The sequence below is a fragment of the Chanos chanos genome, chromosome 2 (genome assembly GCF_902362185.1).
Source record: "Chanos chanos chromosome 2, fChaCha1.1, whole genome shotgun sequence".
Lineage (NCBI taxonomy): Eukaryota > Metazoa > Chordata > Actinopteri > Gonorynchiformes > Chanidae > Chanos > Chanos chanos.
Window position 1 is genome coordinate 13,862,590 of NC_044496.1, and position 71,868 is coordinate 13,934,457.

General features: G+C 41.0%; 3 protein-coding genes across 4 annotated transcripts in view; 2 read left to right on the forward strand and 1 right to left on the reverse strand.

Annotated features, from left to right (window-relative positions):
* The first annotated feature begins 4,328 nt into the window (after positions 1-4,328).
* Positions 4,329-43,210, forward strand: ppfia1 (PTPRF interacting protein alpha 1). Its single transcript, XM_030766154.1, has 31 exons — positions 4,329-5,256; positions 6,815-7,075; positions 19,574-19,675; positions 20,695-20,859; positions 21,105-21,179; positions 22,117-22,218; positions 23,359-23,580; positions 23,821-23,967; positions 25,336-25,470; positions 27,969-28,052; positions 28,255-28,386; positions 28,531-28,593; positions 28,765-28,847; positions 28,932-29,082; positions 29,540-29,763; positions 29,966-30,197; positions 31,569-31,622; positions 32,321-32,445; positions 32,673-32,845; positions 33,140-33,230; positions 34,067-34,078; positions 35,710-35,791; positions 36,687-36,887; positions 37,575-37,637; positions 37,953-37,979; positions 38,915-39,090; positions 39,187-39,284; positions 39,416-39,591; positions 39,712-39,780; positions 40,620-40,788; positions 41,886-43,210. Exons 2-31 carry the CDS (start codon positions 6,815-6,817, stop codon positions 41,945-41,947), a joined length of 3,756 nt encoding a protein of 1,251 aa, XP_030622014.1. The 5' UTR covers positions 4,329-5,256; the 3' UTR covers positions 41,948-43,210.
* A 1,474-nt stretch (positions 43,211-44,684) lies between these two features.
* cttn (cortactin) lies at positions 44,685-55,624 on the forward strand. 2 transcript variants are annotated; one of them, XM_030766155.1, is made up of 17 exons: positions 44,685-44,774; positions 46,156-46,239; positions 46,476-46,549; positions 46,786-46,915; positions 48,046-48,156; positions 48,332-48,386; positions 49,139-49,249; positions 49,622-49,732; positions 50,408-50,518; positions 51,099-51,209; positions 52,060-52,115; positions 52,215-52,284; positions 52,374-52,522; positions 52,775-52,843; positions 53,341-53,473; positions 53,632-53,703; positions 53,887-55,624. In XM_030766155.1, exons 2-17 carry the CDS (start codon positions 46,156-46,158, stop codon positions 54,021-54,023), a joined length of 1,584 nt encoding a protein of 527 aa, XP_030622015.1. In that variant the 5' UTR covers positions 44,685-44,774; the 3' UTR covers positions 54,024-55,624. The 2 variants fall into 2 exon arrangements, with proteins under 2 accessions (XP_030622015.1, XP_030622016.1); XM_030766156.1 differs by lacking the exon at positions 51,099-51,209.
* Positions 55,625-60,922: 5,298 nt separating this feature from the next.
* Positions 60,923-71,868, reverse strand: part of LOC115830170 (SH3 and multiple ankyrin repeat domains protein 2-like) — an 82,755-nt gene continuing 71,809 nt past the window's right edge. Inside the window, exons 22-25 of the mRNA XM_030794219.1 lie at positions 69,828-71,868; positions 67,330-67,345; positions 63,490-63,513; positions 60,923-61,426 (exon numbers count right to left, since the gene is read on the reverse strand). The exon at positions 69,828-71,868 is cut by the window's right edge and continues 372 nt beyond it. Of these exons, the coding sequence (XP_030650079.1) occupies positions 60,923-61,426; positions 63,490-63,513; positions 67,330-67,345; positions 69,828-71,868 (2,585 nt within the window). The remainder of the gene's footprint in view (positions 61,427-63,489; positions 63,514-67,329; positions 67,346-69,827) is intronic.

A 71,868-nucleotide genomic window follows, 5' to 3' on the forward strand; every position in this document is an offset into this window, starting at 1 on the left:
AGGTTGAAATTGAGTTCTACTGTGAGTTCCAAAAAAACAACACTGCATCATTTGAATTCACTGCACGCCGAGGGATCACGACCTTCACTGAGAAAGGTTTTGGCACCTTCAGCTACCAGTTTGAGCTTTTTGACACAGATCAGTTCATCAGGGGGAAAGATCCAAATTCCTATCCAGTAGAATATGATGTTGGAGACATGATCTACATGCAGATTGCATCCAGCAGTTCTCTCTCTAACACCGAGCTTTTTGTGGAGTCCTGTATTGCTACTCCGTATAATGACCCCAACTACCCAACTTCCTACTCCATCATTAAAAACGGGTAGGTTTGGCTATTCATTAGCAGATTTCTTTGTGGGAAAAGAGAGAAATTTAAGGGTTTGAAGATATAAAAGGGTAAAAGAGACAAAAAGGTGTATAATAGTAAAGTCAAATAATCTACCACTTTTCAGATGTATTAAGGATGAGACAGTGCAATTCTACACAAACCACCAATCACATGTCCAGTTTGGAATGGAAGCTTTCAAGTTCATTGGACTGGACTATGACCAGGTGAGAGAGACTAAATGTCCATGAAGCCACCCTATTCTTACTGACGTCCCTTCCAGGTCATTGATCTCCAGTCTGGTCATTCTCTCACTATAGGTGTTCATCAGCTGCTCTGTCATCCTGTGTGAAGCTGGGCATCCCAACACCAGGTGCTCCCAGGGTTGTGTCAATGCCACAGCTAGCCCTTCAGGACATCACCATCACAGAAGAGAGGCCCCCATCCAAACTGCCAGCCATTCCGTTTCCCAGGGACCCCTGCGACTCCGCAGGAGTGAAGCATACTCAGGTATTTAAGAATAATTAAAAGCTGACCAAGATTAAATGTCCCATTTTCACAAATGAAACAATGAGTCAACTAACCAAACATGCAAACAAACAAAAAATACCATATGCACAACAAATATTTTAATTTCTGAGTGCTGCCTTCTGAATTCTGATAGTGAAAAATAGTGACTTCCAGCAAGTTCCCATGTAAGATATAGATTGTATGTAATGCTCCTCTGTTTTTCTTCCAGTGACCAGTAATGCCTTGAACCTGAATCTCGTGTTCATCGCTGGCTGTCTTCTGGCAGTTGTTGGCATGGTGTGTGGGGTGGTGATTTACAGGTCAAGGAAGTCAGAGATAAAATATCAACCTCTGCCAGCCTCTGAGATCTGAGCTGGTCATTTGCAGAACTCTGAACAACACTTTGTCGGCTTAAAAAATGTTGATTATGATCTCTCATTGAAGAAACCTGTGTTGATAAACTTAGCTTTAAACTCGTATGCTGAAGGGGTATGGTATGCTTTTTATTGGCTTTTTTGGGGAACACTCCTTTCACTATTGCAAAGATAATTATTTTAGTTTTTTTGTTTAGTTTATTATATATCCAAATGCAAATCCATACAGAAACTGTTCTTTTGGTTTGTTTCAGTGCTACAGTGATTAACAAACACAAACTAAATAAAAGTTTGGAAAACAATCATCGTGTGTTCATACCCAGTGAAACCCATGCAACATTAGATTTACAATAGACCCTGTGGTCCTCAGACAATAGAGATACAATTCAGACAATTCAGATACTAGAATGGAAGTACTTTACAGTCAGCTCTGCCTTTAAACCAGACTTGTGTTGAATTCTGACCTTATGGCAACAGATAACCTGTCAAACTGATTGGAGGGACCTTGTTTGACTCTCTTTGAGTGATGCCAGTTCCTGTTATTCAAATCCTACCTCATGTGCAGTGTGTCCAATTCAATTCAAATTCAAACTCATGAACTGAATTTAGGGGACAATTCCTACAATACAAGCATAATTTCCATAATAATTATGAAACCTTTGACCACCAGAGGGCACACTCAGGCACACTTGTGTACAGGCACGCGCGCGCGCACACACTCACACACACACACACACACATACACACCACTAAAATCCCAATGTAAGTTTACAAGGATGTCTCAGAAATGTCATGACTGCTTTTTCTGATTAATAATTACAACAAAGATTAGGTTCTAATGTTGACTTTTCTGGAAACTAACTTCAGGTTCATTCCAGCATAAAACTAAATTCAGACACAGTTTTGTTGAATGAGTCTTGACATATTCAGAGATTTCAATAGTTTCAAACTTGAAATTTAGACAAAAGTTAATGTATATGCTGTAAATAATTTGTTACATGTAGCCAAATAATTCAAATGCACTGAGATTTAGGGTTTACTTTCAGCAAAAATTGATCCTAGGTATCAGGTCTGGCATAAGTTATGATCATGTATGGCATAGACTCCTAATGGGATAAACTGACCTCTGAATCTAGACGAACACTAGGTATTCCTTTTTTCCCCCAGAAAGCAAGAAAAAAAAATCATTACTAATGACTCAAATATACAGGTAGTGCACTGGTGCAAGATTCTTAGCAGACTTTTTGTAGGGTGTTACAGTATGTTCATTCTCAAAGAATAAAGGTAGATAAAAGGTAGAAATGTGTGTGTTACAAATTTTTTAAGAGATATGAGAATGGGCGTCTTTATATCTTACCAGCATTCTAATATTATTAAAGTTTACCAAGAATTAAAATAAGAGTGTCAGACAAAATGTCCACTAAACAATCTCAGCTGTGATGATTTTGAGGTAAAAGTATTAACAGTGTGATTACATTTTTATTTATATAATGTATAAACAGTAGACATGTAGATATGAATGACAAAAGATGTTAAAACAAGCTGATTAAACTGCTGTTCTAATAGCCTCTAATTCCTCAGTAGTCACACAGTAATTCAAATTGATCCAAGAGGATTAAATAAATGTAAAAGAACTACTGTCTGATCGGGATATATTGCACACAAAACTCTCCCCACAGAGAATCAATCAGAGATGAAGAAGTAAGGAGGAAGGCTCCACATCACAGCAATTTAGGTAGCTATTGATTTTTAATATTGTACTGTGCAATTACTGAAACAATAATTTATGATAATTTCATGACAAGAGGAACAGAGTAAATCTACACTCTCTATGATAGAGGGCATAGGTCCTTTCCATGCTGGTCAGATTTACTTTACAGCTTTGTTTACTACTTACCATATGTCAGACACATGCCTGAGTGCTTGCTAATTCCCAAACCAATCCTGAGCTCTTCTCATACTAGGAGGAAGTGAGGGTGGCCCTCTATTTTTTGTTTAGAGGATGAGATGTGAGTGAGAGTGTCCCAGGGCAAGGGGTGGGTGGTACATGGGGAGGGGGGTGATACACGACCATCCTGGAGTTGTGGAGAGTAGACAGAGTGGCAGACAGGCCAGGGCTTCGTGGGTGGGGGTTGAAACCGGATAGAAGGAGTCAGACAGACAGGCATGTGATTCTGGTTTTATTTGCTCTTGTGACCTTCTGCTGTTATGAACAAGACAGATATGGTTCTGACACTGGACATGGAGAGTTAAAGAGTGTTGGAAAAAAGAAATCACTCCCTCAGTATTAAATAATACATGCAATTCCTGCGGGCTTCAGAAGTGATAATATTCATGGAACAACAAAAAGGGCTACATGCTCCTGCACATAGTACAATTACGAATGTTAGGAATATATCTCTGTGTAGGGTAGGTTACTTGAACTGCCAATGAACACTGAATAATGTGTCAGTTGTAGACTGGGGTTAACTGGTATTACTGTAGTTCCTTTATGGATATTAAATCCACCCCCACACAGACTGTACAGGATGTGGGACTGCTAATTACTCAGATAGTGTACTTGGAGTAACATAACATTCTGATTGAGTGGGGGATTCCTCTTGGTCCCTCAGTCATAAATTATTCAGATCACACAGGATGCTATAGATGATAGACACCAGCTACCACACTATAAAATCACGGGGCTATGCATGTGCGGAGACTTTACTGACTGACTTCAATTTGTTCGTAGAGTAGCGTACCGGGCTAATGTCCAGTGCCCTGGTATTTTGGTCAGAGATGATTTCGATTATTAATATTTTACCATAATAAGACAATTGGTCGCAAGCAACTTAACATTTTCAACATTTAAATACACAAAAAAGCATTAGTACGTGAGGATATCCACATGATAACCTCGACCACACGCGAATATAAATAACATAAAAAACGCGCCCACTTCAGTTTCCCTAATTTACAAAGAGATCATAGTTTGGGAGAAGTCACTGTAGACTTCCCATAAACGTTTCCCATTTGGCCACGTACGTACGTCACTAGCACGCACGAACGCACTGACTTTTCAGGAGAGCAGGAAACGGCAGGATAACAAGAGCAGTGACTCTTGCGCCGACCGGGAAAGGGTCGGTAATCACCGAGCTGTAACTCCTTAACCCAGGAATCCAACGCTTCTGATTTGGCCAAACATTGTTTATCCTCTTAGAGTGAACGGAACATCAAAGGAACTTGAGGAATGTATCGGTTTCTGTGCGATATGTGGTGTCTAAACTAAGAATTTTAACTGTTCGTGATATTTTTTCCCGACGTTTTCCATTTTGGATTATACACTCTGCCTTTCTTTAACTCGAATCCGATGTGGTGACGCGGCTTAGTTGCAAATGCAAAAACTGTTGGAAGTAACAGATCTTTTGCCTTACAAAGTCTAAATTATATTGTCTGGCGGACTATAATCACTTTGAGGCCTTATTCGATGTTGATGTTGCTTAGTTAGCAATTTCTCCCTCGTCATTCGCGAGATATCGAGTTAGCTAACAACTAAGCTGATCGCTAACTGGTTAGCGTACATTTGTAGCCTGCTTACTCGCAGGTTTGTCAAGGTACGTTTTTTCTACTTTAGTGTGGTGTGTAAAGAGACGTCATCAGATTCTCGTTCGAAACCGAATTGGAGAAATGACTTGGAAACGAAGCAATGTCACGAACTGACTTACACTGTCCAAACAAGTGGTTTTTAAACTATGCATATCCGAAGTAGCCAGATAGCAAGCTAATAGCCCGCTAGCACTGAGAATTATGTTGGTCTGAGAGAGGCCTTAGGATTTTTTTCCCAACTTTGACTGGTCGACTTATTTATATCGCCAATGTTCAACGTGATTGTTTCTTCCAAGTTTTAAGTTTCAATGAATTTCCGTTGCTTGAAAGATTCCCCCAACTTCACCGTTACGACTGAGTCTGCATCAACAAAAGACGGAGTCTGATTGTCATTAGATTGGAGATATCTTGTCTTCAAAAAAGGAAAGTGGAATTGACGGAGTACCCATCTGATCTGCAAAGGCAAGTAGTTTATTTTTTTTTTTTTTACAACCCGGAAACTTAATATCAGATGCATATACTATCGCTGCAGAGTTATTTTGCAAATATACTCGTGAAAAGCAACAATTTCGGTATACTGGCTTGAAGAGGCAGTTATTTTGTGTTGGATCACAGTGTCTCGGAACAATTAGATTTAAACAGTAAACTTTGCCGCTCGTCTGTTTAGTATGCTTTAAAGCACATTTTGTTCAACATGGTGCTTTTGTACCTGGCATGTGACTTTCCTTTAGTCGGACCATTCCTCTCTCCCCAGTGATCTCACATGTATATTTGAGGTAGCAATGTTGAAAATGCTTAGGTTCAGTCTACATGAGCCTGATAACGGTACCATATTTCACATTGCTAAATTCAAGAGGGAACATTTGTTTACATGTTTATATACGCGTTACCACATGACCTGCGGTATGACTTAGGTGTTAACCTTTGACCCTTATTTTGCCCCTCCCCCCTAACACGAGCATACATATTAATACACTCACGTACAGTATATGCTCACAATGATTACTCTAGCAATAGGTTAGGTTTATGGAGTTGTGGGCTGAACATGCTTGAGATGAAGAATAAGAGGATGCTGTTAGCTTATGTTGGGTCTTTCATGCCTCGCTTTCATGCAGCCTCGAAGTACCCCGCTAGTGCCATCTGTCAATCCGTCTTGTGTATGCTAGAGCAGGGCCCTTCCCCCAGGCCGTTGTAAGGCTATAGTGTCTGACCTCCTTATGAGAGCACAGCAGCATCACAATCCATTCGCTCGCACAAAAGTGGGTTAAATTTTTTTCTGGCATTAATTCTGTATATGCCAGCGAGATGTGCCGGTTTTTCCAGAGCGGGATAGCTAGTAACAATAAACAGCTTCCTCTCTTAAGGACAGAGTGCATGCATGATCAATATATTGAAGCCCTGATGGGAACTGAAGTGAACACAGTGGATTTTGAAAGCAGGTGTCTTTGGCATGGAATTGGTGAGGTTTGCTAGTGCCACCCAGCTCTGAATGCCTCCACTCAGATTTACCCCGTTTGTTGTGTTTCTCATTTTCTGCATTTTCTGGACTCTTAGGCTTTTGTATTACAGTAAAACCATCCTGTGGTCCCTCTCTGTGTCCTAGATGTAAGAGTTTTCGTTTGAGCAGGTCAATGTCTCCCTGGTCTGTGACCAGTCAGTGTGTGTTATAAGGTTTGTTGTGTCCTGTGGTATGTGTGGATGCACTTTGGAACAGTCATCGCAGAGCTCATCCCACTTATCCGTCTATTTACCCATACCATGAGACAAAGGTTTATCAGTTACAGGTCTCCTCTGTGTTCAAAAGACAGTTTTATTCATTTTATCCTGGTCAGTGCAGCATTTCAATCTCGACTGAAGGGTAGTTTTTAAGAGTTTAACCTTAGCATTTAGCATGTCATACCCATAGTCCTAAGATAAAATACTTTTGTTGTCGTCAGTTCAGTGCTTTTACACATGATTTTTTTTAGCTATGTAAACTTTTCATTGTGTACTCATTTTTGTATTTGTTTCCTCTGTCTAGATGATGTGTGAGGTGATGCCCACCATAAGTGAGGCAGAGGTAGGGGGCAATGGGGGAGGCCGGGGATCTGGCTCCCCACTGCAGTCGGACTCAGAGGGGCACTTTGAGTCTCTAATGGTGTCTATGCTTGAAGAGAGGGACCGGTTGCTGGACACACTCCGGGAGACTCAAGAGAACCTGGCTGTTTCCCAGGGAAAACTGCAGGATGTCAGCCAAGAGAGGGACTCCCTTCAGAGACAACTCAATACTGCTCTGCCCCAGGTAAGCATCCTCACATCAGCGTTAAATTCATCGGCACACAAAAGACAATGCTTGGAAAGACCTAAATCTATGTTGTAACTGTCACCTAATGAAATATGATGGAGTAATTTAATGATATAAAAAATCCTTAACCCTTGAAAGTCCATATTTCACCTATGTGGGCTTATACCATTTAAAAAAAAAACATAGAATAAATTGCATTGTCTGCAGAATTATTTGTTGAACTTTTTTTTTGGTTTGTTTTTTACAGAAGTGTCATGGAGCATGTCCAAAGTGTTTATAGAACTTTTATGAAACTGTTTGAACAGAATTTGACTAATCAAGAATTCATATCACTGATGAAATAAGACCAGTGCATGGCAAAATAGGCTGGAGTATAACCCAAAAAGTGTCTCTTAAATATAATTTCCCCTAACAAATGTTCTATGGTGATAGGGAGCTGTGTTAGAAATTATGTGATTTAACGGCTGTTCATTGTAAAGTATGCAAGGTTCACATGCAAAAATACAGCATATGTAGTGGTTAAGTGTAGCCAGACTCTACCTGACATTTTTGCCAGGTGTTCTTGCTAGTGCGGGTATATAATGAGACATTTTTTCAGATTATATGATGAAATCCAATGTAGTATTTCTCTTGTCATCTCTTTTTTGTAGGCTAACTGTTATAGACTTTGTTGTTGGGAAAGAGCACTATAGTTTAATGTTTTGAGTGTTTCTGGTTTGGTCTCTGTCATCTGACCAGTGTATGTTTAACTCTACAATATCAAGCATACTAAGGAAATAACATCAATCAACTCATTACAGTTTTTTTTTATTCTACTATGTTCTCTTGCGCACCCAAAGCCTTTATTGTCAAAAAAGCGCATTTTTTCCAACACCATCCAAGAATTGTATACCTGAGTTTGCTGAGATGTTGCTAGATAAATTAAAAAAAAAGATCAAGAATGAACAGAGAAATGTGGATGGAGAGGAAAGCAAAAATGTATTTTTTGGGTCAAGGTGACCTCACTGTAGGTCACTACAGGGGTTAAACCTTTCCCAGTCATTGAGCTTCATTCTAGTTAACTGTAGTGTCAAAATTCTGCCTGTTCAGAGATGACTTACTCTCAATAAAAGCCAAATTTGCTTTACTTTGTCCACAAGGTTTGTTGATTCAGCTCTTGTAGGATGTATAAGGGAGTGTTTGTTGTCAAAACATACATAGACCAGGCTGCATCATGTAGGACTTGGGCATAATCCTTGCACAACCCATAGTATTACCACACAGGGGCAGAATTTGAGGACACAGAGGCTATACATGTGAACTTAAGATTCTTGATCAAATGGTGTAGGCCTAGTTCAGTCTTTTCCCCAAGTGGATGGTTATTCCAGCTCAGATGCAGTATGGTTAGTGGTGTGGATGATATACATAATACTCTTGATCCATAATTTGACCCTGAACTGTAGAAAATATTTACTTGCATTTTTGCCTATTCACTTTACCATTATCATCCAATTATATGTTAACAAATTGCTAAAGTATTGGGGTCCAGTAATCCTGCTGCCAATTACAGCCAGACCCCTGCAAATACATAGACCTAGCCTCTCCTGTAAATACATAGACCTAGCCTCTCCTGTTATTAATTTCTGTGTAGAGCCCTATGTAAACGGTCTCATTTTTGTTATCATGTTTACTTCACTCATTCTGAATTTCAGAACAGGAGATCATATTTCCCCCCCTTAATCATTCATGGCACGCTACTTCTTAGTTGAATGGCTCTTCTGTTTCAGTTTCTTTTTAATACAGTGTATTTTCCATCTCGTTTCATTAGAGGAAACCCTTGAATTTTTTTTCCAGCCCACATGGAAAGGATTCAGTAAAATAGCTTATATGAAAGAAAACAGCACTTTCGTGCCCGGAGAGCATTTGTTTAGTTGTTTAATGTTTTTTTTTTTTTTTTGTAAGCCTTCCATTCAAGGCAGAAAAACTTAGCTACTAGTGAAACAAGTGTTGTTTTACCTCACTAGCGTACTGTGATATCTTGGACAGCCAATTGTGTCCTAACAGAAAAAGCTTACTAGGTCGTGACTGAGTCCGAGCCTTTGGAGCTGAGGTTCAGACAAATCTGTTTTTACTTTGACTCATCCAGTTTGATGCTGTGGTCAATTGAAAGGCAAATATGTTTGGGCATAGGATGAACATAGGATGAAATACATTTTTGGTATACAGCCTTGTATACCACAAAAGTGGAAACCTAATTTTTTCTAATTCCTGGTCTCTTTCTTCTCTCATTTACTAATGATTTTGGGTCAGATGTATTAAGGTAGCCTACAAGGGTGCCTAATTTGCTTGTGTGAAGAACTCAGTAACTGTCATGGTTTTAACTACATTCTCGTGTATGGTATTTTGACTCAGAACGTAACATTTTTGGAGGAACGCACTAACAGACTGGATACAAATCTGGTTGAAATGGAAAGTGGAATGTGGGGTCTGAATATCAAGGCTAGTAACTGCCTGATATGATTGTGTTGCATTGGTTATTTCATAATTGTACCGATTTATCATTCCAAAAATAATTGAAGCAAATATTTTGCATCAGTGCTGGAATTTTTGATGGTTCTGACCTCTGGGCATAGGGTGACTACACCAGAATGACAAAAATAACTAGAGATGTCACCATTTGTGTTCTGATCACTTCAGTAGTCCAAATGAGAGTGCCAACCACACCATACATAAGACAAGGGCTTGTGCTTCCAGCTTTGCCCATAGTGAAATACCAGCGCACCTTTTGTAAATCCTGCTCATAGCCTACATGACAGTACATGTTTTCTTGTTTTGCTTGATGTATTTGGAAAGCACAGAGTGCAGGTACATAATTAGAGAGATTATGATTAAAGAACAAGTGTCTGACTAATGCCTCCATGTTGAGGCTTCAGTGTATGCCACTTGATACTTTGAACATAGGTAGAATTGTTGCTTTTTGCATGCATCACACACGATTGTGTGCATGCATCATGCATTTTCTCACCTGAACTGAAAGTTTGAATATCATCAAAAGCTCAGGAAGCTCTGTCATGTGTAAAATACTCCAATGTCTTCAGTCAGTTCGCCTTAAATTATGAGGAAATCTAGTTGTGGAGGTAATTCTGTTGTGTGTCAAACTAGGGTAGTTTGAATACTAGCCTACTATTTTTCAGTTTGCTTGAAAAGGCCCCTGTTGCTTTCTTTTTTTACTCTGTTTGAATGTCTTTGAAGAATGGAGCTGCCAAAGACAAAAAATGAGATGTAGATAGAGGCATATATAAGGAGAGATAAAGATAATGCCTAGTTTGTTTTCTGGGATGTTTAAACTCTCATTGTAATCACCACAAAATACACCAATGTCTGAAGCTGCAATACTGATTTAATGTCTAGATTCAGTTTAGTTTTCTCCCAGCTGTAGGAATGGGCCTTCGGCCCTCGGTATGGCTGTCAATGTTACTTTGACTTTGACTTGCATGACACAGTCTCTTGCCGTGCTGGGAACCTAGTTAGTCAGAAAATGGAGGAACGTTTTGTTCTCTCTCTCTCTCTCTCTCTCCACAAAAAGAGTGACTGCAGACTGCTTAAAAGGAGTCCACAGTATGCATGTGATCTGATTTGATATTTGGTCACATGTAGCAAAGAATCAATAGGTTACTTAGAGGCTGGAGTATTCATTCGTGATGGCTGACCTACCGAAAAAAAACTCCCGTCAGAGTGAAATGAATGAAGACAGGATAGCGGATAGATTTTTTTTTTTTTTTGGTGGCAAATCACTGTATGGCACATGAATGTAGACGTCACATCAGGATAGGCTAATAACTGTTTTGGGGATAGTTACAGAAATCATCAGAATATTGAAATAATCTGAAACAGAACATATACAGAGAGACATCCTACATGATAACAAAAAACTTAAGTTGAATCTTGCAACAAGGAGTAGACTATATATGTTAGATTAGTAAAATATAATTTAACCTGTCAAATGAAATGCTTATCTGTTATAACAAATGCGTGTACCCTTTCAGAAGCTGCTTTAGATGAGATGTTCATCCAGTCTCTAGCTAGAATTAAGTAAAAACCAAGGCAATGCTAGAGTGTGCATATACACATGAAGGGGCAGGGATGACTTCACGAGTAAGAATAAACCCCTTATTTCCTTCCTGTGTCCATTAAAAGAGCCTTTTTAAAAGATAACTCCACAAGCTTTTTTTTCCCCTCGCTCTTCCCTTTTTTTTTCTCTCAGATTTGCCCTAAGGGGTTTGGTCGACTACCTTCAAAGCTCGTCCCACCGCCCCCACCCCCCCACCCCTTTCCATAGTTCTCTTGGAGAGAGCAGGTCTCCTGTGGAATGCACAAACATTCCAGAGCAGAATACTCACATGAAGGCTTTGGCTGAAACCTCACAGGGGTTGTCACTGGGTGCGGTATATCTGTGTGGGCTTTTCCATGTTTTGTTTTGAATGTGGGTTATAGATATAGACCATATAAGCAGTTTGTGTGTGTATGACCGCCCTCACTGATTAGCACAATATTTTAAGCTTGGGGTACACCCTAATGTTTCTCATCAACTGTGTGCCCGTTCCCAGGGCAGGAGAGTGTGTTTATCCCAGTCTTTTTGATTGTGATAACTGTGCTGTGGTGTAAAAGTATGTGGTACGATTGAAGAGAGACTTGTGCTGTTCTCTGTGTTAGTGAGTGCTGAGAATGTGAGAGCTGTGCTCAAGGCTTAGTGGTCATTAGAGTAGCACAGTCGCTGCTTTGTGTTGGTGAGAAAACCTAACCACTTCACGTGATTGTGTGTATTTCTTTGTAATCGGAAGAGAGAGAGAGAGAAGGAGAGAGAGAGAGCAGTCTAAGTAGTCTTGTGATCAGACTTCAGAATTCAAAAGAAGAGTTATTGAAAAACAAGGTGAATGAAAGTGTCAGTTGAGGACAATACTGTTGGTTTCCTTTTTAAACTGCTGTTTATTTTTAGTTATGCTGTAACACTTTCCTGTCCCACCTTTTCACACAGTAGTGGAGCTTATTGATGGCATGCTTTTGGACTGCTGTGAGTGTATTGTTGATGCTGCTAAAGTACATTTTTAAGTGCCATTTAGAGAGAGCAGGAGGCTAACTTATATTGATCTTACAGTGAGGTCCAGGCACTGTGTCCATGGAAAGTCTGACAGTAATATTTCCCCCCATCCTTTGTTTTTTTTCCATGTGTGAAAGGTATGAAGGATCAGTGCCAGGAACCTGCTTAATGTACTACTGTGCTCACATTGGTCCTCTAGTTTCTTTGAATGATTAAGAGAAGTGGACGGTTTAAATGTGGTTGTCCTTCCACGACTTGTGCAGTGAAATACATGCTTTTTAGGCTTCAGTGTCCATCAGCAAGTCTTACTATGTTGAGAACTCTACTGTCTTGGGAAAAATGAAAAAGACAAACATTGCTGGCTGGATTTTCCAGAATCTTGTCAATTTAACCATTGATTAGCAGCTGCCCTTTGCTGTCTTCGTCTTGAAGCAGTATTTACTGCACAGACTACATATAGGCCTAACAAACATCTTCAGGTTGTAAAAAGCAAGACGATAGCACTTACTCTAGTAAAAAAAAATGTGATGTGATGCTTTTAACCCACATTAAACGTTACTTTCAATCTCAACGACTTTTAAAATGGCTTGAGAACTTAATTTTGAAAAGTTAAAAGATTCAAAGACGCAGGGACTTTATTATTGTCAAAGTTACTAGAACCGTCGGCTCATTTTTAAGATGAAACCCATGTTCATGTTAGGGCTCTGTAGTTCCCAGACTGTCGCCTGGGAGCAGGCATATGAGTATTGAATTTTACCCACAGAGTAAAAGCCAACTCGGTGCACTCTGAGCAGCAGGCTGTTAGTGTGAGATCTGAGGAAGTCTCAGGGCGGGTTGCTGTAAGGAATGGGTTGGGAGACAGTATTCGCATGATTGTGGGTCAGACCACTGATTGTTGATTCTACTGAATCTCTGTTGTGTCAGTTAGAGGAGGGCAGTATAACAAAACATGAGGCTATGTAATATTGCTTTATTTGAAGATATTTCATCCAGAAATATCTTGTCCATCCAGATATTTAACGTTTTACGTTCCAAAGGGTAGCTAGTACGTCACCAAAAAGATACAATCTAACTTAAAGCACACCAATGCTCCATTCAGAAAAGGCAGGAAAAAAGATGGGGTTTTATGTTTTGCACAGTGGCATTGGTTGAAATATCATTGTCAAGACTTGACCAGACATGACGTTTGGACCAGCTTGAAAACTCATAAGAACAGATATCAACTTTAGTGGTGAATGACTTGTTTTTAGCATATATATTCTCTTATAAAATCTTACATTTCTGTATATTAAAAGTGCAAATGGTTTTAGGCTAAATTGCCTGAATGGCTGGTTTTAGGCTAAATGGAAATAAGCTCAAAACCTTTGTTAGGATGCAGTTTGTATTGATGATGAAACATTGTTATTATGCTGCCCGTCCCTTGTGTGAATATGTTTACCTGCTTCCACATAGGCTTATATGCTGAAGCATGTGTCCTGCTCCTGATTTGTACTTGGACCTTCCTGAACCATTCATGTTGCTTTTATCAGTTCCTATCAGATCAATGCTGTCCCTCTGAGACAGGGGTCAGAGAGCACATTCAGGACTCCTGATAACTCTTCGTAAGCCAAGACCTCTTTATCTCTGATGACTTCAGCTCACTGCGTAGTTCTTTTCCTCAGAAATCCTCTCTGACTAAAGAACAGAGCTAAGAACAGTGGCCACCCAAAAACCTCCTATCTGAATTCCATAGATTCAAAACTAGCTATGTTGTATTTATTATATATAGCAAAGTAGTTATAATAAAACACTTGGATTGGAGATATATATGTATATAGTGTGTGTGTGTGGTTGTGTGTGGCAGTAGACGGTCATAAAACGCTTTTATGGATTGTTTGGCATCTGCACACACACGCACACATTATTATTATTATTATTATTATTATTATTATTATTATTATTATTATTATATTGTTTTCTTTGCAGCACTCATAAAAGTCTTCAGACACCCATAAGGGTTCTGGGCAGCCTTATTAGACAACTAGTTTGTAAAGCAAACCATTGTGTAGCCAGAGATGCTCATGAGATCAGTGCTATGAGTGCTATTATAACAAGCCACTCAAAAAGCTGGTCAAAGCATAATTAGATTATTTTCCTTTCTGTAGTATCTTTTCTTTAAAATTCATGGCATCTACAATGAAATATAGCATTTATCATGATTAATCAGAGCAAATTTAGCAATCTGTTTTAAATAGTTTAACGTGTCTAATATATATGCACTAATATTTAGGTCTGTAACCTGTAAACACTAGTACACCGATTTACTACACATTTTATTTCAATTGCAGAAGTTATTATGTTTACATTGACTTCCCCAAAATATATCCATTCTGCACTGTACAGATATAGGGTGCACAAACTGTTGCAGTTTATACAAAGTCTACTCACACCAGTGCAATGTACTGTCTGAGCACTAACTAAGATAAAAATGAATTGAAATATAAAAGAAACTCTAGAGAAGAAGTACCATTTAGCTTGTACATTCCTTTTATGTCCAGGAATTTCTTGAACAATATTTTTTGGCACCCAGTGGGATGGCAACACTGTGTAAGTAAACTTGTGCTAAAAACACATCTCTCTGAGAAAGAGAGTGGAGGGAGACAAAGGGTGGTTTGTTCCAAGTGCTACAGCAGTTTGCCAAGCCATCTCGATGCCAGATGTGAATTTAAATAGCTGGCTTAAAGCAGCCCAGGCGCATGTTGGAGCAGCAGCGGCAGCAGTGATGGCTGCAGTCCCAGCTTAACTCAGCCCAGATCTTCACACTAGACCCTCCATGGGCCCCTGAACAGAGAGTACACAGCCCCAGGCCAGCTTTAAGGCTCTGAACCAGTCTGTCAGAGTCAAACATCTGAACCAGATGAGAGAGAGAATTATATAACAGAACGGACGTCTCTGTCAGTCTTTTATAGTGTGACTGTGGGTGATTACTGTGTGACATAGTCGTGGAAATAGTAAAAAATAATAAAGGTTAAAAAAGGGATGCAGTGGAAATGTTTAAATCTTTGAGGAAAAACACTCATGAATGGGATTAGATATCTGAGCATTCAGGGAGGTGAAAGTCTTTAGTAAAACGAATATAGAATCCTTTGCTTCTTCCTGTTTTCATTCTGGAAAAAAAAAAAAAAAAACTGTGTGGTGTCGAGGTTGTACTTGCAGAAGGAAGGTACTTGTGGTTTTACCTTTGGGTCTGTTTATAGTTCTTTCTGATGTTAAGAGGTTTCTGTGTGTGTTGTAGGTGTTAATCCATGGGGCTGTGTGACCATGTAGATTGACCCCATGTAGACGAGGTCAGACTGACAGCTGATCTGTTGTGCAGTAACATCATCCTCTGGCTTTGACCTGCTGAACATCTGCCTTGTGTGAGAGGGTGCCTTAGCCTGAGCCTGCTTCATTAGGCCTGTCTTTGCCACCCTACATAATTCATGCAGGCTGATGGTGTTTATGTGTTTATAATACAGGGAATTACTTATTGGATCACATATAGCTTTTAAGACATTAACAAAATGTTCTGAGAGCATATAGCTGCATCTGTTGCTTGTTTTAGTATTTTTTTTTTTTTACACATATGGAGTATCTTTGGGTTCTTTCCTTAGTTTTGTTTTTTTGTTGTTGTTTTTTTTCATTTTAATTTTTCCAGTTGATTATACTGACGGTATAGGTCTGCAACCCGAATAGCAGTTTAAAAGTTGTACAGACACGTTGTACGTCTTGTTACATCATTGGAGTGATAGAGAGACAGGCTTTCTGCATACACTGAACTCTGCCACCCTTAAAGGACCTCCTTCAATGCGGCTGAAATGAATCCATGGCCTAGGCTCGCCCTTCTCCATTGTCCCACCCAACACGGCACCCATGGAAATGTAATGCTGGCACAGCGGGGGAAACGGGAGATTGGTGTCAACTCTGCTCTCATAACACAGAGACCACAGAGCTGACTCCAGGACTGGCTTTCACTACTGCAGACCTCATCACGTGACTAGCACAGACAGCTTGTAGTCTTGGGTCCTGTCTCACTCTGGTGTCCTGTGTCCTCATACCTTTGAGTCAGGTTTAGCATAGTGCGTCCTCCTACCAAAATCTCTACATACCAGAAGTATCATGAGAGGATCATTTATGCCTGGAAATTGTTGGCAATAAACCCTGAAAATGTCCGGAAATGAATGTTATATTTAGAGGTTGGACTTGACACAAGATGAAAGACTTGTGGAGTGTATTTATATATTTTTTGCCCTTACTCTGTAATGTATGCACTGACAGATATCTGCTTCATTAATTTGATGCATGCCAGTTGCCTGGTGCAGTAGGTTACAGAAGGAATCAAAGGGCTTCAAATGAAACGTGTTGCGGCTGATTCAGATGTATCCAAAGTATATATGATCATCTGAAAATGCTGGCCTCAGTACAGACTTGATATAGCTGACAGACTTCGCTCTGACGTCAGAACTCACCCAGGAAGCATGAGTCATGTTGGATGTTGTAATGCCAAGTGCCTGGAGTTTACTGTATGTGTTTGAACAAAAAGATGCTCAACCACCTGTTTTTTCCATGAGTCTCCATCTCATTTGGAAAGCACCAGTTTTCTGCTCGGTCCACCGTGAGTGTTGCTTGTGAGTGCTTTATCACTGAGGGTTGTCACAGATTTCTCTTACTAAAACTGTAGCCTAAAGGCCAGTTTCTCTTTGTTCTTGAGTTTCACTTCATTAAAAGCTTAGCCCTTGTTCTGTTAGTTACTGAAACTGACATTTATCTCATTAAGTTTCTCGCACAGACGTAGTCTGTATAATTGTAGAGGATTTGTTTACAGTGAAGCAACAGCACTTGTTTCTGTCTTTGTTAAATTCCTCCCCCTGCTTCTCTGTGCTTTTTGTCCCATCGCTCCACTGTGTGAGACTCGTCTTGGTGTGTTTCCAGATGAATTTGATGTGAATGGAAGTCGTTGTCAGATGTAATTAGTTTCTGTGCATATGAGACACTCATGACCTCTGTGCAAAGCAGATGCCTGTAATGGTGTTTGATTACTAAAAAGACAATAGGTGTTTTCTGATACGTAGTCATAAAGTACATTTATATGCCTCTTCTCTTACATAACCTGTCCAAAGAATACTACTGTGGATTTTGTAGATGCGAGTTCATATTGCAGTTGTTATTTTGGTTTTTTTTTTTTGGTTTTTTTTATTTGACCTTGTGAGTATATTTCAAGCTTTGTCTCTTTAAGAGGGTGGCACACATATACATTTCCTTTAATCCCCTCCCCCTTTTGCCTGAGGATTACCGGGCATCAACGTCCTCTTCCAAATCCAGCAGATTGGTGATCCCTCTCCTATAGTCATTGGTAGTAGGCGCAATTACATTTGCCCACAAATGACCGGGATAGATTTACAGCACATCTCTTCTTCTAACCTTCAACTGCTTTTCCCTTTTGTATGTGGGGAGACAGTGACTTTACAATGAGAGTAGTTTGACCTTGCTCTTATTAATCAACATTCCTCTGTCTTGGAATGTGGGATGGTATCGCTAAATCCACACACAAAATCGTGCAAAAATCTGTCTGACTTTATATAAATAACTCTGCCCTACATTAGAGCTCTTCAGCTTAGCTCCTATCTCCCCACTCCAGTTATCTGTTTCTATGAATTTGGAAACTGTAGTAACAGACACTGAAAGAGGTGAAGTCGTTTTGTGGCCTGAGGCAGTACACAAATGAAATGTGGTTATTGATTCACGGTTTGATGACAAGTTAACAACTGGTTTAGTCCTATAATCTAGCAGGGCCTTTGATGAGAATGACTTATTGCTGTGCTCAGGAAATGATAATAATGTAACATCCTATGAAAACTTGAGCTCTCCGGATAACATTTCAAACCCTTAGTCATATCATTAAACTGGTAAAATGCAACTACTCAGTTTTCAAAATCAGCTGGTGCCAGTTGCAAATGAACATTAAATGGTTTTGTCTGTATTGTTGAGTTGTGTGTGGAATGAAATACAGCTTGAATAGCTTTCCCTGCCCCCAGATTTTGGGAATGTGCTATTGAGCTATTGAATGAGCTATTACGTACAGAACCAAATGTAAATATCATTCCGTAAATATCAGAATGAATGAAGCTAGATCCAGCAGCACTCTTAAAAATAACAAACAACCCCCCCCCCCCCCAAAAAAAACAAAAAAACAAAAAAGACTCTTTGAGGAAACAAAGGTGATTTTTAATATTTCTCTCAAGTGTTTGTTCACTCTAGTTCAGTTAAATGTCCTAACTCTTATAACTGGAAGGAAATCAGCCATTGAGAGATTAATGGTAAGTGCAGAAGAGTGGTTTTCTTAGGCCATTGGCTCCGACACAGACTGTATCTCTGGTCCCGCTCTGGAATCTAGGATTCCAGTGGTTTCTGTAATTATGTCAGGCCCTACCCGCCACTATCTCCTGTTTGCTGTGGAAACAGGCCTGACTTTTGGCCTCATCCGTGTAGTTTTGGATTTGGGGCAGGGACTGAGTCCCATTTATGACTGTTTGAATTCTCCTCTCTTCCTCTCCTGTCGTGTGCCGACATCTGTAGAGAAGCATCAGTACAGTAAAGAAGACCATTTAAAGGAAGAAGTTGGAGCTACACTTGTAGCCCAGCAGCTCTGTCTTTGTTACTTTAATCTTGTCACTGCAGAAATTAAGTGGGTTGACGCTGTGTTTTAGTTTTACTGTCTCTTTCTTTCCTTCTTTGTCTCTCTTTTGAGCTCACTCACACACTCTCTCTTTCTCTTTCTTTCTCTCTCTCTCTCTCTCTCTCACTCACACACACACACACACACACTCACTCACTCACTCACTCACACACACACACACACACACACACACAGTTTTACGTTCCTGTTTTTTTATGTGCCTGGGCCTGAAATTCGGCCTTCAAATTTTTGGGGTTTTCTGGAAATCCTGATTTCTCTGTCAGCAAGTGCTGGGATTTAAGCTGTTAAAATGCACATGAAGGGGTGTGTCCGGTGGTTGTCTAAAGTAAGCATCTCTTAGAATGCTAATGACTGGGATACTCAGCAGCAGGAAAAAAAAAAAAGCCCAGAAAACTTCTGTAGATGAAATGTGTCTCCATTTGAGAAGATTGTCATAGCAAACAAGAAACTGATGTTTCACAGGATCGCAAAATATCAATAACCATTGCACTACAATATGTAACAAACCTTTGAATGAATCAGTTGCTAATCTGTTTGTTTCAATGATATGTTTAATCAAAGATAAACCTAACCCGAATGCTGTAATTCTGCCCTGTCATGTCCCCAGTGCTGCATTTTTAAATAATCATGCGGGTTTAACTTTGCTGTAGAACTCTTACCTAGGGAAAACTGTATTTAACCATCTTGTTTGTGTTTTGCGCAGGAGTTTGCGGCGTTGACGAAGGAGGTGAACATGTGCAGAGAGCAGCTGCTCGAGAGAGAGGAGGAGATTGCCGAGTTAAAGGCAGAGAGAAACAACACTCGGGTAATTACATATCCCTTCCTAAAACTGCGCTTTGTAAATGTAGTCCTCCAATGCACAGGCACACGCATCTCACAAAATATTCGCCTTGACACCTTAATTACACATCACTTTACACATTCAGTTACTTCAGCAGATTCAGAAAAGCCCTGCTGGTTATTTTTGCCCCTCGGTGCCGGTAAAAGCCTGCTTATTCCCTCTCTGTCCATCACACTCCTTATGACTTACATCATCAAAAGTGCGATTGTTCTGACATTTATGTATCCGCATGTTTAAGCTGTGTGACTGCGTTTCTGTCTGGTCTTTGTTTGTATGAGGTACTTGCCTGTTTTTGGTATGTGCTGTGTAGCTTTTGTTAATGAAAGGTTAACAGAGTCCCTGTGCTGTCATAATGTCACTTCCACTCCAGCTGCTCCTGTAAAGGGAGGTAGACACACTGATTTAGTATCCTAGTACTCAGACTGCTCAAAGGAGTGTAGAGTCCAGGACTTGGCCTTCATAAGTCAGTTACCACTCGGGCCGTGGTGACGGGTTTCTAGCCGTTGGCCAAGCCCTCATGTGTTCATTTGTCCAACACTTGCCCTGCCTGACACAGTTGGCAGCTTGCCAAAAAAGGCAGTGTGGAGCTGTTAGGAGAGAGGAGAGTTAGGCTGGAGAGAAAGATTAGTGCCAAGCGTAGAGGATGGGTTTGGGCTTTGTCATCCTGACTGTTCTGATGGAACCCTGCTGATCCACTGAACAAGATGGGGATTGCACTCCCTGCTACCAGGCTGACAGCCAAAAACACATTTACACACTCACGGGACACAAAGATACCCTTCTAAAAGTACATTTACATGCTAAAACATAGGCCACACATGAAGTATTCTCAGACGTGTTATTTGTTGTCAAAAAAGAAAAAAATCTATCTCTCTAAGTCATGCCGGAGAATGAAATGACATCGGTGAGACTCCTTATGAAAGTATGTAAATGCATGTCATAGGTCACCTCACCCTCTCCTCTTTCTCTCTCTCTCTGAGTAGTTGTTATTGGAGCATTTGGAGTGTCTGGTGTCCCGTCATGAGCGCTCTCTGCGGATGACTGTAGTAAAGAGGCAGGCACAGTCTCCTGCTGGCGTCTCCAGTGAAGTGGAGGTTCTTAAGGCCCTGAAATCCCTTTTTGAGCATCACAAGGCCTTGGATGAGAAGGTAAAGTATCACCATAGCTTACATGCACAACTGCCTCTCAAGTCTTCCAAAAGGCCTTAATTCACATTACTTTCAGGTCTAAAACACCATATCCCATTCCTCAATGTTAAATATGAAATATTAGTATCCAGCATTTATGTGGCATTAGTGTGGCATTTATGCACAATATTGATAATGAAATGTGTAATGAGGATCTCTTTGAGGTGTGACCTGTGTGTGACCTGACTGATCTGGATGTTTCTCAGGTGAGGGAGAGGCTGAGGGTTGCCTTGGAGAGATGCAGTGCGCTGGAGGAACAGCTGACGGCGTCCCATAAAGAAGTATGACTGATACACACCCTCACACACCACTGCTCTAGCCATATTAAGAACGGTATCAGCACAGTCACATTTCACCCAAGGCATGTTAATTGCAGGGTGTAATTTGTATTGTAATCTGTGTAGTTTTTGAAAAAGCAAACTCCCTCTTTGTCTCCACCCAAAACCAGCAGGATAGACCAGTCTAGGAGGTTTACTTAGAGAGTGGGCAGTCTGTACTCACTGCCTGCTCTCTTCATCAGCACAGCGACAATAGAGGAAAATGTTTGCTCTTTTGTACTGACTTCCCTATTTTTAGATTCAGAGTTGTTGTTTTTTTTTTGTTTTGTTTTGTTTTTGGGGTTTTTTTTGGCAAAGCGGAACTTTAGATTTATTCAGTGTGTTTTTAATAGAGTAGTGTTAGTTTCTTTTTTAATGTATTTCTGTATTTTTTTGTTAGACATTCAGAGGTGAATCATAGGAGCAAAAAGACTTTCTTTGAGCTGCGTGTGTGTGTGTGTGTGTGTGTGTGTGTGTGTGTGTGTCTACACACATGCGACTCAAAGAAAGTCTCTTTATGCTCCTATGATTCACCTCTGAATGTCTAACAGAAAAACTAGAGACTCAGGTTAGGTTAGACACTCAGCCACACAAAAACTCGACTCTCAAAGCCAAATTTGATCCTGTTTTTTAAATTTTTTTTCCTAATTAATGATAATTAATTTAATCAATGAGTGCAGTTGATTGGACATAATGTCCTTACGCTTGACTCCTACGTAAAATGAAATGAAGGAGGAAAATCTGACATGGTTGGTGCTTAAGGATTATGAATGGAGTGGCTCTCACGTAATATTCCCCTCCCCTTAAAAATCAAAAGCCCGGAGGATTTGAGCTCTTTTGTCGGAGACCACTTTTAACATACAGATTTCTGGTTTCCTGTTTGTTTCCACTCCTGTTACAGCTGGCCTTTTACAGAGACCAGAACAGTCAGAAAAAAATGCTGTTCGATGGAAAGACAGAGCTGAATCACAACTCTGAGAGTGCGCCCAGCACAAACGGCAAGGTAAGACCATCACAGCATAGAGCCAGCCACATTAAAGGCAAGTGTTACACCTCTAATGATGGTTCAGCTGATCTTATCAAAATTACCTCTTACGTAATATTCATCTGCTCTTATCCTGTGTTAAAAACAGAATGAGACTTTGGGTAGGAAAAACACAGACTGCAATTAAGATGGTTACTAGGTAAACCAAGATATTGTAATTTTATTATGTTAGTGATTGCTCCCCTATCTGTCTGACATCTACACTCTCTCGTAGGCACTTTCATTCATAGTTTATGCTCCATATTGGCTCCCCCATTTTTAGAGGAATGTGTGTCTCGTATGGTCACTCAAGAAACTTTTCCGGGCTACTGTACCATAATAGAGACAGGCTTTCATTATGTTGTCTGCCTGTGTGATATTAGGACATTTTCCTGAAATGGACATGTAAGTGCTTTGAGGATGTGAAGCCTGCTATATCAGGTCCTGTAATGTGAGTCATATGACCGTGTAAATGGGCACTCAGACCTGATTTGATTAGCCTGAATGTGGGGGGTTAAGTCTGGCTGTGGTGTGATATGTGAAGTGCTCCTCACTGGGGTGGGGGGGGGATTACTCTGCAGTGTAATCAGATTTTATAACCTAGCTCCATGTTACCTCTAGGATAGGCGAAGAGATTCCTTTTGTTGACCATTTTTTAAGCTGTCTGCACTTAATGATGCCCTCCAGTGGTAAGGCATAAGGTTAAGGCATAAGTCTGGTCAGCTTTGTGTTTCTTAGTGCTTCAGTTATGTATCTTGGTAGTGATTTGAGATCTCATACTCTCTATAAAGTTAGCCAAATAGAATTCAGGATTGTGGTGAACTCTCTGCCGTTGATAGCTTTAATTTCATCATTCTGGTTTGAGCCAAATTAAATTGAAGGTGGCACTTTGAATAAAGGAAGCACTGTTCATATTCTGTTAAAGGCTGTTATTTAAAAGCCATTTAATGGTGTGATTTTTCTCCGAGCTTAACCTCACGGCTAAGGTGTGTCCACAAGTGTGCATCCGGATATTTTTTAAGGTGTATAAAGCAACTGATTTCTGCGGATTTATCTGTGTTTTTTTCTTTTTTCTTTTTTTCCAATGAGCTTACCTTCTCTTTTTTTTCTTCGCCCTAGCGGTCCTCTGATGACTCGCTGGGCGTGGAGGAGGACTGTGGGAAGGTGGTGGAGCTGCAGGATGTGATTGACAGACAGAGTAAGGAGCTGGTGCAGATGAAGGAGCGCATTGTCTCTCTTAGCAACAGAGTGGCCGAGCTTGAAGAAGACCTGGACACTGCCCGAAAAGACCTCATCAAATCAGAGGACATGAACACACGCCTTCAAAGAGATATCCGGGAGGTAAGGAACACGCATGCACGTACCGCCAAGGCACGATGGAGTCCCTCAGAACATGAATCTTATCTATCTGTGGTGTGTTTGTGATGCTCAGGTTTCCAGCACCCACTTTCATGACTTTTTGTGTATGTTAGGCTTTGTGAACCGTATTTGGTTCATACAGAGTGAACTGCAGTTAATAATGGTGCTTACACATTATATGATTTTGGCCTCCTTTTAAGAATATGCTATTTTATGCTTCAGTCTATTGCTCAAAAGGAGGATATGGAGGAGAGGATCACCACATTAGAGAAACGTTATCTAGCAGCGCAACGAGAAGCCACCTCTGTCCACGACCTCAACGACAAACTGGAGACTGAGATTGCAAATAAGGAGTCCCTGTACCGCCAGGTGAGAAACTCTGCAGTTCTTCCCTCTACGTAGTATTAGGGGAGAACATTAGTGGAACTTGTTGAAGCAGACTCCAAAGAGGTTTGCTTGGTATCACATCCCTCTGTAGTTTAATTTGTCCCATGTGTGATCCTCCTGTTTTCGTATTCACACACCAGGTTCCTGATACAGTTTAGGATCAGATATGTTGTTACGTTTTGTACAGGGGTGTAAATACAGTCCAGGAAATGATGGTGCGTCTTCTCTCATCTTAATAAAGCCACCAGTGCATTAGGAGTCAAAGCTTGTGTTCGTGACCACGAAATGTTTTGCTCCTCTCCAGTGCACGTTTCCGTCGCCTCCGCTGTGACATCTCGGTGTTCTCTTCCATTTTATATTCCCAGCAGTAGTCAAGGAAGTCGGTCTCTTCCCTTAGTGGATAATGTCGGTCCATTTTGTGAATTGTAGGACATCTGTACGGTGTCATTGGAGGGTGCCCCCTTTTTCTCTTCCCCTCCCTGTGGCTTTGTCCCTGAATTTCTTTCTGCTGGCTCGGGGTTTCTTTTGTGACAAGCACTCCACTGGACAGACGGAAGAGCCCGCAGCGTTCTGGCACCATTCACGGGCCACTCAGCACAGCGGGCACTGAGTACACGCCTCCTAGACATGATGCTTTGTGCAGATGCTCTAAGAGTCAGGGACAGGGACACCAGCTCGGTATTTACCGTATCTGCAACATTTTTTCTCTTCTGTCCCGTTCTTTTCTCTCTCTCTCTCTCTCTCTCTCTCTCTCTCTCTCTCTTTTTTCCCTTTGCTGTATGTAACACATGCACATCCTATTCCTCGTCGTGCCCCGTCGCCAAATCTGATGTGGAGGCTTTGTGGGCTTGTTTTTTCTTTTAATCTCTCTTCATCTCTTTTTCCCCTCAAGCTGAGATGCCTTAAAAGAGGCTGCCTTTGTGTACACTACCACGCATGAGAAATGTAGAAATGTAACATCTTCCCTGGGGCCCATATAAAACAGTGGAAACTATAGTCTTTGGACATTGCTGCTTTGATAACTGTGGGTAGTACTCTCTTTGCTTAGCTATCTGAAGATCTGTGTGAACATTGCATTAGTGACACTTTTAGACTTATTAATCTCTCTGAGTACACTTGACAGCTTTGTGAAGGTACATTCTTGGGATTTAAAGACTTCATTATCTACCTCATGTGTTGACTGATGTACCGTCTGTTTTTGTCATGCAAGGAAAAGCTGTTGTTGAATGAACTGTCTTTGTCACTTGGTTTACATAGGTGTTGTTGGATCAAGTTTTTGATTACAATAGTAAATGAATGTGTTTACTGTGTTTGCTGGTTGACTGATGTGCTTATTGATTTCACTGACAGACGGAGGAGAAGAATAGACAGTTGCAGGAGAGGTTGGAGCTGGCCGAACAGAAGCTCCAGCAGACCATCCGAAAAGCTGAGACGCTCCCGGAGGTGGAGGCAGAGCTAGCTCAAAGAGTGGCAGCACTCACAAAGGTTAGTCCCACCCACATTTTGTCACATTCTTTTTTTTTTTTTTTTTCAACAGGGGTGGTCATCCGTAAGCTTTTGTTATCACACAATGACTACTCCTCACTTTTCCTCCTCTTTTTATGAATGTGCAGATGTGTTGTTCTGTTTATGTGGTATCACAGGAAAAACATGTGAAGAAATCATCAACTTATTAGACTTTTGTCTGACACGTTCTGTGTAGCACTGTTCACCTTTGGTGCCGCTTTGTGTCCTCACAGAAAAGAAGCAGCTTGGCTTTGCTCTGATGATGATGATGAAAGGGTTTCCCGTCTGTTGACATTTTTAAGGCTATTGTCGTGGTAGTCACCCGTAAGCATACCATGAATATACCTCACCTGCATCCTTTCATTCGTATCGTTTCTGAGAAATGAAATCTTATTGCTTACGAGAACGCTTGAGTCTGTGACACTCTTGAATATATCTGGCTCAGATGTGCAACTTTTACCAGAGCACTTCATAAAATACGGCAATAAAAACAGATTCGTGTAAGATATTAATCTTGCTACGTGGTGAGTGGTGAAACTTATTAATGCCATGAGTTTGTTGGCGAGGCTGAGACTGCTGTTTCAGCTTTTGGCACGGGCGTCTTCTGTTCAGTTGCCATTACACAACAGAAACCCCTTTTAGCCTGCCGGCCTTGTGTGTGTATTTATTCTTTTAGCTGTCTTCCCCCTGACAGTGCTCATTTGTGTCTAGTGTAGTATATATTACTTGCTACAAAACCTGTGCATTGACAAAGTATTGTTTTTTTTTTCCCTCCAAACCAAAACCACTCAAGCCATCTGTCTTCTGATAATGATGAGTCATTTCCTCGTTGGCTATTGTCAGCCTTTCAGTGGTTATGAACGTTAAGCAATAACAGGCTTCTAGGACATTTGGTTTTCAGTGAAGCCAGCTACACCACTAATCCAAGTCCAGCCCAATGCAGTGAATGTGTTAACATATCTCCAATCACACCCAGCTCAGTGAAGTCTTTCTCTTCCTTATCCCTTTCTCCTCTCCTCTTTTGCTAGTATTATTACCATCCCTCCTCATTTGTTTAAGGAAAGTTTTGTAGCTCTCGTTTTCTCCAGTGGTCTTTTTTCACTTCTGGATTTAAAGAAATGAAACCAAAAGACTACCCTTTTTTCTTTGATTGCCTTATTGTTTACGCCACCCTCCGGTCTCTGTGTCCTATAGCATTACGAAACAGTTTTAATCTCCATGTCGGACGTTTGTCTTTCCCTGCACTGAATTTTCTCTTACTGTCTGTGTACATGACTTCTAGTACTGTATCTCCTTCCTGACCCCCTCTCTATTCGTAGCTACACCGAAGTCCCTCTTTCTGCACTCACTCACTCTCTATTCTCCCTTTCTTTCCTCTCCTCCTGGTTCTCTAACCTCCCTTTCCCCTCTGTCCCTGCTGGCCTGGTTGTCTCTAGCCTGAGCGCTCTGTGTGCAGCGACTCTAAGGACTCTAAGGATGCTAAAGCGCAGAGGAAGGTACACCATGCTTCCCACAGCCCAGTAATCCCATGCCTGCCTTTTGCCTGCCTCTCCACATCCTTTTATTTGTGTCTCTTACCACTTGCCTGGCCCCATCTGTCTTCTGCTCATGAGAGTATGTGGTCTAACCAAAACAGGAACGTCTCATTTCCACAGAGCTTCAGGGAGACCTGCCCTGGGCTTATACGAAACAGATATGTCCTTAGACGTGACCTCGGGATGGGGCTCCTCTACCGTTAATGGAGGTTTGCTCTCTGACAGGATTTGCGTAGCTTCCCTTTGAACATTTTTACTAAAGAAGTAAATTGACTGGTGTTCGTATCAGGTATTGGATCAGTTCAGTTTTTACTCATCCCTAGACTGTGCCACTTAATCAGAACCGGATGTGAGAGCCTTAAACTTAGACTTAGAAAACTTCGATGTCCTCCAAGAGGCAATTTGAGGTACGACACAGAACATATAGACACATTAGAAGCGCATCAGTAAACAGAAATAACAACAGCTGGAGATGTCCCCTAGAATACCAGCACTGGAAGGCTTTACGCCTTCATCTCTGCCTTTTTTTTGTTTGTTTTTGGATTATGGCATGGGGCCGTCCACAGCCATCTGAGGTTTCTTTGCAGTTATTTAAAATTCATTGAAAGAAAACTCTTACTTTTCACAATTCTGCGAGCGTCGTGTACGTGTGTGTGTGTGTGTCCTCGGGTGACTAACCGAAACCGTCCTCCAGACCCGTCTTTGTTTCAGTCGTTTTGTTTTGAGCGAATCGGCTTGGCTTTGCGCTGCTTCCTGACGCATGATGCTTGTCCTGTCGGGCTTTAGACACGTTTGTGGATGTTTCAGTTGTGAGTGCTGGGTTTGTTGTATCTGTGACTGTGCTCTTTTTTTTTTTTTTGGCTTTTATTTGTTATTCTCAGGAAACGACTTGTGTTTTTAGACAGTTTAACAGAACCAAAAATTGACTTTTCTGCCCTTCAGGCAGAGGAACGCCATGGTAACGTGGAGGAGCGTCTGAGACAGATGGAAGCTCAGCTGGAGGAAAAGAACCAGGAACTTCTCAGGGTGAGAGGGCAAAGTGCAGTAACCCGTCAATCACTTATCTTTTGTCTCTATAGACGCAACATTAGCATTTACAACCCTTGTTGTGCCCTTAAAATTCTTAAATCCGTAACCTGTTTAGTTTCTCAGCGTGTTAACAGAGGTATTTTATCTCAATATCAGTCTCTAATCAGGTAGCGTCATGATATGATTGTAATAATTGCAGGCTCGCCAGAGAGAAAAGATGAATGAGGAACACAACAAACGCCTGTCAGAGACAGTGGACAAACTACTGTCTGAATCCAACGAAAGGCTTCAGCTCCACCTAAAGGAGAGAATGTCTGCCCTGGAGGACAAGGTACTGAAGGAGCTCTGCTGTATGCGCAGAACTCGTTGCTTAAGTTCTTCCGACATATTTCAGGGGCCCAGGGGTTTTACCAGCTTTACACCAGTGCTTTCTGCCTCCCCTCACGTATGTGGTTTTGTTTTCTCTTCTGATCAGAATGCCCTAATCCGAGAACTGGAGCACACGAAAAAACTGATTGAAGAGGCTCATCATGAAAAGGTAGTGATTTCACTTTTGTTTCCGACAGGGCCAAATATTTGTTGAGACATCTGAGAAAGGGTGGCAATTGTTTTTGTGTTGTTGCTGTTGTTGTTTTTTTTTTAGTTGCTGTTTCTTTGTTTTTTGTTTGTTGTATTGTGAACAACCCTCTCTTTGTCTGCTTCCTCTCAGGAGCAACTTCTCATCCAGATCGAGACGATGAGGGCGGAGAACGAGCAGGGGCGGAGCCGGAGCAACTCAATGCTTCATCAGGGGTAACCTGGAGTTTCAATGTTTTGTCCAAATGCAGACTTGATATTCTCTTCCACACGCACTGACCGGGTCTTGCTGTGTTGCAGGCGGTCTCACATGGGCAGCACGCCGGATTTCAGGTACCCAGTGTCTGCGTCCTCCATGATGGACAGCCACTCTGATCACTACAGTGGGGCTTTGGTGCTGAGACGACCCCAGAAGGGTCGGGTCGCCGCACTACGGGACGAACCCTCCAAGGTGAGCAGTTCAGCCTCTCTCATCTCAATAAACCTTGGAGGGTGGCACACAGACCAATTGTCAGTATGTCTTTGCCACGTTTACCTTTTGGGAAAAAAAATCCACATCTAGGTTCAAGAATTTATGATGAGACAGGACATGAAACATTTAGTAGATTCCTGCAGTTACGCTTGTTTTCATGAAGTTGCGCATCTCATTGCCCGTTCTTCATTTAGAATTCACCACTTTTCTCTCTTTCTTCCTCCTTCTGTCTCTCTGCTTCCGTTATGGACTTCAGAGACATGTAAGTCACGTGATGATGATGAAGATGATAGTTCAGAATTATAGTAGGTTTTACATGGCAAAGGTCCTATCACAGTGAGCCGGTTGAGTCACTTCAGTGTCGTGATCTTCAGAGCTCTCTCTCTCTCTCACACACACACACTATCTGTCTCTGTCTCTTTGTCTGTCTCCACAGGTACAAACCCTGAACGAGCAGGAGTGGGAGCGTGTTCAGCAGGCTAATGTTCTGGCAAGCGTTACTCAGGCATTCGAGAGTGATGTCGATATGTCCGACATGGAGGATGACCGCGAGACCATCTTCAGCTCAGTGGACCTGCTGTCCCCTGCTGGACAGGCTGATGCACAAACCCTCGCCCTCATGCTCCAGGAACAACTTGATGCCATCAATAATGAAATCAGGTACCACTTACAACCATCCTGTGTTTGGTTGAGTGTGTGTGTGTGTGTATGTATGTATAGTTACAAGCCTGTTGTTTAGTATTGGTTTTAAACTTCAATTACTTGGTGTAGTTTAACATCAGGGTTGTCTAAGGAAATCAGTATGTAATTTCACATGCGTGAGACTTGTTTTGAAGCATCAGTCGTGTTTTTCGTTCTGCAGGATGATTCAGGAGGAGAAGGAGAGCACCGCATTGAGAGCGGAGGAGATTGAGAGCAGAGTGGGCAGTGGAGATGGTCTTGGTGGACGTTACCTCTCGGTGGGCTCCATCCCACCCTCTTTCCACAGCTCCTCTCACGGCGGCTCCTCCCCGCCAGGGTCAGGGCACTCTACACCCCGTCGTGCCCCCCGCAGCCCTAACCGAGAGGTGGACCGCATGGGTGTCATGACCCTGGTGAGGTCCCTCTCCACGTGACATCTGTCACGCTTCCTGTTGTGTTTTATGGACTGTTTTTATGTGTCATTGACTTTTTGTTTTGTTTTGTTTTAGTTGAAGTATGTTGTTTGTAGTAACAGGCTAATGTGTCTATGTGTCCCAGCACTACTGTTATGACCCCTATGTCATCCAGAGCTCCCTCTCTCATCAGACAGTAGCTTACCTACCATACCCCACCACTAGCTCCACCTCCATGTATAGCTTTATTCAGGTACACCTTCCACCCTGAGCCGATACCACATGGGCTGGCCTTTCACTCTGAGGTTGTATTCCATCACGTTCCATTCCATAGTTACTTCACTCACTCACTCATTCATTCAATAATTCATTCATTCGTTCATCGTTTCATTCATTTTGTCACTACTGCAAATTGTAGGTACCAGGACTAATCTCCTCCTTAGTGGCATGTCACTATTCTGTGGTGATTGTAAAACTGCATGTGGTGAAGCCCGGTGCGGTAACTTAACGTACTGTATGGCTCAGCAGGGTATTTTATTCATACATATTTCTCCAAGCTAAGCTGTGCTGTGCTACCAGTGCAGAGTTCAGCCATGTAGTTTTACAGTGACTTTAGAAAATCTGTCCCCCACCCCCTCGTTTCTCCTGAGTTTAGTAATCTCTTTTCCTGCCTGTGAGTTGTTATTTTATGGATCAAAGAGGAAATGTGCGATTAGGTCTCAAGACAAAATGTGCCACTCCAAATAACTGTTTACTTTAGAGATGCCAGCAGGAAAAGGCATGCAGACCAGGAGCAAACAAACACTGACTGAAAACTTTTGTCCTGGTATGTTTTAGTCTCGTAAACAAACATACATACATACATACATACATACATACACACACACCCTCCATCCCGCTGTATTGATGCAATAGTACTATGTTGAAATATGCAACCTCAGAGTGGAGAGAGCTTGCCCCAAGGATAAGCTCCTTTTAGCCTCCTATCTGATGTGTTTGTGGCCTATTTTCAGCTCATCTCTCCATCCTTAGCATGACTCACTGACCTATCTGACTATCAGGTGGAGTGTGTGTGTGTGTGTGTGAGAGTGTCTGTCTGTCTGTCTGTCTGTCTGTCTGTCTTTCTGTCTGTGTGTGTGTGTGTGTGTGTGGTCTTGATAAGTATGTTCTCTCCATAAATTGTGTGTGATACAGAGTGTGAGTATTTACTATTCCATCCTGCGAAGAATAACACTGTGTGTTTCTCTGTAATATCCTCTTACCTTTTTTTCTCCTGCAAGTTTGCTCTGTCCATTCTCAGCTTGTCAGTATGGCACTAACTCTCCCTCTTTTTTTCCCCCCCTTCTCTTTTGCTGCTTACGCTTCCAACAGCCTAGCGACTTACGGAAGCATCGTAGGAAGGTAATCTGGATGGAACGCTTCTGGGCTCTGGCCCATATGCTCTTCCCCTCCCAGCGCACCCCCACAATCTCACTCAAATCTCCAAATTTAGCCGCTTCCCTCCTCCGCTAGTCATATTTTTAGAATCGCGTTTCAGGGAAAGCAATACACTTTATGACTTTTTAAAATCTCTCTTCTTTTTTTTTTTTTCTTTTTTTTTCCCCTCTAGGTGCAGCATGTACCTTATAAAGTAGTTTAGAACTTCAGGGTTGTGAATGAATTTTTTTTGCAGTAAATCTTTCTAAATTTTAGCATTGTCGAGTCAAAACTAGCTGTGTGTTTCTGTCACGTCTGTATTGCCATGTGTGGTTTTTTTGTGTTTATTGAGTTTGTCGTCATAGAGAGTCAGTGTTGACATTAAAAAAACAGTTTACTTTTCAGCTCTTTTGCCATTCGTACTGTGCCAGAAAAGTAATCCAGCAGCTACCCCATTAAGTTTTACCCAGAAGCTTCCTCAGCAGTGCACACTGTGTCTCTGTCTGGGATGTAGTTTATTGCCGCTTAGTAAGAACTTCAGTGAGAGAACACCTCTGCAGCCCGTCTTTTGTGCTGTAGTGTACAGTACATTCTTGTAGTCCTGATCCACGTATGCTGATTTGTATCTGTGGCTGTATTGCCAACAGGCCTAATGCTGCTGACTCTGCCTCAGCACGCATTTAATTAAAACTCTTATCTGTGTTTAGACTGCGCAAGATGACAAAGCAACCATAAAATGTGAGACCTCACCACCCTCTACCCCACGGTCCATGCGTCTCAACAAAGGAGCGATCCATGCCGCCAGTCACGAGGACATCCGAGATATCAGGAAGTAAGCCTTTAGACGCGTCACAGATGACATGCTTGTAGTTTCATGTATTGAATCGTACTTTTGTGAGCCTGTTAAATACAACTGCCACACATCGGCTTAATCTTCGTGTGACTTTTCTTTTTTGTTTATGCTTTTCTTTTTTTATACCGTTCGAGTTTAAAGCCTGGTCCACAGTCAGACCTTTCTTTCTGTTTTGTTTCCTTTCGCTCGTCTTTTCGCGTCTTCAGTATTGCCGGGCTGCAGGATGGTCAAGGCAGTAACCCAAGCAGCAGCAACAGCAGTCAGGACTCCCTTAACAAAGCAGCCAAGAAGAAGAGCATCAAGTCTTCCATTGGCCGTCTCTTTGGCAAGAAAGAGAAGGGCCGGCCAAACCCTTCAGGCAAAGATTCCTCCAGCCAAGGTCTCTGCTCTGCTTTAATGGCATAATCCTCCTTAATCCCTAATTAATGCAAACAAGCACAAGTGTTTGAGTAACTGCATGCGGATATCACTTGAAAGATTTACCAGTCTCTGCCTTATTTAGTTTTAGTCAGCCGTAATGTTAAGCTCAAGTTCACTAATGTGCATTGCAGGTATTTAGACAGTTTTACCAGTTCACATTTTAGGAAATGCAATATTGTTAATGAAATGTAAAAGAAGGATTTTTTTGTTGTTGTTGACCCCTGGTGGAGGCTAAATTTTGTTCTTTATACAGCAGGTACTCCTGAAGGAGACAGCCCTCAGGATGCGCTAACTCTCAGTAAACTGGGTGGCCCTGTGGAGAAGAACAGGAAATTACAAAAGAAGTAGGTGCACCACTTCCTGCTGCAGGTTTCTGCCGAGATTGTCTACTGAAACCACATCAGTGGAGACTAACAGCTGTCTGAACCACACAAAGTGTGTTTTACAACCTGCCTAGTCCCGGAGGTTCATCATCTAAATACAGACGCTTCTTTATCGGAGCTCTTTTGATTCAGAAATACTGTAACAACAGATCTAAGCACTACACGTATTAGGGATAACACCACAAATGCGAAAGCGATATCAATAGAGATCCTTTCCTGCTCACCCGCTCATTTGCGCAAGCTTTTTCATAGCAGTTACCGGATCATCACATTGCCACCAAGCCTTGATCGGTGCTCCTCACTGCATCATCCGTTAGCTTTAATCCATCACGAGGCTCAGTGCGTTTTGACAGAGTGGGCAAAGTTGCATCCTGTTCCTACAGCCAATTACAAAAGGACCCGAGTGCATTAACCTTTCACTGGGTTGAACCATCATGATCATGCAATGACCAGTCAGGACCATCTTTAGCCAACTCTGTTGATTGTCTTTGGCTAGTATACATTTCATTTGTTGTTTTTAGTTCGTCTGCTGTTTTCTAGACCCTCACTTTTGTTTTGATGGTTTTTCTGTTTCAGTTAAACTAGTTTAATTTGATTTTGGAAAATCTCATCACGTTTTTGGCTTGTGAGATTGTAGCACAGTAGAATTTGTTTTCCGCAGAATAATGGGCCTGTTAGAAATCAGTATTTATTTCAGTCAAATTCATGCACCTTTTGATTTGCTTTAAGTCACATTTTAGTTTGCTGATTGTTGATTTTCCTTTTCTTGTTCCGTTCTTTGTTCACATCATTTATAGTCCAAAAACAGGGTAAGTGGCATCATTTTGCTTTTGCTTTGTGCCTCTTTTGCTGATGACTTTCGCCTGCTACGGAGCGTGGTTGGCATGGAATGTCTCTTGCACATCTCACAAGGCCTTTCCAAATGCCTGACTGTTTTTCCCCTCAAACTAACAAGAATGTGCCTTAAACAAACCCGACTTTAAAAACAGACGTTTTGTCCAGTGACAATGATTTGAAATGTTATTTTGAATTTAATGATGGTTTTCATTTTAATATAAGAAAAATGTACCTGCTGGGTGAGATCAAACTTGGATAGTAAACACTGATTCTTTTGCGATACCAAAGGTTTAATATTATGCCAAAAAGAGTAAAGCACAGGGATTTTCTAGACAACTGCTCATGATCAGATTTTAAGGTATTGTACAGATAAGATGCCAAAACACTAAAGAATCAAATGAGAAGCAAACTTGTCTTGTCAGTTCTGTGGTTGGAATGGTACGTCACTATAAGATAAACCATGCAGACAGGACCACTGAAATGTGCTGTATGTAGGAAACAATTAACAGAGCAGAGATAGAGAGAGAGAGAGAGACCATTGCAAACACCTGAGTCTGGTGTGTGTGCGTGTTTATATGGGTGTGTTTGTGCAAGATGTACCTGACCTAGATGTGGGCTGTCTGTATTAGAACAGGGGAACAGGTAGAAAATAGTGCCACGGTGGCCAAGCCAGGGTTAGACTGTGGATAATAGAGAAATAACATGATAATCTGACATTAGAAACATTCCAGTCCCATTAGCATGACAGAATTGATGTGTGAGACCGCCTAGTGGCTTCAAGCTGAACTGTTTGGTGGTAACTGCAGCGTAGTCAGTCATGAACATTAAAGTGTACGCTGCAGCACCAAGAAACAAGTCTGTCTGTAGGGTGTGGGAAGTCTGTCTGATTTTTGATGTCCACGAACAGATAAGGGTTTAGAAAACATCCGTAAAAATGTGAGTGCATATAATTTGATAACACCGTTGAATGATATGCTATCGCTGTCCTCCTTAGGAATATTTCTTTCTGTAGTCCATCTTCTATATCTTCTAATCTACCACTGAAATTCCCAAGCAGAGCTGTAGTTTAGATTTGTGGTCCAAGAATGAGTCAGACAACGTCATCACGTCAGCGAATGTTTTGACTAAGTATATGGTTGCGCGACATTTTTGGTATGACTGTTAGATTGTTGTCAAACTGTTCCAGAAGAGTGGAGGTGTTCTGGCTTTAGACCCTGTCCTGTCTCATATCTCTTTCCTTTGGCATGGTCGTCTAAGGTGCTTCTTTAATATGCTGGTTTTGTCTGCCTGTGGTGCATGATTGAAGTTGTTCTCTGTGCCTTGTGTGTTAATGTCTTGGTCATCCAACAGAACCTGGTATGAGTTAAGTAAGCATGAGTAAGTGTATGGTGAGGGGTTTTGGTTTGTATCTCTTTTCTGCCTCAAGAGCCTCCTGAACATTTGGCTCTAGCACCTCATGTGCAAACTTGTTAAGCATTCGGTTACTGTTGTGTATGTTTGTATGTGTGTGTGCTTGCTGGTACATACCTGTTGGTGCTGTTTAAATTTTTTTATTCTTGTGAGCATACAGGATTCTGGTTTAACTCTTCATTTGTGGTTTCAGACATGAGTTGTTGGAGGAGGCTCGGAGGCAAGGTTTGCCCTTCGCCCAGTGGGACGGGCCGACCGTGGTGGTTTGGCTAGAGGTGAGTACAGTCATACAGAACTCATTTCAGCTCTAACTTTCAAGGCTCTCTGCCATCATACTAGCCTTTCAGGGGCCCTTTAAGAACCTTTTCTGCTTTTGTTCACATTCATGGCTGTCCTGTTACAGTTTTTGGCTTTAAATCTCGAAATTACATCGAGTGCTTTGTTGCTGGCCAAAACAAATGAATGAATAAACAAATAAATGAAATGCGTTCTGGTTCATTTAAAAGACTGTGGTATGCGTGGTGATGTTAGTGAATCATAGTTTATAGTTAATATAGTAGTAATCTTGGACAAGTAATGACCCTCCAGCTCAGTGCTGACCTATGTTTTTTGAGATAGTATTAGGGTGTCCTCCTTAAACAGTACATCAGCATGCATCCCATAGTCTTTTAAGGTATTCACAGTCCATTTTGTTTGCCTTATATGGCTACTTTTATCCTTTATCAGATAAAGTGTGTTCTTATCTCAATAAATTCGTTAAAAAGTTATGACAGGCGACAAATAGAGTAAACAGGCAGTTCTCTGTTATTTAACTTTCTATTCAGTTATTCAGCTAGTTTTCTATAAAGTTAAGCTTTACAGTGCTCTGCTGTCTAACACCACCTTGTGTCATCAGTCTATGATATTTCTACGTAAATTTGGTCTGTCTAAATGAAGGTGAGGTTCATCTGTATGCTGAAAGATAGTGACCTCTAGTGGATCAGATGAAGAAACAGCTTTCCATGTGTTGTCCTTTAAAAGCAATCATAGCACTAGAGTCACATGTAAAGTTGGCACAGACCACACCTTTGGCAGTCCTGATGTATGATATCTTCAGTGCATATTTTATTTTACTTCGTTCTCTGTGGACGTGTTCTGTGTCTAAAACCGTTCCTTTTTTTCCTGTTGTAGTTGTGGGTAGGGATGCCGGCCTGGTATGTGGCTGCCTGCCGTGCCAACGTGAAAAGCGGTGCCATCATGTCTGCGCTGTCAGACACCGAGATCCAGAGGGAGATTGGCATCAGTAACCCACTGCACCGTCTCAAACTCCGACTGGCCATTCAGGAGATCATGTCCCTGACCAGCCCGTCTGCCCCACCCACATCCAGAACGGTACAACGTAAACACACACACAGACAGACAGTTCCGCCCAGAAAAGTAGGACACACCCCCAGCATAAACACAACTGCCCTTTTTATCCCTGTCACACCAAGAATGACACAGTACTCATATAGCACAGTACAGTGGGAGATAAGCCTTCAAGGTCAAAGATGGACATTGAAATATAAAAAAAAAAACCCTCAAAGTGGTTGGAAGAAACTTGCTCTTATCATCCACGTGTTTTTTGAAGAACAAATAGAATGAAACAATGCTTGTCTTAAACATAATGTTTATTTATGCATTTAACAAACATATTATTCTGTGCTTGCGGGAGTATAAAGGTCTATAGAAAAATAGCAGTGAAGGGATGCTATGGCTTTTGTTCTTTTTCTTCTTGCTGAATGAAGCATGCTTGCCCTCTCTTTCACACTAACACCATAAGTTCATGCGATTATGCAATCATTAGGCACACCAGTACAAACTACACTGATTATCAGTTATTGGAAATTTCAGAATGCCTGCTGCACAATAATAGATTCTTCTGCTTTGATTTATTGCTCTTTGACTAATCCATCTCTATTCCTCAATCTTCTTCACTCGTTTTACTCAACTCTTCTCACACGCGGGATTGTGCTTGTCACTCACTTTGGGTCATGTGATTCTGCGCTCTGGTGCTCACGTGACTGGTCATGTGATTAGTCCACTGGAAATGTTTGGGTTACGCATGAGGAAATGGAGAGCTTGGCAGCTACACCTCCCACGGTTAGTCACTTACCTGGACGGTCGACGTGGTTCATTCCTTTCCGTAGGAGCACTCACTTATTTACCTGGTGTCTTGTAAATATTTGTGTGGTTATAGAGCAGTATAAGTGTTGATATATGTTGGTCTTTTGAGAGAGTTCATAGTTTGTTTGCTTTGTGTCTGTGTGTCAGTTTTCTGTGTTGCATGCTGTGGTCTGTCTTAAACACTGTTTGTCTGTGCTTTCCTACACTTCACGTTGTCAGTTTTTAACTGCTGACTCACTAACGAGACTCTTTCGTTCTCCTACACGCTAACGCTAACCTTGCTAACACCAGGAAGATGACGAGGGCAGCTGGGCCCAGGTTTGCATCTCTCATGCTCACTCTCTTTGTCTCTTTCTGTCTCTAAAAATAATACAAATCACAACACCCCCCCCCTTCCCCCCACGACTCACCCACGACCCACCCAAAAAATAAGAAAGAAAGAAAATATTGACACGACAGTCTTCACTGGAAGGAAAGAAGAGATGGAAATGACAAAGAAGAGATGGAAAAGACAAAAAAGAGATGCAAATGCATGTTTATATAAGTGAGATAGGACTGAAGGAGTTGTCATTGTAACAGTATTAAATGTAATGACAACGGTATCTGAGTGCAGACCCACATTTGGTCAGCACATTACAGAGGGCCAATCATCATCATTATTTTTGGTATCAGTAGTCATGTGTAGATAATGTTGATTTTGCATTGCAACAAAAACTAATTTCCCTTTGCAAAAATAAGAATGGATGTCAAGACGCTAGGCTCAAGAAAGTCTGCTACCCATGGTATTTAACAGCTGTGGAGAACAGGCTATTGTATATTGGACTAACCCCCCCCCAATGAAATTTGATGTAATTTGTATTTTTACCACTTCATGTCATCCAGAGCCCTTACTATAACATACAGCTTAGTTCAGAGTACTTTGAAGCTGAAGAAATAAGGTAAAACTCTTGACTTTTGGAAAACTGTATCTGTAGTCATCCCAAATTCCATGTCCTACATCCCTCAAGAAATAACTCTCAAAACGAAAAACGAATGAGGAACAATATCAATCCTGTTTCTTGATCTCTGTTAATAATTATCATCTTAGTTTTTAACCATAGAATAGTTAAGCACCCTCCTACAAATGTCCCCTTGTAATTAAGTTAATTTTGATTCTTTCTGCTATGTATATCACAACCCCATTGATTCTGCCAGAGCTCAGAACAGGACACTTTGTATTTATTGTCGCTGTTACCGTGTGTGTCGGTGTGTAGACCCTGGCGTATGGCGACATGAACCATGAATGGATTGGAAACGAATGGCTACCCAGTCTGGGTCTGCCACAGTATCGCAGCTACTTCATGGAGTCCCTGGTGGATGCACGCATGCTGGACCACCTGACCAAAAAGGACCTGCGGGGTCAGCTGAAAATGGTGGACAGTTTCCACAGGTCAGCACCATGACAGGGCCTATTTACTGGTGTCTTCGTATGTGTGTAGCTGTGTGACTGCTTAGGCTTCTTTGTGTTTTGTCCCTGCTTTAACAGAAACAGTTTCCAGTATGGAGTGATGTGTTTAAGGCGACTGAACTATGACAGGAAAGAGCTGGAGAGAAGACGAGAGGAGTCTCAGATAGAAGTCAAAGGTAATTCACCAAACTGATTTAACATTAATAACGTGTCTTCATTTACGCCGTTCAGAACCCAAAACTTTTCTTCTGTCTTATGCTGTCTACAGAGTTGACTGTGACTATATTTGAACGTCCCTGTGTTTCAGACGTGCTGGTGTGGAGCAACGAGCGGGTGATTAACTGGGTGCAGGCCATCGGGCTGAAGGAGTACGCCAACAACCTTCAGGAGAGCGGAGTCCATGGAGCTCTCATAAGCCTGGATGAAACATTTGACCACAATGCTTTGGCATTACTGCTGCAGATACCAACACAAAACACACAGGTACAACATAAAGAAACTCATGCTGGCATCAGTGTGTGTCCAGCAAACAGAGAAACGCTGTTTCCAACACTGTTCCAGGCATAGATCGCACATGTGTCGTTTTCATTTTTCTCTCTCTAGGCAAGAGCAGTATTGGAGAGAGAATATAACAGCCTCCTGGCCCTGGGAACAGAACGCAAGATGGAAGAGGTCAGTACTATATACCACACCATCCGCCTACAAGACTGAAGAGACACCCTTTTTTTATCCCTATAATCTTGCACCATTCACTTGTCATGTGTCCAGGACACACAAAGAATAAAGTTATATAAAGAATTTATTTTAAGTATTTTTATATTGACTTAGGATCCATGTATGCATAGGATACAGGTTTTTCTGTTCCTTGATAAAGCTTAAGTGGCTTTTCTCTTACAGGGACCTCTCAGTAGCTCTAAAGGTTGAATTTAGTCTCTCTGATGAATGAGATCATTGTAACCCTTACCTCTAAGGACTTTTTGATCAAACACTTGCTTAGTTATGTATTAATTGACTGATTAATCGATCGATTGATTGGGTTGTTGTTTGGTTGGTTGATTTATTCTGTGAATTTTCAGCCAGAGGTGTTCAGAACTACTTTTACTTATTGTACCATTAGCAGTCATGGATTTGTTGACAGTGAATTTACAAATTAACATTTTTTTAATGTCAGATGACTTAAAATAAAATCACAGACCAGATACTTGCCATTGCAAGGTTTTCTAAATGACAAAGAATCATGTTAATACTGCATTACTTTTCTCATTAAAGGAAAAACAACTGATTCACTCACTGAGCCTCATAATGTGAACAACAAAGTGAAATAACATAACAAAAAAAATTGTTGACAGTTCAATTACAAGGAGAGAGAGCTTCCAAAATGAGCCCACACGTCAACAAGGATGAACTTTACCTTTAAAACCACTTTGGTGTACCTTACTTCCTCTTTTATTATTGTGAATTAAAATCCGCTGTCCACAATAACATTCCTCATGTTCGTCCACCTCGTCCAGGATGACGAGAAGAACTTCAGACGAGCTCCCTCCTGGAGGAAGAAATTCCGGCCCAAAGACGTGCGGGGTATGAGCGCAGGGTCAGCCGACACACTCCCCGCCAACTTCAGAGTGACCAACAGCAGTTCTTCTTCCCCTGCCATGCAGCCAAAGAAACTCCAGATGGACGGTATGCAACTGTAATGGGAGCAGTAAAGGGCATAGGCTGACAAGATGTATCAGTGTTGACCCAGAAGATGTATCTATATGACATGGTGACAGTATTATTATTTACCATACTTACCTGAGTGAGCATGTTGTAAGGTCTGTCTAATATATTGCAAGGTGAGAGGGTTTTTTGTGTGATGTTGCTGGCTGTGATGATGAGTGTATGTGCCTAACACGTCTGATAATTTGACTAACTGCATGTGCTGCATGTATTTCTGGCTGGGAACAGGGAGTGTGAGTGGAGTGCAGAGACTGGACTCAGCCACTGTCAGGACCTACTCCTGCTAACGGCCCCTCAACTCACTGTCGGCATGGTGAGTCTGAAGAAAGGAAGAAATCTGCCGTTTTCTCACACCGTTATTCTCACCCATCTAACGTCCTGAAGATTTTAACACGTTTGCCCCTCACTCTTGTCAGAACTAGGTCTTTCTCTTATTAGAATAGAATTAGAAAAGTTATTCAAAATTTGTTTACGACAATGTAATGCTCATTAAAGGAACACATTTTATGTAAACCTCGGAGCACCAGAATAGATAATTAAGGCACATAAATCCACCACACTGACGGAAAATATTTCGGTGACAATTTTTCATTTTTTCACGACAGACCTGAAGTGATCTGTTTGTTGGTACTGAACTGGATTTTTGAACAGGCATGCAATAATTATATTTCAAAGTCTAATTTCAACCTGTGTGAATGTGTGAGCATGAATAATATCACACAGGAAGTAAAGACGTCCATAACCTCACAACACTACAACACTTAATTATTATTATTAATTTTTGTACTTGTATGTCAGTGGCTTTGGCAGTAATACCAATCTGTGTACCTCTCTTTTTCTCCCTCCCTCTCTCTGTCTCTCTCTCGGCCTTACTTTCACTTTAATTCTCGCTCATGGTATTAACACGGTCATCCTCTTTCATTTTGTTTATCTCTCCCTCCATTTGCATATGCTTCTCTGTGTCCACCTTTCTTTTTCTGTCCATCTCTCTTTGCATCTTTCTGTCTTTCTCCCCCCCCCTCTCTCTCCCTCTCAGTTTATGCTCATTATCTCTATAGGTGATGTTGATGAAGAGGACGGGTTATCCTCAGGCTGGAATCTCAATGGACGAGGACTCTAAGATATTTTCTTAAGGAGTATTAAAAAAAAAACCATCAAAAATCTCCGCAATACCCTAGAGGACATATTTTAGATTTGATGAATATTATATTTATGTAAACCAATGGGACATTTCATATATTTAGTTCTGTATCTTTGTTTGCCTGATTTATTTTTCCTCAAACCTTTCTTATCCTTTGTCTTCATCATGTTTAACTTTTTTCAGATGTAACTGAATGTATCAGAAATCTGAAGTTTGTATATTTATATCTGTAAGCATTATCTAATCTTTTTATAATCTACCTTGTAATTGACCAGATGTACTTTACTTCACCCCCTTCCCCCATTTGTTTTAATCATGCAACTTAAACTCAAGTGACTGATATGTGATTTAACTTAATTTTGTTGCCCCCTGTAGTTCTTAAAAAAAGAAAAAACATATCAATGTTGATTTTATTCTGAATGCAGCTCTTAGGTCAATGGTATTATGTGAATATCAGAATTGGTGCATATCTCTGACATTTTGTCACTTTGACTGTTCGGTTTTCTTGGCTGAATGATGGAGCATGAACTGGGGTGCCTGTATGAACTGATTTTTTTTTTCTTCTTCTTCTTCCTTCCTTTGTTCCTGTGATACCAAATTGAAAAACTCTTTAATAAGCCATACATGGTAGCAATGACGAGGGCTACTTTTTGGATGCATATTTCCAGCAAAAGGCATTACATAGTAGACCAGGCTTTCTGGACATCCTCGAATGCTGAAACTCCTCATTCCTCTTCTCGCCTTCTCACTTACGACACGCATGACAAACCAACATTGTGTGGGGATAGATTATGCGTGTGCCATGTGACTGCTTTTCTGTGAAGGACCAACCCCACTGTGGCCTAAGCTAAACCTTCAACTGCATCCCATGACTTTCTATCGAGCCTTACCGTTTTTTTTGTTTGTTTTTTTCTTGCTCATTTGTTTTTATTTATGCTCACTTTGTGTGACATCAGCTTCTGTTAAGAAGCCACCATATTGTCCTGGATTATTGCAAATGTTTTTGAGGAACCCACGTTCTGTAGAACTTTTCAAGCAAATATTGTTGGAAGGACTGAACACATCCCAAGAACCACCTCCCCCTTTAGTCCTCACGATATCATTTCATCTTTTTTTTGTTAACTTAGTCATTTATGCACAATTCAAATCATGTTACTGTCCTGTTTCTTTTTTTTTTTTTCTTTTTTAAAATTGTGTCATTCTATCTCTGTTTAAAATTTCCTGATCTTGTAACAGAAATTATGTACAGTACTTATGAACTATTTTTATCACAGTATTATTTATTGCTTCCTTTCAATAAAATACTGAAACTTATTTTCCACTGCCAATAAAAAGACTAAGTCTTTGCGTTTCAAGGAAAAAAAAAACTGTGTGCATGGTTTTCCCTCTTTTTAAGAGCTCTTCACAGTACTTCACAGTACACAATTCATGTGGTTAATGAAAGCCAACTGAATTACCTTTCAAGTAAAATCAGTTAAACGAACCTGAGCAGTCTGTTCTTCCCTTTCCATCCATGGAAAGCATATTTTGAACAAAGACTTGCAGAATGCATTACTTATTGTTTCCTTTTTTTCATCCATGATGCTTTTCTATTTTTAAGCATTTGTCTAATGAAATTAATTAATTTCTCATGAACAGTTTATCATGAGATTAATGAAAGAATGAATGCATTGCTAGGAAAGATTTAAGACTTGTATTTTGAGGAATAAATGACTACCATAGACAGACTATGACCTTCCGGTGCTGCGTTTTTTTTTGTTTTTTTTTTTACTTTTATTAATGAACAGCAAGGTAAACATACAGAAAATACATACACAGATCATGCAAGGGGATCAGAAGACTAACAGAAATCATAAATAAGCCCATGAAAATGTTAAACAGGGTACATGAATTCAAGGTTTCAATAGCTTTCCTCTTAGAGTATAGGATTGATGTATTTGGTTTCATTTTCAAAAATTAAAAGGGAAGGTTTATGATTGGAGAGCTTAGATTTATGAATATGTGATTTTGCAAGTCATAAAACCAAACTGAGGGTATAGTATTGATTTGCCTTGGTAGAAGAGTAAGTAAAGAAGCCAAACAATACATTATCATATGAAAGGGAAAATTCAGATTGTATATATTGGGAGGTAAATGTACACGTCTTACCAAAAAGTACCAGAGTGGAGACAAGACCGAAATAAATGATACAGATCTTCTGCAAACGGTTGACAAAATGAGCAGTTCACTTCAATGTCCTTTTTTATATCTTTGTAGAACTACCTTTTGGAGGGATAAAATCATTTTAAAAATCATTTTAAAAATCACTTCCTTAACCTTATTTGTAATCAGATATTTAGAGGGTAGGCGCCAGGTTATTCCAGTAGGGAACAACATTTGGTGCAGAGACTATTTCTTGAAATACAGCACGTATATCACGGTTATTATCGCTCCTTCCGGTGCTACTTATCAAAGTTTAGGCTGAATTACTTTCGTCGTAACTACTGCTGACAACACACTGTCTGTTCAGATGTAGCATTATTTTTAATAATCCAAGTGTGACACAAAAGTAATACATAAGTATTTTATATGCTTTACGTGGAATCTAGGTCAATTCAGAAAATGAAGTCTGCCAGCGTCACTTCCCCTTTTCCAAATCCAGGTGGTGCTGTAGGCCCCATGCAGGAAGTGGGAAAAGTGGGAGAGCCGGAAGAGCGGAGCATTGGAATATTTCTAGCAATCTCCGAGTCCTTCTGCTCTGGGGTTTTGTGTTATATACTTAACGTTTTTTACAGTGATTGAACCGCCGACGGAAAAGGTGTAAGATGTAAGTATGAAATATTCCTGATGATGGGCCGGTGATCGCGCGCACTGGATGGATCGGATAAACACACGCTGAAGATGAAAGGAGAGCAAGAATCTTAAATCATTCTTGCACAGAGAACACAACCAGGGAACTAAAACAGGAAATACCTCTGTAGAGAATGCATTTCTTAGTATGCCTAATTCATTCTGTTAGGCATTCATTTTTTTTCTTCGTTTTTACGTATACAATTTATTCATTATGTGGTAGAACACAAGGTAAATACAACGTCTTTGGAACTTGTCAAGAGGAAATCCATTGCTACATTTTTTCTCGTAATTGGTTGTTATGGTAATTTCGTGTTAATGACGTAATGCTAAATCATTAACGCCAATTATTTTTTGTGGAATTATTATTCTTTTTTTTTTAGAATATGGTTAGTTAAATACAGTTCCTGGGACTCTTAGCCATCACGTATAGCTAGCTAACGCTGTCTTTAATTTATCTTGATGTTTGATCATGGCCTACTTAGCTGTCATGATATCTGACGTTATTCCAAATAACTTTAGACAACAAGGAACATAAAATAAGTGAAAATCTCATCTGTCGTCCCTTCCCTGACAGGTGATGACCTGTTTTGCTGTGTTTTTAGGCATCCCCTAGTACAGTAAATAAACGAGTTACCTTTGCAAAACCATATCAGCGCGACTTACATTATAATAGTCTGGGTGTGTTATCTAAAGGGTTACATGGTAAAACACGGACATTTTCGGTTTTGTGGTATGTTCGTGAATTCCTGTGCCTCAATAGGCCCGAAATTGCGAAGTGTAGTTACTTGTTAATTGGGTGTGGTAATATAGCTTGCGCAAGGTATCTCCGTCTACCGAACAAATTTGACGTACCAAAACGACAGCAGAGGGAGTCCTCAAATTTAGTGGGGTACAATCCCTCAAGTTTGCGAACTCATGAGAGCCACGTCAGACAAAAGAGCAGCACTTAATGTTTATGAAACCCAGATGCGCAGTTAGCCTTGCTGTATCAGAGTGAAAATTGCTCTTGTCTCTAATGGAATAATGAGTCTTCCCCTAGTCTGAAATTAGGCTTTGCTGAAACCACTGAAATCTATCTTGTATTTACTTGTGACAATTTAGAAGACGTTGCTTATGTAGCAAGCTGTATTATTCCATTTATTTAAACAACTTCAAATGGACCTGTAGAACCAAAGTGTAGATTCAGGGATTTATAAAGTACTTCTGTGATATCTAGCTCCAGCTCTTTTATGTTGCAGTTTAAATGTGTTATGACTTGTGTCCCCATGTAACAACTCTCTGTGAAATTATATTACAATCACTGATTTTTTGTTGTTGTTGTTGTTCTTTCCTTTGCATTTGTACATTTTTACCAGATGTGGAGGGCAGCAGCTGGTCAGACAGTATCTGTTAAAGTAGATGATGGAGCGGATGATTGGGAAACTGACCCTGATTTTGAGGTAGGAGCTGTTCAAACCCAACTTAATTCAGCTCGTCTCTACTTTAGCCTGCACATTCCACAATGCTGGTCCCTTAAGAGTTTCCTCATTACTGGAGTCTTTTTTAGGTGGTGTTGTTGTTTTATGTCAGTCCTTGAGCAGTCATTAGTTTCTTCCTTATTTCTTTCTGTATTTTTTGTTGTATACTCTCACCGTTGTTTCCTACCATGTGTAAGTCTATATTTCTTTTAAAACAGAATGATGTGACAGAAAAAGAGCAGCGATGGGGAGCTAAAACAGTGGAAGGCTCAGGACACCAGGAACACATCAAGTGAGTTACCCTTCCATGGTTATAAACAGTTTTCATTATTTTAATCATACTTTTGTAAAACATGAATTCTGGTGTCATGCAATATGTATGTGTGTATGTATGTATGTATGTAGATAGATAGATATAGTCCATTATGGAGATGATGTATGCAAAATGTATGACTTTGAAAGGTACACTGTAGAGACTGACACATGTGTTTCGTGTTTTCTCTCTGTCACTCATATATCTGACTGCAGTATCCATCAGCTACGTGAGAAGGTGTCCTCCGAGCACACTAACCTGAAACAGAAAGAGCTGGAGACTATGCCCAAGGCCTCTCATGGCTATGGGGGCAAATTTGGTGTACAGCAAGATCGCATGGACAAGGTGATATTCCTTATCCTCTTCTAGCTAACTAACTTCTTTTCTCCTACCCTTCCCCTCATCCTTACTCTTCGGTTTTCAAGCTGGCTGAAAGATTTCTAGTGTTTGGATGTAGAGAATATGCTGCCCTCACTCTAGTAGTAGCGAGATGAAATGGATCCATGTAAACAGTACCACAATGTAAACCGCCAGTGACATAATCTGCTGATCAAACCTCTTTGCTGTAAAAGCAGATCAATACAAAATCCCACTAACAGCAGAAAGAATGAATACATCTGTTAAATATGATATGTGAAGTCCAACAGATTTAAAAATAGATAAAGCAATGTCAAAGTCACTGCACTTTGATGGTATTAAGGTCCCCACAGAAAAATTGTCTTGAATCCTGTGTTAGGGAATGGGATACAAGATTCAGAGTAAAAGGAGAGCAAACAAGACCGCCTTTGCCAACATCTGGATTATTTTACAAAAGAAAATGATGATCTAGATTGCCATCTATATAGGTGTTGTTGAGTCAGTTAATTATAAACTGTACCACTATGCACAATTAGTTTCATACATTCACAGATCAGGATTGTAAGGGAGTTCATTGTGTCTGGGGTGTTGGCCACTGACAGTCTTCTCTGTGTGAGACTTGTTATGTCACTAGATATCTGGCTCATATCTGCCTGACTCGTGTAATTACCACTGCCCTGCTGTGTGTGTGTATGTGTATGTGTGTGTTCTTGGACCTCGGATTTCTCTCCTGCTGTAGCAAGGGGTTAATTTGTTAACAGGTCGTGATAGAGATCCTTTTCACACATACACACACACACACACACACTATCCATTCCAATGGCCAGTCTGTGAATGTGCTGACGCAGCTGTGCCCAGCTGAACCTGTGAACAAAACAAAAGACAGAGCCTTGCTCAGTAGAGCATGGGATGGATTAACAAGCTCTCACATACTGGCATCACTCAGCCTCCCACTGCACATTCTCTGTCATGTCCCTGACACTGTGGCCAAGTTGTTACACAATGAACTTTGTGACGCAGACAACAGATTAATTGAGTTTTTTTTTAATGGTAAATAAAGAGAATTTTAAAAATCTCTCTCTCCGTGTCTTGCACTCTCTCTATCTTCCTTACGTCAGTCTGCTGTGGGCCATGAATATCAGAGTAAGCTGTCCAAACACTGCTCCCAGACTGACACCTCCAAGGGATTTGGCGGCAAATTCGGCGTGCAGGCCGATCGTGTGGATCAGGTATGGCAGTCGCCAATACAAGCTACTGCTTCACTTCCTGGAGAGGAAAACTGATGCTGTGTTGTCACCATATTAATGTTTGAGTCAAAGGCCTTGTTTGTAGTATTTCTCTGTCTTTGTTTGAGAGACTGTTTTTACATCTGATTACTAATTGATGTATGCTATCTTTTTGTAGTCTGCTGTTGGCTTTGATTATGCCGGAAAGACTGAGAAACATGCCTCTCAGAAAGGTGACATGCTGTGTCTTTGTAATAATCATTTGTTTGCCTGAGTGAAGAATCCATTATCCCTGCTCTGTTTCCTGTGCAGTACTCCCTTATAGAGCTCGTCTGTGATGTCCCATTATGGCTGTGATTCAGAACTAGCATTGTAAAAAAGACTGTGGAGGAGGATGTGGTTATCCTTATGACATTCAATTTTTGATGAAGAATGCAAGTGAAGAAGGGTTTTGTCTTTAAAAACCAGTGGTTATTTTGCAGACATTGGGAGAACTGCAAACTATTTTGCTGAGTTTTGCTTCTGCTCTTTGTGTCATACATGCGCACAGGCAAAGATAAAATGCTTATGTACATGAGCTTACAATGCAGGCTCGAGCTCACACGCAAACCCTAGCTTCATCACCGGTTCATTTCTCAGTATACTACACGCCATGTAATCATTTTACTCTTAGCCTTGTCTGTTTTCCCAAGTCAGCTTAAAGACTTCAGCTTAAAGAGAATTCTTCTGATCAGCGTAACGTTCAAACTTTTTTTTTACCATTATTTTTAATGTGCTTTTAAAATGTGGGAGTAGAATTAGATGCATAGACAAATGATCATGTAGTTTAGATATGTAGCTCTTATGAGCCTCCCCATTCCTGCTGCTTCCTGCCTTGTATGATTTCTGTTGCTTTCTTCTCTATCTGTCTATATGTCCATCTACTCTCCCCTTGTCCCCCACCTCTCCCTTCTGCTTGATTGCTGTGCTGTGTGATCATACCCAGACTATGCAACTGGGTTTGGGGGGCGCTATGGGGTGCAGGCCGACCGAGTGGACGGGAGTGCTGTCGGCTTTGATTACCAGGGCAAAACTGAGAAACATGAGTCTCAGAAAGGTTTGTCCCCCCCCCCCAACCCAACCACCCACCCGCTTACCTTGCATTTGACTCTCACATACACACATAGACACACACTCACAGACATATGTGCGGCTTCCCAAAGTGTGTGTAATCCCTTTCCATCCAAGGGATTTGGCAATATTGATGCTGACAACCTGCTTAATTTATAAATGTTTTTTGTTTTGGTTTTTTGTTTTTTTTACTATTTGTTGCAGAATTCATGGCTTGTTTTTGTTGCGTTAGCTGGCATATTTATATATTTAAGATTTGCTGAGATTCAGCATGAGCTTAGATTCAGTATGAGCAAAGCAAAACTTTGAACTGATCTGCCATGCTTTACTTACTCCATTTCAATGCGGAATTCCTCAGATTATACCAAAGGCTTTGGTGGAAAGTTTGGAGTGGAGACTGATAAGGTGGACAAAAGTGCGGTGGGATTTGAATACCAGGGGAAGACGGAGAAGCACGAGTCTCAGAAAGGTGTGACCTACATGTTCCCACCTCACAGAGTTCATATCAGCTCAGCTTGTCTTTGCAAACATAGCTCTCTCATTGGTGCAGGCCAGAAAAAAAACTTTTGAGTGTAAAAACATTATGGAAGACTTCAATTATTACTTTTTAAAATTTAGTATTTCACTGTCTCTATTCTATATGGTCTCTGTTCTGTGTAGTCTGATTTATGATAACTAAGCACTACAACAACGAATGGTGGACAACCAATGTCTGACTATCTATATTTCTTGGGAAATGGAGAGAGAGACTTGTGGTTTCGTGCTTTAGAATGCATGGAATGCCTTCTGCTGCATTAGACATTGTCATGACATGCGTTTATACCACAAGTATACGCACATAACCTGTATGCATTAGCTAACTTGAAGATAACCATCCCCAAAACAACCAGAAAAATGTGTTTTTCTCTGAACTTCCGTTTTGTCAGTATCAAGATTTTTCTTTTTTGCTGTACTGCAAAAGTCCTGTACTTTACAAGACAGAGAAGGCTATGCTTTACTATAAAACAGCAGCTGTAGTGTGACATATGTTGATGTCAGCCATAAGGAATTTTAGACTAGGAAAACGTAATGATATGCCCTGGTTCATGTTACAGTAACAGTGTTATGCTCTCAGCGTATTAATAATGCTTTTGAATGCGTGTAGACTATGTGAAGGGTTTTGGTGGGAAATTCGGAGTGCAGACGGACAGGCAGGACAAGTCGGCTGTAGGATGGGACCACCAGGAGAAACTGCAGCTCCACGAGTCTCAGAAAGGTAAGCTTCCCACGGCTAGTCCGTTCACTTTATTTGCATCCAACCACATGATAGAGGCACACATATAGGCATGTGAGCACACATACACGCACACACCCCCATTGGCTACCTACCTAACTCTTTTGGTTTGGTGAGTGAAAGTGTGACTCTTGGTGGAAGAATCCAGCCAATCCAAACCCACCCAGTTTTATCAGAGGTCAAAATATTTAACCCCAAGTCTTTCAACAAAATTGAGTGAAAGTGTTTTGCGGCGTCACGTGTGTTTTGCACTGACGGAAGTGTTTGATTACAGTTGTTTTTTTTCTCACCAAAGTCATGGACTCATGGCTCCTTCTGTCCACATATTCTATTCAGATGCAAATGACTTCCTTCTCACAGCTTATTCCTGGCCTTATCTAGAGGTGACCGATTAACACAGAGGAAAAGCTGTGTGTGTCTGTCCGTGGAGTGATAATGAGTGTTCCTGTTAGTTTGTTCAGTGTGAAGTTTGCGTCCTGTACGAACCGTTTTGTCATTACACGTGTCTGTATGTGTCTGTATGTATGTGTCTTTACCTGTGTTTCTGTGCGGCCTTTTACAGACTATAAGCGGGGTTTCGGAGGGAAGTACGGGGTAGAGGTGGAGAAGCAGGACAAGTGTGCTCTGGGCTTTGAGCATAAAGAGAGCCTGGCCAAACATGAGTCTCAGCAAGGCATAGTCACCTCCCCTTCATTCCCTCACCCCTCCCACTCTCTGAAATACAGTTACCTCATATAGCGCTGGCCTGGCTTCATTGACACTCCCTTTTCAGAGCCACACCCCCTTTTTCTTTATAAACCCATCCACACTTGTCTCTCAATGACGGACACGCTCACTCTAAGGCGCTCAGTGGCACAATCCGTTGACATGCTTGCAAAAGCTCTGTTAACCCGTAGTTTAATGCTGAAAGAATACGTCTTGGCTGTGCTCCCAAGCATTGATATTGTCAGTACATTGCACCCTTTATGGGCCTATGTATTTTGCCACATGTAAACATCTGTTAGATGTACCGAAGGTTTAGGTCGTGCCTGGCAGATGCTGCAGAATGACCCACACCACCCCCTTGTTTACCTTTTTCCCCCCCGTATGTCTTGTCTTGTCTTTATTAATTTATTTCTTTAGCGACCCTCCCTCTCCCGTTTCACCACCGACACCTCTCTGAACACCTGAATCCTCCTCTGCTTCTGGGCCTGTGGTATGAAAACATACCCCTGTGTGCATGATGGCCACACTGTGTTGGCCCCATTGCCTTTTTGCCAAGCCCTAGCATCCAGAATAGTGCTTGAGACTCAGCTTACAGAACCATACATTGATTCCTGGCTTGCCATTAAGTTGGCTGCTAAAAAATATTGTGTTAATGGCTCTTGTGATGTATTTGTTTTATATGTGTTTTGTCCTTTTTTTTTTTTTTTTTTTAACAGGTTTGCATGAGCTCCCTCTCTATGAATTTCTCTAACTTCTCATCCGTCGAGTTATTTGATCTTTATCGGCGTGTTAAAGGTTTCTCTGTCTTGTCTCTCTAGATTACTCCAAAGGTTTTGGAGGGAAATATGGTGTCCAGAAGGACAGGATGGACAAGGTACGTTCCTCGTGCTGTGCTTAGGAAATGGGAAGTGAGGAGTAACTCAGACAGTAGTTGGTCTCTATACCTTATGGTTGTCTCTCTCGCTGTTCACAGAGTGCCGGAACTTTTGAGGAAGTGGAAAAACCAGGCACTGCCTACCAGAGAACCAAGCCTGTTGAAGCAGGTAAGAGCATGAAGTGAAATGGTATACATAAGACATAAAGCTGTGTCGATGGCTGCGCTCCCTCATTCTCTTTCCCGTCATTTCTCAAGCTGGCGCTAGCGCTAGCAGCATTAAGGCTCGTTTTGAGAACATTGCGAAGCAGAAAGAAGAGGAGGACAGAAAAAGAGCAGAAGAAGAGAGGGCCAGACGTCAAGCCAAGGAGAGACAGGAGCAGGAGGAGGCGCGCAAAACGAATGAGGTGTGCTGTTTGAGGAGCATTTGTGTCAGTTTATATGCGTGGGGGATATGTTTATGTAAGTTCACGTTCTGGTGCACATGAATGAATGAATGAGTGAGTTAGAGGGTTTTGGGCTGTTGAACATGTTTATATGTATATGTTTGGTTGATTAAACTCTCTTGTTCGCTCTCTGTCTCTCGCTCTCTCTTTCTCTCTCTCTCGCTCACTGTGAGCGTCTTTTATTTGGCTTAATAAGTGATATCTCTGTTGTAGGAGTCAGCCAAAGCCCAACCTCCCTCACCTCAGCCAAGTCCCACACCCCCAGCTACACAAGTCTATGAGGTAATCAACATCACACTCTGTCTGTCCCAAGGAGCCATAAACCCACTGAGTGAAATAGTTTCTATGATCTATTCTCACATGAACAACGCAAACACAGTCATTTTATTACCAAAGACACACTCCCCTTGCTGGAGAGATTTCCCTTTTTAGTGTGTTACACTGTCGCCCTCTGCTGGGGATTGTATCTTATGACATTGTACTGCACAAGGATTATTTGTGTCTGAAAGTATGAGAGCCACGATTATATGTGGGTTTTCAAAAGAAGTCCCTGGGGGGTGGGGTGGGGTTGGGATTTCTTAGCTAACTAGATAAATTAAGCCAAAAATTCAAGACTGTCCAGTATTGGTGTTTTTGAGCTGCTATCCTCATTGATAATTAGTAGTTCACCCAATCATCTAAGTCTTATGTCTAATCTCTGGAATCCTCCTACTCTGTACAAGTATGTGTGTGTCTGTGTTAATGGCCAAATGCTAAGAACATCTGGATGTGTTTGTTAGAACACAAATCTGTATGAGGAACCCACCAATGACACGGCTGAAAACGGGGATGAAACATATGAGACGGTACCGTCCTCTGAGCCAACATACGAGCCGGTCCAGGAGGAGCTCTACCAGAACCCAGAACAAGAGAGTCAGTACCCGTAACTTAACGACCACAGTCACATCATTGACCTTTACTTGATCAGTACTGTAGTTGTACATGTTTGAATGTCAGATTTAAAAGCCAGTGTAAACACTGTTTTAGTGTTTCTCTTGTTGAATGTCTGTTTGTGTGTGCTTGTGTGTTAGCAGATACCCAGTCATATGATTATGGAGAGGACCTGGGTGTGACTGCTGTGGCTCTTTATGACTATCAGGCTGGTGAGTGGACACAGGACAATAATGAGATGACACCATACATTTTCATATGTGAACTCAATCGCACGCATGCACACACACACGCACGCACACACGTTCAAAGACAACAACTATCACAAGACAAGAAATGCAGTGTGCTGTGATGAATATTTTGTTTCATGACCTCATTTCCTGTGTGTTTCTTAGCTGGCGATGATGAAATCTCCTTTGATCCTGATGACATCATCACAAACATAGAGATGATTGATGAGGGCTGGTGGAGGGGTGTGTGTCGCGGGGCATATGGACTTTTCCCAGCCAATTACGTCGAAGTTCGGCCGTAAGGACAAAACTGGCCATATTGAGGCCCGTCATCCCCACTCCCTGGAGGAGAGGGGCTTTCTCACTCCTCTTCATCTCTTCATTTCTTACTCTCTGTCCTTCGTGGTGCACTTCCTACAATATGTTTGGCAGTCTCAGGTTTTTTCATTTATTTGATTCTCTCTTTCTTTTACTTTCTTCTGCTTAGTCCTTTTCCCCTCTCCCTCTTGCTATTTTTTTTTTATCTCTCTCCCTCTCTCTCTCTCTCTCCTTTCTCTTTCCTACCTTTTTTTGAACACTAAGACTACGTAGATATTAGAGGTATTCCCCATACCTGACTGTCCTGAGAGAGAGAGGAAGCTAATATTACATTATTCTTACCAGAGCAAGAACTTTCTTAGTCTGACTTAATCTGACTTAGTCTGTAATTAGAACTCCTATTGATCCCGCCCTCTCACCCATAATCTGTATTCAGCCCCCGCTTCACCGGCCCATGCAGTCTCCAACAGACGGGTCAAAGAGAGGTCATCCCTTCGGTTTTTAGTATTGATGACTGGCCATGAGGTTGTTGGTATTTTAGAGAATGTGGTACTCTTTTAACCTCCTCAGCATCGCGAACTGATGGAGACAGACGTGTACTGTATGGAGAAGAGTTAAGATCACCAAAGACATTAGAGCTCATAGCACTTCACAGAGCATTAACATTAGTAAAATAAACAGTGTTTTTTTTTTTTTTTTTTCCATGGATAATTACAAAAAAAAAAAAAAAAAATCAATCATGCTTCCATAGTCTGATAAAGGCACGCTTGCTTCACGCTAAGTCATATAATATGCAGTTTCTGAAGCTTCTGATTTTCAGTTGCCTTTCTTTGAAAACTAATTGGTGAGGGGATATTCTTATTTACAGTATTTGAGAATAGAAAGAGAAAAGAGGCCAAAAATCGATGAGATAAAACTATCACTGCCTCTGTCATTTTCCCTCTTATTGGCATGTAGCAAAAGTATCTCATTTATCACTCGTGGCCCAGTGAACATTTTTTTTGGTAAAAGAAAGAAAATTCCATCCATAGACAGTGTACAAAGTTGTGTATAAAAGGAATATGTTTTTCACATGGTTGGAGAGATATATATTGAGGGAAAAAAAAAAAACATGGAAAGGAAAATGTCTTGTGTAATGTGTTAAGTGTAGATGAAGTGTGTATGCCTCTCTCATGGGCATGTAATGCTGTGTCTGAGTCCCTTGTTCTTGTCCATGTCAATGTACAGTCCATGGGTAATGGTTAATGAAATTTGGGGCCACTTTGAAAAAACCGACCAATACTGTATGGAGGGGGAAAAAAGAGAAAGAGTGGATTCAAATGATTTAGTGTTTCTGATGGAATAGTATAATGGGGGGGAAATAATGATTGTGTGTTAGCTTAATGATATGCATTTATTTTAAAGGGTGACATATGACAATCCCATTCTGGTGTGTTGGAGAATTGAATTCTGTAATATTCGTTAGTAACTGCTTTGTAGCATTACTCATCACATCATCAGTTGGTTTGGGGTTTTATAATAAAGTGACCTTTCCAGATATATTATTTTTATCTGTACTTCTCGCTTAAATCTCATCACATGCTTGTTTTTTTTTTTTCTTTTTTGTAAGAATATAAAATTTCAATTAATAAAAGATGGATAGTTGAAATGCATCATGCAGATTTTTTTTTTTTCAGGGACATGTTTAAGTGGGGCTCTCTCATACAGCATGTCAGAACATTTTAAAAATCAAACTTATAAGTAAAAAAAAAAAAAAAAAAGGAAAGAAACTTCATAGGTTTGAACCGTTTACTCGTACTGGAAACGGAGGCTGTACTGTCTGCTGGGGGCATGAGTTACCCCTTTATGTTGGTACCAGTGAAATATATGAACTAATTAGCTTTTGGAACTGTGCATGGAAATAGAAGAACCAGCCGGGATGTGCTGAGAATTGAGAATCATGCCCTTAATTTAAAAATAGAAAAAAGTATGTGTTCTTGCTGAACCAATACAGCCTAGAGCCCAGCCCATCTCTCATACACACAGACACGTCACGTGATCTTGATCTTGAAATGATCTTGAAATGAAATAGAGGATTGTGATCCCTTTAACAACACAGATGATTTGCTATGCAAAATATGAGGAATAATTTAGGAAAATAAAGAAAGAAATGTAATAAAAATGCCCTGTATAATTTGTAATTATAATAGTAATGGTTCTGTTCTAAGTCTATACTATTATAATTCACCCATTTGCTTGCAATATTTTCTGTGTACCACTAGGTGGTGTAGAAACACTGACGTTTGATTGACCTGCTCCATTAACCTATTTTTCCAGAACAAATGCACATATAATGCATAAGTTATGATAGTATTTTATGTCAGTTTATACTACTTTCTCATCGTAGCATTTTTTGTGTGTATGTGTCACCAGATTCACACTTTTTTTGTGACAACATTTTATTGTCAGAGGATGCACAGTACTGACTCTGCAGAGTCAGAGCTGTCAGATAGTACATAGAGAAATGACAGTAGTATAAATATATAAAATCAGCTACATCTCTCTCTCTCTATATATATATATATATGTGTGTGTGTGTGTGTGTACACCTCTTCATATACAAATACTGAGATAAGATCAGTAGGCTTCATGTGTTACACTTGTAAATAGAGCAGTTTAAATATATATTTCAAGAACACAGCATCTTTGTATGGGCTGCTGTGGCTCAAACCATCATTTCAGGATAGTTGGGTTTTTATTCATTTGCTTGTTGCTGATTTCAGTTATCTTCTCAGTAACTTCATGCAAATTCTTACATATATTATTGGAATATAAACTACTTTCCTTATTTTGGGACAGTGTGACAGAATGTGCAATTGGCCCACAATTCTTCCTTATTTTATGCAACAGATTCAAACTGGTCAATACTTTATGAGGTCATCTGGATATGGACTTTTAGGTCCTCTTTGAATGTCCTGCCATTTCGATTCCCAGTGTAAAGTGCAAGTAATAGCCCCACTTGCTGGTTATGTCTGAGGATTTGTATGAATGTAATAATACACTTTCATAGATTTAACAAGCAGATACATTATGTCAAGCCACTTAGCAACAGGATGGAAGTGCTCTTCTGATTCGATCTTTCTTTCCCACAGTACTACAAAAAGCTTTGAGTGGAGACCCTAATCTTACATATGCACGAAGACAGATGATCGGGGTTGTGAATAGATCTTTTCACACATATATATATATATATATACACATATATATACATATATATACACACACACGTGTGTGTGTGTGTACATATATATATATATACACACACACACACACATACATCATACATATATATACATAATATTACATGAGACTGAACTGCCCTACAGAAACGCTCTTACACACAAGCCCACACTTGCATTAAAGGAAAATACACATAGTGCAATATTATATTTATTTCTTACAGTCAATTTTGGTTGCCATACAAGAAGTATTTAGGTTTTAGGGGAAAGAGTGCGGTTACAGGGACTCTTCTTCATTTCCATAATTATTCCTAAATAAGAGGATCTGGTAGCACAAAATTACAGCAACATAGATAACATGAACACAGGTCTTTACACAAAGTAGAGCGAGAAACGGCTTACTACCTATGAAGAATATAAAAGAAAATAAAAACAATTTATAATGAAATCAAATCATAGCTGACTGAAAGAGGAGGTTCTTTTGTGAGGGGGGGGGGGGTGAGGCATGCCAGTTCTGCAGCATGTCCTGATCCACAAAGTGATGATCTTTAACTTTTCTTTAAACTTTACTACTACTTAACTCTACATTTCCACATATAAATTAGCTCAGTGATATGTTGTTCCAAAAAGTCAACAGTCACATCTAGTCCTTTTTTTTTTGTAGCTTTTATATATAACATACTGTAAGTGTCTTCAGATCATTTGCTATGAAATGGTCTGAAAATTATGTATACATTTACAGCAAGTGATATTTTGGTCTGTCAAACACATATTATACACAAACTAAGTCATTGTAATTTCAAAGGTAATCACAATATATCAGAGGCAGATGATAACAAATTTGTGTCTTGTTTTTCTCACTGCAAAACTGGCTACTTCTCTGGAACAGTTCATGGGGTCATGTACGTAGAAGGGGTAAGGATCATTCTTAAATTTGAAGACCACAACCGAGGAAATAAATATTGCTTCTTATGTAACTCAGGAACCTATTAAACGGATTTATTTCTTCATTTATATACTTTTTTTTTTGGCAAACCACACTTCAGTTGAACATTTGTTTTCAGTCAAATAGCTCTATAAAATTTCATATAACTCTATATAAATCATTAAAAATACTGTGCTTTTTTTTTCTCACGCTCTGCTATTGTAAAATAAGATCTATTTAAAAAGGATAGAGACATAGCAGCGTAACTTAGGCAAGCCCACATTCAAAACAGGCTTGCCAATTCCCTTCCTTTCCCACAAAATATCTATAGTCACCTGTACGTCATCCATACATACAGTTTGGGATAAGGACCACCTAAGCATTCACAGCCACAAAAGAGAGGACCATCCACAAAATCTCTCACCACTAATACAGAGCTTCACCCATCTCTACTGGTTGAGAATAACTGCTAGGAAACAAGGTTCTTCCAAAGCTTTTCATACAGAAGAGTTTGAAAAGCATGTGCTGTTGTGCTCTGGAGCCTTAATCACATGAATATTTGTATGCAGGAGATGTATTATTAAATAAATCTCTTACTACTTTATATATATAATAATTCATTGATTATATATATATATATATATATATATATATATATATATATATATAATCTATTACTCTTTGTACATATGTAATGATAAATATTGTTCAAAGAAGAGCGAAAATACAAAACTACAAAAACAACTTGCAGGGGAAATTCAAGCTAATAATAATGTTCTCTGAAAGGAATGGGGTTATATGTTCACCTGAGACCCCTGCCCTTCCACTCTGAGACTCTGAAAGACAAAGTAAGTGAAAATAAATGTGAGTGATTGTATCACCTGATGCCCTAAAGTGATAACATGTGTCTACATGCTAAACATATTCTTTCATCTCCACAACCAATAGGAAATACATAAAACTTTGGCACCATGGCCTCTTTACCATCATTTTTCCCCTCCATGCGAACATAGGCAGGTAAATGCCAAACAAGAAAGTGTCAGAAATACCAGTTTACTCTCTCTTTCTCAGTGCTTTTCTTCATACATTATACATATTCTGTGAAGTGCTGAAGAAAATGTTGATGATAAAACCATTATGAAAGTTGATGGGATTATGAATAACTCCAGTCAGTGTCTGATTCTGTCTCCTTTCTAGCCACTTCTCCATCTAAACAACGCCTGCAGTAGAGTGCCACCTATCTGCTATGGCAGGTAAATGCTGTCTCTGAAAACAGTCATAGTCTGTGCTCACTTTGGGTGTCTTCTATACTGTTCCAATTATTGAATGTGCACTAACTACTGAGATTTTATGGTGCCTTTCAGCAGCCAACAGTAGTGAATATCTTCACAGGATTCTCTTTCCATCATTCATGTTATGATAGCAGCATACTGATCTTTTCAGTTCCTGGCCACAGTAGCAACACTGCACAGTTTTGGTCTAATGTCTGAGCAATAAACTCTTTACAATCTGTTTTTCTGTTTGTTTAATTTGACTGTGGCCCCACAAGCCAGTAAAGAGTAGCATTTTGCTCTCATTGCCAATACATATAAATATTAAAACACTCTCTAGTAATATCACATACATAGCTCACTAAAACTTCACACAAAGGAACATATTTTTACAAAAGTAAATGATGTGAAATGAGTAAAGGTTACAAAAGATTCTGATATTGAATGATTGTGAAAGATTGTGTGCAAGAAAAATGTCTGAAGAAAGAGGCAGTGACAGTTGAATGACAGTAGATCTGAAAGAAAATTAAAAATTAAAATAGTATCTCTGTTATCTGGCACACATTTTAGATCAGTGTTTAGGGGTCCAGAGACTTGGAGGGTTGGGTGGGTGGGGGGAGGGGGGTACCACTCCTGCTCACTTGCATTCAAATGGAAGACAAGGATGAATCAGACATGTTTATCAAGCTCTCACACCCTCCTTGGAGACATGAGAATCTCCCAGGGTAACTGAGAAACAGGAGGGCTGCTACACTGGTGCCCCTGTGCCTTTAGGACAGGACTGTAATGTATAGACGTAGCCAACTGTGGTTCTTTGTGAATGCATGTGAGAGAGAGAGTGTGAGTGTTTCTGTGCCTACATTAGAATGAGCCAGCATTTTGGCAAGAGTTTGTTAACACAAACAAGTGAGAAACAAATACAGTTCTTCTTTATCTAAGGAGTTTTATCTCTAGATGGCTGCTGCATCCATTACACATAACTCCAGTCATTTTAACTGATGAAATATTATTTGATGAAACTCTAGCAAAGATAGAAAAGGAGCCCCCAGCTCAGCTGGTTAGGTGTCCCCTGACGAGGCAGCTTGAAAAAGTCTGTATTCCAAAGTGGTAAGGACATTAGGACCTACTCACTGTATGAGGAGGAGGTCTGTAACTCTCCATCTGAAGCACACAGGAACACTGCTGGATGTAAATCCAAAGGTTGCTCCCAATCTCTCTGTCCTCCAGAACAGGGTTTGCTCTGACTAACGGACAGAGAAAATGATGGGAGCAGCAGAACGCACTCTCCACGGAAGAGCAAGACCAATTATCAAAAGAAGGATGATTGAAAAAGTGTGAGCACAGAGGCCTGTAGGGCATCCTTCTACCCTTGTCGTGTCTGGTCTGGTCCAGATGCACACAGAAAGAGATAAGAGAGAGAGAGAGAGGGCGAGAAATGAGGGATGGAGGAGGAAGTGACAAACCATCCCTTATCTGTCCATCAGCAGTTTAAGAGCCCTCTCTATGTTCATCCTGTGGCCCACGCGGGTCACGCCCAAGTCTATAAGGTCCTCTTTCTGCAAGTTGGGTAGATGTGAGCCCTCAATCTCATTGTCCATGAAGGCATCTCTGTGCTCAGCGAGGTTGAGGCTCTCGAGCCAGTCAGCTACATCGTGCTTGGTCCACAGGACGACAGGCTTGCTGGCGAAAGGCTTGTTGGAGGCAGCCTGAAGCAGTGTGAGGGGGGAGGGCGACCGGCTGCTCACCGAGCCCATGCTGAAGCGTTCGCTGCCCCCGCTGCCCATAGGTGGAGTGGGCAGTCCAAACACGTCCGTTAGGGTAGGGGAGGAGGCAGAGGCAGGGAGGGAGGAAGCGCGGACAGAGGCAGGGCCAGAGTCCGGAGGGGATGAGATTGGGTTGGAACCGACATGGTGCTGGGTAGGTAAACTCGCAGGAGGGGTGGAGGGCGTGGCAAAGGTCACTGTGTTGCTCCTCTGGGTACCTGAGGCAGGAGCAGCACCATCCCTGCAGACAGAGAGACAGTGATTTGTGGCAAATGACATAATCAACATAATTCATTTGACTATGGGGTCAGAATATCTGGCCCCAGGAATCCAGGAGAAATCATGACAAAACAATATGATACTTATAATACTTGTTTTTTTTTTCTATTTGCAGTGCACAAAACTGCACGTCATATTCAGATCCAGACCAGAATGTGTAGCAGGCGATTCGGGATAATGTGAGAGAAGAGCAGAGATTTAGTGGTGTCACTCAACAATGGTTAAGATGGGAGCAGAATTCAGAGCCAATAAAATTTCACTCGACTGATGATCTATGAAATTCCTTGGGTATTTCACAGGCCACATTTATTTTGAGTAAGCTGCTCAAAATTAATATAATTCACATAAACTAATTCCAATACCAATTCAGAATGAGTGCATAAATGAAGATGAAAATACGAGCTACCAAATGACTGAGTTATTCGATGGTGTATACATTTTAAGTTAGAGCCATTGTAGAGTATTCAGTGGTTAATTAGATGACTAGCAGGGGCAGAGTGACCATGCAGATGTCCTAGCCTTGTTTGCTCTACAAAGATCTACACTGCCTAATCTCTCCCCAGCTTTGCTCTTCATTATTTGACAGACTTACTGGAAAGATTACTGTCTACGGAGATTGAAAGAGAAAAAGCAGGATTGCCACACAAAATCCACTCACTTCGTATATATGAGGAAATAACAATGTTTCTGTTTCCTCTGCATAGCTCTAAGATATTTTTTTTCTCTAGCTTAGACTGCATTTCATAACGTTCTCTCATCTCTCTTTACATTAGTTAGATGATTTCTCTTGTTTCTCCATTTTTCTTTTCCTGAAGAAAGAGGTGAAGAGAATTGGAGCGTGTGGCATCATGGATAGTATAACAGATGGGGATTCTGGGCAAAAGAAAGACTCCACCCCTATGGATAAAACCCAACTACCCCCAGCCCCCATTTTTACTGGTGTGGATGTATGGATGCGTTTGTGTGTTTGTATTTGTCTCTGGTAATATGGGCAGATCCTGTCATTAAAGTTGTCTTGCACATGTGGTCAGTCTTGTTACGTGTGTTGTTTAGTTTAAGGCCTTTTTTACACTACCATGTTATCTTTCATGAACATGAAAACACTGATTCTCTCAACTAGCGGTTACTACACATACGGTATTAATGAATATTTGAGATGTATGGTAATGTTTCTCACTGGAGCCACTAGATGGAGCTGTTAACATTGTTTCTTCTGCAGTGTCAAACAAAGCTCAATTACTATCCACTTACTATCTAAAATACTCAATTTTTTCTGAAGAAATGCACTAAACCACACTATATTTTAGGTATGAGAATAAACACCTCCTTAAAACCACATCCACCACAGAGATCCTCAGATAACACACTCTGATGTCAAGAGTTTGCCCCATTTCCCCAAGGTCAGTGACTAACTGTAATATATCATGTGAGGGCCTCAGATGTCACTGTGGTCCCGTCTCCAACATAATGGTTTCCCATGATGCTCTGCTTTTCTCTTTTGCTCGCTTTTTCTCTCTCTCTCTGTCTCTTTCTCTCTGTCTCTACCTCTCCTTTTCTCTTTCCTGCCACGTAAAATCAGCTACATTAACTGTATGTGATCAGAAAGACCCACGCGGGGCCTATAATATTTAGTCTTCCTATCCTGTGTCAGTGCAATTCAATTTTGTCACATAAATGTGTGCACTGGAGTGAGCAGTTTGCGTGAGTATGTACATACAAAAATATGTTCATGTTCATGTATACACATATATATGTTTATAGTCACCAGCCACTTTATCGGGAAGCACTACTATTGCCATGCACATTTTGTGTTAGACATCCTCTAGCTCTTCATCAGTGGTTAGTTTCTGACCACGGGGCTGACGTTGGCTGGTTATTTTTGGATGGCGGACCACTCTGAACTCTGCAGTGAAACTGCCGTGTGTAAAAACTTTAGAAATACTGCTGTGCCTGATACCAGCATGACACCCACTACCATGACACTGCCATGTCACTGTCCCTGCTATGTTGGAAACAGTCTACCACCCAAATAATATCTGGTCAACAGTGGTACTGTGGTCACAAACTGACCTGAGCTGATGAACATGGTAGAGCATGGCTGACAAAGTGTGTATGGCAACAGATGGGCTATAGTAGGCAATTGTACATCTATATAAGGTGCATTTAAGGTAGGTATACCTCATCACAAAGTCATCACTGAGGGTAGATCTAAGGTAGGTGTTTCAAATAAAGTGAACGGTGAGTGTATAAATACATACACATTCACAGATAGTAAAATTTATATGTTGGCAGAGATCACCTCCGTGCCCACAATGTCCATAGTACCCAGTCATATGAGCTCCCTTCTCTCCAAGGACTCAATCACCTGAAAGACCATTTTCTCACTCATAAAGCCTCACCACTCTTTGAGCTGATGCACCAAAGAATAAATACAGATACTGTGGGCCTCAGGGAGAAATTTACATCAGCAGCTCTTCAGAAAGACAAAAGGGCATTTCTTTTAACAGCAAACAGAAGTGGACTTATGGGGAGATAAACTGTGAGTAATCATTTCTTAAGTCTCATCTCTGCATCCCCTCACTTTTTAACTTCAGAAAATTTTCTGAGCATTCTTTTCTTCCTTTCTTTCTTTTTCTTTCTTTCTTTCTTTCTTTCTTTCTTTCTTTCTTTCTTTCTTTCTTTCTTTCTTTCTTTCTTTCTCTCTTTCTTTCTTTCTTTCTTTCTTTATTTGTTTTTTTGAATGTATACTGTGAACTGTAACACTCGTGGGTAAATTTCACGTTTACATGGTATACACTGAGACAACAGTTCTATAAAGACTCAAAAGTTTACGTATGCTACGAGCTCCCACAACATAAAACTCTGTGCTCAACTTCACTCTGGCCCACTGGACGGAACAGATCTATTAACTTGTTATTTATCTACAACTTCAAAGCCACAGGTATTCAAACACATGCTCGTAGAAGTCACCTAAAGGACAGAGTCTCCCAGAGGAGATTGTGTTCAACTTATGGCCATGTGAAATCATGATTTAAGCAAAGATGCACGCTGCTGCTCATCTGGTGTGCAAGTCAATAATGAATACATTAAACATCTGTCTGATGTAGTTTTGAGTGATTTAACTCTGTGTGTGTGTGTGTGTCTGTGTGTGTGTGTGTGCACATAAGTGAGTAAACAGACAACATCAAGTTCACCCCAAACAAAAACACCACAACTGCACACAATGCAATTAAATGGAGAAGACTCCTGCAGCTCAAAGTTCTCTAGCACACAGGAAAAGGTTGAAAGCACAAAGGTGCTCAGGCCTTTGGTGCTTCTCACTCTACACTTACTGTACAGCTCTTCAGCACAAACTTCTCCCCACACCGTCAGGGCAGGGATGGACAAGATGAAATGAGATGAAGTGAGAAAGGAAAACATGAGAGACAAAGGTAAACAATACGACACAAGCACGGACATGAAAAACATGGATACACACACACACACACACACACAACAGCAAGAAAAAGAGACAGGGCAACCAAACACATGAAATGATGGGTATTTGTCGAATGAAAGTTAATTGTAAATGGGAATGAGACACATTACTATATGTACAGTAAAATGCTGAAAAATCACTCTAGACCACAAAAGCAGCAACATTTGTTTTTGAAGGACAATTAGCACAGTAAAACTATAATACCTGGCAGCTAGCACAATAAAATTAGAATACCTGACAATTAGCACAATAAAACTATAATACCTGCCTGGTTATCAAGCATGCCAACATTTTGCTATCATCGGGTTGGTTAATTTATCCAAGTTTCTATGTAAACCTATGTGCTGATGTCATGTTTTATATGAATGACAGCGGAGTCCATTCCCGTGACAGGCCAAAGATCAAATTCAGATGATTTGGTCAAATAGTGCATGATCTGTGCTAGTCGCATAGGCGCCAGTTTGGTAAGTCGTAGTGCACGTGCTGTCGTTTAGCAGAAATGATGGATGCTGAACTCCCATGTGGGTTGATTACCCCCAGCCCCCCTCACCCCCCCCCTGCAGTTGGCTGGTTCAAGCCTTCTCTAATCGGACTGACATTGTAACCAGGCCCCAAGGCTGTTCTCATCAGTGTGTTGCTAGGCAACTGTTTCGTTCATGGGCGAAGCACACACTAATCTGTGAACCTTGGAAGAAAGAAAGAGAAAATCCTGGTATCATGGTGTGCAGTTGCTACTGGTGTATATACATGATTAAAGCTTGGCTTTGATATTCCTGGTGACCCTGTCTCTCGGTGACAGTGAGAATATAGGACATTTCCGTATACTTAGCATTCTACTCTGAGTGTATTTCATACATCTTATACTCAGAACGCTCCCAAAAGAAACAGTCCATACTTCTAACAGATGTTACACTGATCAGTTGTTACATATTTCACCACTTTTCCAATGCATTTACTTTGGGATTATTTATTTTCTTTACATCAACTGAAATTTACATCTTGGAGACCGAAGTTCATTCTCCAGTGTATAAGGAAGGTCGGTAAATCATTCATCTCATTCATCGTCCCTCAATTCATCTAGTCCATTCAAATGTTTCAAACTAAAATACATGCATGAGATAAAGCACTTGTGAAAGTGAGTATGGAGTGACTGAAATTTAGTAAATAGGCAGTGAGAAGCTGCCTGAACTGCATGGGCAATGTTAGGGCCCAAAGTCTTTATCCCTATTTTAATCTCCAAAGTGAGTAAAACTGGCTTTAGAGAGGGTGATTATTAAAAGAATTTAGGTTGCACAGGGGATAGACCTCTCCAGTTTGCTTGCCTATTTTTGTTCACACATTCACTGAGCCATTTCAGGGCAACTTTAGAACATTGTCATAATAAAGTCTCAATTTCCCCTTCCATTAGAATTTAAATATGATTTTCACTAAGTTTATGGCATCTCTATTGGTGTGGCATAGGTTGAGATACACATTCACTCTAGTAGTTGACATGGCCAGTAAGAGAAACAGTTAGCTTCTTCCATCTGTTCAAGTACTGTCTTTTTAATAAGGGATAAATAATTTAGAGGATAGGTCTTATGAATGTCATTAATATTTGTGGTACTAGGTAAGGCATCCTCTGAGACACAGCATTGGGTTGCATCTTGTGACCCTTCTGAAGGGCACAATGACACTTCTTGTTAAATTAACCATACAACCCAAGAAGGTTGAGTATACATTCAGAGTATCAAGTAGGATCAGGTGCAAGTGCTTCGGTTTTGATAATATAATACATTCTCCATAAGATGGTATAAGATGCTCTTGTCTCCTGACACTGACCCCTTGCATTGAGGAATATGACCTGATTAAAAATGAAACAACCAAACCTCAGTTACACAGGGGCTAAGTCGTTTTATTTTGGTGGATGGAGAATGGAACGAGGAGTTCAAATTGATCTTCAACAGCTCTACTGAGGTTCGCACATTCAGAAATTAAATGTAATTTGTACAGCAGCAAACTAACGATTATTTGTGCAACTGATCCATCTATCAACATTTTTCTGATTAATGGACTAATTTAATAATAATTTTCCTGATGTTCTCAGGGGGGTGCGTGAAAGGAGACATGGAAAGGAGAAAAAAAGGAAAGCTTTGTTAATCGTCACAACTGTCCAGTATCACACTATGTATCTGTATAACCTGCTAGAATGAACCTCATTTAAATGTGCTGAAATGACATTTTTCAACTATATTTCCCTAATTTACCACATTTCAATAATTCTTAGATCAAACCTATGCAATTCACAATTAACTCTTTAAGAGCAGGTAACAGCACATTATGGATACATGGACTGTTTACCATAAACCATTCACACTTTGGACATTCTGGGTCTTGATTTCTTCTGATCCCCTTGACAGCGTCATTTAAAGTTTTGCGTGCCTGATAAGCTTTCTCTTTTCTATGATGGACAGAAAATAGATGTCTTCAATGCTTCCTTAGTGTGTTGCATTCTGCCAAAAAATTTGATACACATTTTTGCATTATAGGGCTTTTTTGGTACACATGCAAAAATATTGTGGTATTTGTCAACTAGTAGTTGCGGCCCTATTTGAAAGTAGAAAGAAAATGACAACACTTGAAGAACTATTAGGGACAGGTGAGTAAGATGAGTATTTAATGGCTGACTAGCTGTGATATCTCCGCATGTCTATGGGCCTGAAAATTCTTACCTCTTGACACCCCCTGAGATTTCTGCAACTTTGACAGTTCTTCTTGTCACTTAGCTTTTGCTTTAATTCATCAAAGCTGTCATTGTGTTGCTTTCTAATCTCTTACAGCTCTTGGTGTAAATCACAGATTTCTGATTTATGCTTTGAGTATCACATCTCCAGCGGGACATCCTCTGCCTCCCAAATTGTTGCTCTTGCAGTCATTTTCTGATTAAGTCATCTAATTTGTTCAGATGAGTAAAGATGGTGTCAGGAATTTTCAAGACACCATGTTTCATATCTATTCTGGAAGATCGCTCTCAAAAGTCAATGAATCACTTTAATTCACCTAATTTAGAAAACAAGAAATTATGTAATACAACTGGTCAGTGAATTTTTAGGGATCTAAATCATCGCATCTTCTTAATGCAATGTCATAACAAACAGTCCTCTACGCATTTCAGTTTTAATCATAGGTCGTCCAAAACACAGGTATGGATACCACTAAGGAGCAGACTGCCAGTTTGTTCAAACCTGAAAAACTTTAACTGCACAATCTGCATAATGTAAACATTCTACCCAGCTATGCACATACATCTCCTATGCCCTGAACTGCAACTATTGTGGGCTGATTTCATTTACTGGGCTTACTACCATTCGCAGCATGCAGATCATAATGATAGTAATAAACCTCCCACCCTTGATACTGAGGGACATCTGCAGTGATTTGAGTCTGATGGCTTCGTCTACTGAACACAATTGGCTATAATATTTCATCTGTGCGATTCAGCAGCACTGTGGAGCAGCAGAATCTTACTACTCAGTTTTCTAAGCTGCTTCCCCCTTAAGTGACTTACTTTCAGACTAAAAAGACCCTCTAAACAAAAGGCACGTATAATCTACTGTGGGCATCAATTAAAATATGAAGTTTGAAACTGTTTCACCATAGATTTTTCACCTGATCAAATGATCTGGCTATAAAAACATTTGAGCTCCACTTTAGCTTCATAGCCCATAATCCATCTGAATTTTATCTAGGCCCTGTGGGTGATGGTTATTGCTAGCATCGCCTTAAAGAGAGGAGCGAGAAAGAGAGTGAGAGAGTGAGAGATAGATGTGAAACAAAGAGTTGAAAATTATCTTTCTTTTCCCTATTTTATACGTCAATGGTTAAGAATGTCTTTCTTTATGCAAAATGCATGTGAGCTGTGAATAATTCAACATCTTTTCCCTGCTCATGTTACGCAAGAGACGAGGACTTAAAAGAGTATGAGCTGAAATTATTTCAGGTGCAGGGTTGATCTGAGGCTATGGATACACATTTACATTATAATTCACTTTCTGTTAAGAAAGGTATAAGCCAGTCTGGCTTTAAAGCAGTTTATCTTAGGAAGGGTTTACAGAACACTGGTTATTAGTGGAACTGGAGACTGGGCCATTATGAGCACTCATAATTGCAGCAAATCTTAAGTGTTTCAGACTCTGCATATTCAAAGGCCTGTACACGGCACAGTGACACAGGGATCATGTTTATTCAGCAGTTTGGCTGATCATCATTGACTGAACATCTCTACTGTAACTCCTTACAATAAAAACAGTAAAACTGTTGACACCTTTCAGGCTAAAATAAGTTGACACCTGTCAGGCTGAGGGTTGTTCTGTTTTATTCTAAAGCACATATCATTCATTATCCTCAGCTGTCCCCTTCAATATGCCAAAATATACAGAGGAAGAAAAGGTATCGAGCAGGAGCCCCACGTCATGAGTTAAAACAACAAATGCCTACGCACATATAGGAGTGTCCCCTAATACCAAACAAACTTTACATACTATAATCCCTTTGTAACTTTCTGAAGGCTAAATTGAGGTCAAAGTTAGTTCACTCATAGATGAAAGTAATACTTTACAGTTTTACGGAGGCATCACTGCATTATATGTATACTGAATATGAGCTGAAGTCTTCAACCCATTTCAAACGCTGTTCAACATTGATTTAATTGTATGTTAATATACTGCAGTGAATGAACAAAAGAAAAAGAGGGTAAGTGGAATTACTTTAAACCTAAGCAGAGAGAAAAATTCTTTAGAAATAGGTTAGGATTAGAATTTGCTGTACTACATCATAATAACATGTCCCACATAGAGAAAACAGTTATTCCCTCACCTTGATCCAAAGCTCCTGGATGCTGTGGGGGAGTCAAGTGAATCCCCTTGTTTGGGAGAGCGCTCCTTATTCATCTGCTGGAGTATGGAGCTCAATTCACTGATGACATTAGCCTTAGGGTCCGTAACTGATGACGGGGGACTCCTCAGTTCAGGAGGGTCTCCCCAAAGTTTTGAGCTCCGCTGTGTGGGGGTTTTCGGCAGTTCTGATGAGGCAGCACCACCTGGTGGTGGGGGAGGGGCTGATGGTGGCTGGCCAAAAGACTCAAGGCTCTCCTCGATCAGAGCATCCCGGTAAAGTGCATTGTTCTTGTTAATGATGGGCTTCATTTTTGGCTTGGGCGGCACAGGGGGTCGGTCCACCAAGAAGGCCTGCCCATCTGCATAGACTGTGCAGGTGTCCAGAGCCTCGCTGCCCTCTGATGACAGTGTAGAAATACTGGACACAGTGGAGATGGTGCTGGTGGTCTCCAGGTGAGGGTCACCACTGCTCCGACTATCCACCTCCTCAATGCCTGAGTCGGTCACTGGCTCAAAACCCTCTGGAGGTGGTGGGGGATAGCTGGGTGGGGGAAGGCAGTTAGAAAGACACAATGGACGTTTGGGATCAGTGTTGCCCGTTGGTGGGGCGTGGGGATGATAAGATGGCAAAAGTGCCCCTGATGTCCCGTTCTTCCTCTGTTTGAGGGTTTCCACTTGGTCCTCTGGGATGTCAATACTGTTGGCAAACTCTAAAGGTGGTGGTAAGGGTTCAGAGAACACAAATTCCTCATCAATGTCTACTGAGGCAAGAGGAGGAGGGGGTATGCGGAAAGGCAGTTTAACAGGCTCATCCACTGAGCTGGCGGTGACGATGGTCTTAGCATGGGGAGGGACAGGGGGCTGAGAGTTAGAGGCAGGGGCTTGAGGATTAGGGGCAGGGGGGTTGGTGTTGGGATCTCTTAACTCTGTGGGGGTGTTGTCCTGTGCTGAGGACCTCTCTTGCTTCCCACCCTCAGGTAGGTTGTTCTCTTTGGGTTTGGACCCATCCACTGTGTGAACCATGAGAAGCCCTGCTGACTTCTGTTGTGACGTATCCACAATGTCTATCAGCATGTTCTTCTTCTCCTCTGCAAGTTTACTGTCTTTTGCTCCCTCTGTCTCATACTTGGATTCAGTCATCTGCCGACGTAGGCCACCCCTGCCTCCAGGTCGACCCATAGTCGCTGTGGCAGCAAATTTGGCCTCAATGCCTGAGCGAAGCTTGGTATCAATGAAGAGTGGTTGGTTCAGGTCTGGTTTGTGGGGGTCTCCTTTGGGTGGGGGAGGTGGAGGCTGCACCTGCTCCCTCATGGCTCTATCTCGGGCGGCTAGAGCAAGAGCAAGAGGTGAGTTGGGGTCTAGAACCTTGCCCGTCACTGGGTGTAGGTAACCTCCGCCATTAGAGCTGTATGTTATGCCAGCAGGGAGGCTGACTGGGCTGTCTAAGTTAGGGCAATTCCCAGTTCGAGTGCTAAGAGGCTCACGCACTATCGTGGGCTCTGGACTATTGAAGTCTGTCACATTGCCCCCGCTACCTGATGGCACTCCAAGCAGTGATGCAGGGGGAGCCATGAGTTTTCGTAGATTATCATCATTGTTAAACATGCCCTCATCAATGGATTTGGATTGACGCAAACGGGGGGCTGGGGTGGGGGAGTCCTCGTCGCCTAGGTCGGTGGACAGAAAAGCTGGGGAGTTCCTGCGTGCTTCCAACCGCTTCTCACGGTCGCGCACTGCCCCAGCAATAGCTGCCGCAAAAGGGTTGCTGACATTTAGCCCATCCTCTGGCCTTAGTTGGCCTGGATGATCCGGTGTAGTGGTCTCAATTTCCATGCTGCTTCCCTGGCTGCTCTTGCCACTACTACTGGTAGACGGTTCTTTGACAATGATGGTGGGGATGGGGATGGAGCAAGTCTTCTCTGGGCTGTCCTCTACATTTGGCTGTTTCACCAGCATGCCCTTCCTTCGTGCTGGCTTGGCAGGGATGTACACTGTTTTGTTTCCTACTTCTGAATATGGGT

Coding starts and splice junctions, on each gene's coding strand:
- ppfia1 (XM_030766154.1), top strand. CDS start 6,815: ATGATGTGTGAGGTGATGCCCACCATAAGTGAGGCAGAGGTAGGGGGC. Junction 25,471..27,968: donor GAGTGGCAGCACTCACAAAG/GTTAGTCCCACC, acceptor TCTGCCCTTCAG/GCAGAGGAACGCCATGGTAA. Junction 31,623..32,320: donor TCTGGATGGAACGCTTCTGG/GCTCTGGCCCAT, acceptor ATCTGTGTTTAG/ACTGCGCAAGATGACAAAGC.
- cttn (XM_030766155.1), top strand. CDS start 46,156: ATGTGGAGGGCAGCAGCTGGTCAGACAGTATCTGTTAAAGTAGATGAT. Junction 48,387..49,138: donor GAAACATGCCTCTCAGAAAG/GTGACATGCTGT, acceptor GATCATACCCAG/ACTATGCAACTGGGTTTGGG. Junction 49,733..50,407: donor GAAGCACGAGTCTCAGAAAG/GTGTGACCTACA, acceptor GAATGCGTGTAG/ACTATGTGAAGGGTTTTGGT.